The 60144-nt window shown below is 43.7% G+C and overlaps 1 protein-coding gene across 1 annotated transcript; it reads right to left on the bottom strand.

Moving 5' to 3' along the window:
* Nucleotides 1-442: 442 nt before the first annotated feature.
* LOC144121182 (Fanconi anemia group J protein homolog) lies at nucleotides 443-58492 on the bottom strand. Its single transcript, XM_077654251.1, is given in 28 exon segments — nucleotides 443-1100; nucleotides 4664-4728; nucleotides 7151-7281; nucleotides 10588-10604; nucleotides 10607-10622; nucleotides 11385-11485; nucleotides 13243-13372; nucleotides 17477-17548; nucleotides 18273-18392; nucleotides 20584-20724; nucleotides 21403-21483; nucleotides 23134-23176; nucleotides 25220-25368; nucleotides 26168-26320; nucleotides 27562-27608; nucleotides 28228-28363; nucleotides 31513-31608; nucleotides 32510-32623; nucleotides 34510-34569; nucleotides 38882-38981; nucleotides 40896-40985; nucleotides 46131-46315; nucleotides 48922-49028; nucleotides 51596-52198; nucleotides 55412-55456; nucleotides 55834-55945; nucleotides 57622-57750; nucleotides 58280-58492. Coding segments are annotated over 27 exon segments (3306 nt in total). The 5' UTR covers nucleotides 57736-57750; nucleotides 58280-58492; the 3' UTR covers nucleotides 443-822.
* Nucleotides 58493-60144: the final 1652 nt, after the last annotated feature.

The raw sequence follows: 60144 nt of genomic DNA, 5'->3' as shown, positions 1-60144 counted from the left end.
CTTCAGTGAAGCAGTGTGGAAGGTTTAACAACAGCTCTTGCAGTAAAATTGGTGTTTAAGCCATTCTGCGTAGTGCAGGAATTAAACTCAGTGACAGCAGTGTCGCCTGTCCCCACTGGTGCACTTGGCGTGATTCACAACATAGCCTGAGGCAGAACTGTCCCCACTATGCAGAAGCCACAAAGTGCTTGTCTGAACAGGGGTTATAAGTGGTTATAAGGAAAGGTGCCTTAGCAGTCTTATAGTGCCAGGACATCTGGACAGAAATGTGAAGAACGGATTATAAAGAGTAAAAGGGGCAGACATTAAGAAAACTGACAATGTTTCGGCAGTTCCCACTCTACACTATGCCTTCTGCACCCCCACTCGAAATAACTAAACATTCCAAATGGCATCAGCATTTACACCAGCTCTTATTGAAATCTGCGTTACCACAAGGATAAAGGTCCAGAGAAGTTTTTTTATTTAAAAATTATGAGATTTTAGTAACAATACACAAACACTGCGTCCAAAGCATTCTAAAACACATTAAAATTATGCACATGTTCCAAGTTTACATTGCGATTCAACACAACTGAGAACATATTTCCTCATAAAATGGATGCATTCTAAATATAAGTAAAAAGTTCCGAGTAACGAAGCGCACCCAATGTCTTTCGTTTGCACAATTCCTTGTAAACCATGCATGCCTCCCTCAGAAGGTTAAAGCCCTTTCACGTATAGCTCACAATACCACTCTTCACAATAGCAGCAGCCGCTAAGGTCACATTCACTTTTGGTGGTCAAGCTGGCAATTGAGAATTGTCCAAAAATGAGGCCACATCAGGAACCACTAGATATGAATGACAATTCGTCAGTACTGTCATCCAAAAGTTCAGTGGGCCCGGATTCGTCAGTACACATGCTGGACATGCTCGTAGAAGGCGACACAATATGCACATTAGCTGACGCTACAGCTCCGTGAGGCCTCCCTTTGCGCACAGGAGAAGACAACTTCTTGGCGGCACTCATTTTTGAGTCCATGAATGACTTCAGAGAATCGATTGCTTCGTTGTAGTACTGAAAGCATTGGAACCGTTCTCGGATCCACTTTGACAGGGCTGAAATAAGTAAAGAAAGAAAAGGTCACATTTGACAAGAAAAGCAATACCTCTGTTCAAATGGGCCCATGCACTTTTATCTACCATCTCTTCGCAATTTTTATTAAAGAGGTAGAGACAATATTTATCACTGTGCATTTTTGCTTTGGAATGATGCACATAACATTACTAAAAATGGATCACAAGGTCAAATTACTTCCCCCATGCAGTTTCAGTTTTGATTAGCAGTCAAGTGGTGGTTGTGACACAGCAAGCACGTATGACGTCATGTGAGGCATGCCAAAACTGCCTTATAACAAATAGTTGTTACTTCACTTGCTTTCTTTCCGGCTTCTGGAACAAGCTAGCATAGAGGTTGAAAAGAAATAACAGCATAAAGCAGCGATTACAGTTAAACCTTGATGTAACGAACTTCAATATAACGAAGTATTCCAGTTTTCATAACTTCGCATCCATAAAGCACTATGTATTTTAGCCTCAATATAACAAAGTAGATTTTGGTGCACTTTCAATGCAATGAAATTTCATTGCTGGCTGGAAACGAACCTGCGTAAAAATTTTATCGCGGGCGCAAGTGGTTGAGCACAGCGCGTGCCGAAGCGCGTCCATAATATAGGCACTGCATTGCTCTCACATACAGAGCGCATGGCAGATGTAAATACGATGATGATCATAGTGGTGAGAGCGCCGCCGGCCGTGCCATCTGGGGCAGCACAGGGCCTGGCAGGCAGCCCATGGCTCTCACTATCTCGTCCAAAATAGGCAAATCGGCGCCGAATGTGACGCGTTGCTTGTGCTCGAAGTCAGCGTGCCGCGTTTATCACGTTTACGGATGTCCAAAGCTTGGTAAAAGGACTAGAAGGTCAGTGTTGTTGGCACACCCGTCAGCTGTGAAGCCCATCGTGCGCGCTGCACACCTGACAACCTCGATTCGATGTGTGTGTGTGTAAAAAGACACACACTCGCACTTATTGCAGAAAACAAGGAGCAGGGTTGACCTGATTTCATTTCATTGGTTGGTGATTGAAGGACACTCTTCTCGTTCTCGCCGACATGAAGAAAGACAGAAGAGTAAGGGAAATGCGAGGGAGGGAGGGGGCTGACGGCATGGCCTGTCGCGAGGCCGCTGTCGATGCGTCCACGAGGTCGCAGGGGTGACAGCGGCGGAACGCGACGTCGTATCTGCGGTGTGCTTGGGGCACTTAAGGATGATAATGACAGAAAAACCAAAACTCGAGACGAGTGCGTCGTTCCCGTCACCCACGAGGTGGTCGGAGCGATATAGACGTGCTGGGTCAGCTCGCGACGTGACGCGCGTAACACCGTTGCTGCTGGCAAAAGAAGGGCAGAAGAAGCGTTTTAATCGCAAATAAAGGCTGTTCCTGTTAGTTATCAGCAGTAGGTTTCTGGAAGATTCTTAGCATGCTAGGAAGCGAATTTCGATGTTGCGAAATTTCAATATTGCAAAGCAAAATGCCGATTTTATCGACTTTGTTAAATCGAGGTTTAACTCTATAGTGCAGTTTTTGTGCACCTCACGTGATCTCATACCTACTCGTGACGATGTAACCACTGTTCGGGTGCTGAAACAGAAATAGAAATTGCATGCGAGAAGAAATTAAACTGCAAATTATTTACTTGCTGTAGGCAAATTCCACATAGTGATTCATGTTTACTTATGTCACAGCGTCATTCCAGAGAAAAAAAAACACAGGACGAAAAATTTGGTGTCTCCACTTCTTTCACTTGGCAGATTCTGGTGTAGTTAAAACGGCACTTATTTCAAAATTTAAAATAAAACTGCAATTACATCATATCATCACTGAAAATACATATACATATAGTATATAAGGGTGTCCCAGCTAACTTTAGCCAGAGTTTAAAAATGTGCCGCGGCACTCTAAGACAACGCGACCAAATCCATGTGGCTGACTATTGTATGGAGCAACTCACACTATTTTTTGTATAGTGATTAATTGCATAATTAGTCGAGATTAATTAACCAACTTTGCAAGCAGCGAAGACAGGCGAAAAAGTCTAATGAGAAAGTTGTAGAGCGGTCCGCGAAACGTCCAACTGAACAGTTTCTAACTGTCCGTCTATTATGTATCGGCTTTTTTTCGCTCTCTGCAGATGCCCGCGCAATTCAAATAAAAACCACGTGACATGCCCGCTTGTGCGCCGCGATTGCAGTGCTCTCAAACGTTCCCCATAGGAACGAACAGATCATTTAGCCCGGTGTGCTGCTGCTTAAAAAGGTGACAGAGCTGCGACGCAGGCACTGGCTGTCCGATTTACGTGAGCGCAAGCGATAACGACTGTGCTTGTCGTTATCAAGCACCCCAAGGGAAGCATACCGCTGGCCTATATCGCACAGCCAGCTGCTGCGTCGCAGCCCTGTCACCTTTTAAGCAGCAGCACACTGAGCTAGATGTTCTGTTCGTTCTTATGGGGAACGTTTCAGAGCATTGCAAACGCAGCGCGCAAACGGGCATGTCATGTGGTTTTTATTTGTATTTTACGTGCATCTGTAGTGAGCAAAAAAAAAAGGCGATATGTAATAGATGGAAAGTTAGAAACTGTTCAGTTGGACGTTTCGCGGACCGCTCTACAACTTTCTCATTGGACTTTTTCGCCTATCTTCATTGCTTGCGAAGTTAGCTGGGACACCCTGTATATATCCTTGCGAGACCCTGCATACATTATAATGCACATTTGCCTTTTAAGCAACTCAAAGAATGCATCACTTCCCACAGTTTAAGTGCAATTGGAAGTCAGAGAACTCACTGCTCCCACGTAGTCAGCTTTTCAAGCGGTGTGAAATGATATGGGTGCTCTTAGCAGCCTCCCAAGTTGGTGGATTTGTCCAAACCAGATTTCTGCTCCCAGCGGCCAAAGAGCTCCCAAGTCACTCTTGAGTTTCCATGATATTTCTTGTAATTTTGATTTAAATATGCATTTTGCTGTGCAACTAAATATATGCCATAAATGCTGTTGCATTTTTAGGTAAGCCTAGGGGCCCATAGCAGACAGCATGGAGAAAGCTCTCAAGGGAACTGTTGAACCTATGATGCCAAATTCTGTGAGTACATTCACGGGACCACCGAGGCTAGAGATATGTATTTGGATTAACGCTGTCAGCCCCAACTTCTGCTCTCTCTTCTTCTCTAAGGAATGATCATGGTGACAAACGATTAACTGGGCAGTGGACGAATAATTTCCAACTTGCTGGAACTCATGCTGAGAAAGCCTTTGATAATAAGTGGCTCGAGGGCCTCGAAGTACTATAGTAACGTGGAAACAAAAGATTGCATTCCTCATTTGAGAGCACAGTTTGGGAAACTTTCATTATTTCAAGAGAGCGCAGCAGAAATAAGAAAAGAAAAGGTAGGCTGAAATTTAAGCACAGAGGAGCAGGGACACAAAACTATCATCATGACTGTGCATGATCATGTGATGGACTAGGAAACTAGGCTTGAAAGACAGTACTTGCCCAACCTTTTCTGACTACTCAATAAACAAGCCAGAGAGAAATGTCATTTTTAATTCATTCAGCGATGTACCTTTCTGAAATTTCGGCTGCTGCGAAAAGCGATGATCTATTATGATCAAGGCACCCCAGTCTTCACTGTAGAAAGAAAAAGACGAGGAAATTTGTAAAAAGATACAGTAAAGATATGAAAATACACAAAAAACGGTTTTACACACACCATTCCTCTGCAGCTGGAAAAAGGGGGATTAAATGTATCAACATCTAGCCAATTGCAGATTATGTGCCTCCGTAAAGGTCTCAGAAAATAAAATTTAGTGTCACTTTTAGCATGTGCGCTTCGCCTCGTGAAGTATGACTATGGCAGCCTAATGCGTCAGGAAGGTGTCATTCGAAATTGATATTAATGTGACAGCATTAAAAGCCTCATCGAGAAAAAAAGCGTCTGTCATAAAATTCACTCACTGGCTAGAAAGAAGCGACATAACTTCTGGTAAAGGCATCAACAGCTTCTAATGCTGTCAGTCTTCCAATAATCATAAGGTAATTAGGTGTCCTTGCAAATGTTTGTTATACCAGTTTGTAAGCTTGATATGAGCTCAAGATTTTAGTAAATCTTCAGCACATCTTAAGATACATCTGCGAGAAATACATTTTAAGATTGTGGGAACTTCCCTCATCACTTCCCCTTTGGTTTGCTTTCCCGCAGTGCACCCTCCCACGGCTTCGCCTTGAGGAGAGGCGCGCAAAGTAACTCTCCCTGGTTAGTTACCTTAACTAACAAGAGAGAGCAACACGAGCGCCACAGACAACTTAAGTGCTGCGCGCGCGGGAGAGCACATTCTCTTTGGCTAGGGAACATCGTTGTGTGCGGACGGGCCGCCTGCAGCGCTCCGCTCTCCGCCAGTGGGGCAAGGCCTCGTGGGGAGGAACGTTCTCCCGCTTCTTGTGCCGTCCGGCTGCAGAGTATCCCCTGCCCTAGCGTAGGTGAACATTCGCTCGTAACCTTCCTTGTGAGTCGGACGATCTCGATTCCTTAGCGCGCTTTATTGCTAGCTGGCGTTATTGCTGTTGTAGCAATAAATGACTGTTTGTGTCCACCAGAGTGTCGTTCCTTTGTTCCCTTAGAGCAAGGCCCACCGTGGTCGGCGTGTGCTCGGTAGCGTACGCGACCACAGGGGGGGGGGTGTCCGGCAGTTTGAACCGTGTCAGCCGCGATTAAGCGGGGAGAACGTATTATCTCCCCTATCAAAACCTCACAAGATAGGCTAGAAACTTGGAACAGGGATGAATTTTAAACTGCGATTATTTTTAAAGGGACAGCCTCGGAGACAAGTAGAAAAATATTGGTATATTCTTGCAGATCTCTCACTACGATTACAATAGCAAGGGCAGAACTCTTGGCCTTGGCAAGTAATTATATTCTAAACTGGCAAATGGAGTCAAGTCAGAGACGATGGGGATGCCATGCAGTGTTCAAACTTAGCTGCTCTGGATGCAGTCCGGCTTTGTCGGCTGAAATGGCTATTACTACACTTTATGAATAGATCTGAGAGCAATACAGAAGGTTAGTTTTTGCAGGAAGAAACTTCTGACACCTTCATTTTTTCTCCTCTTACGAATTGTCACCATTCCTTGCACAGTTTCATATTGGTTTCTCGTCATCCCTTAAAATGGTCTGAAAAGGCAGACGGCCATTATGCTGGCAGCAAACAATGATTTCTGGCATGTTTGATGTATATATCAGCCTTATTTGTTGATATATTTAAAACTACCCGAGTGCTCTGAAGTACTATAGTTTAATCAAAACCCATGCATCTTGGTTAATACCATGCTCGTTATTGCCTGCCCGCCGCTAGTCGTCACGTCTATAATGTCAGGGTTAGCAAATGCTGCCTACCATAAAAAAAGCGACATTCCCATATTAATAAACCGCCTTTTAAACTGTTCAGCCGTGTTTCTCAGCCCTACAGACGGGTGCACATTTCTTTGCACAAGGAGCACAATGGCCAATAAAAGTCAGTAGACTGTCTCTATAATTGCTAACAAACTTTTATGGCACTTTTTTTTTTTGAGCAAATAAAGGCATTTACTGCAACTTTAACGGCATAATAAAGTAAAAATGTGGAGACAAGCATGAAGTACATCCATTATTCAGTCAACGAGAACAGTAGAATATGTTTACAATAGCATTTGGCACATCTGCAGCGAACCTAAGGATAGCTTTTTGGCAGCTAAATTCGATGCTCTGTAGACAATCATACGACCACCCTCATTTTCAGGCAGATTTATATTCCAAGACACCACTATTAACGTTATACACATCGACAGTATGAGTGTCTTTGGGCAGAGTGAGGTAAAATTGCTGAACCATGCTAAATCTCATGGAGCAGTGTATATCTGCACAAGGTGTGAGAACATCTTACATGACTTCACGGTAAAATAATCTCCAGTTGCATTGTCTGCCCCAAATGGTTAAGCAAAAGCATTAATTCTAAGCGATTTCCTTTACTACACGTGCATTACCACATCCAAAACAGCCAAAGCAAACCACAATCACCTGTGCCGAATGCATCGCCCCAAAGCCTGGTTGAGGGCACGGAACGCCTGCGTCTCATACCAGGCATTTCCTCCCATCACTGGTCTACCTAACCTGCATTGCTGGTCATTGTATTTGCGCTTCAGGTCCACCTACAAATTAAAAAAAGGAAGAAATATGCAGGTAATAGGTTCAATACCCCCACTTGGAATGCTACTGGAGAGCCCCAGGTAGAAACAAACTCTAAGCTTAGCCATGAAATGTGCTCGCTGAAACCAATGAAATGATGTCTCTAGAATTTCCTGCTTAAAAGAGTTGTCCACATTGATCATTATGGGCGAGAGATTTCTGCAGACAGCAATTCTGCACCCTTCCAACATGAGCAAGGTTGACTGGATGCTTAAGGATTCAGGTTCTTGACACCACTATCTTTAACGTGCCAGCGTTAATGGGGGAAGCTGGCCCAGAAAAAAAATTTTTGTTGAAGTCACAATAACGAAATTTTCAAGGAACATGTATTTTTGCTTGCAGATTCCAAATATGATTCAATTTTATTTCAAACAAGTCCTTGTGCGCTTATATAGTAATGTTATGTAACTTCTTGCTGAGTGCTTTCAATAAATTTTGCTGAGAGGAAACTTGCTAGAACACATGCCGTTGGCTTGACTTGACATCAAGCTATGTAGTAAGGGTGAAATTATTATCCTGCCTATCATAGAAGCTGAGTTACAGGGTTTTGAAGTTTGCCACTTCACAAACGGGAAGAAAGTGATGATTTTAAAATTCTATAACTCGCCTTCTACAGTAGGCAGGATGATAATTTTACCCTTATTGCATAGGTTGATGTCAACAGAAACCAATGGCGTGCAATCTAGCAAGTTCCCTGCAGCAGAATTTCTTTCAAACTCTCAGCAAAAACTTATATAACATATTGCATAAGTGCACACACACTAGTTGGAGATAAAATTAAATTACATATTTGATCAGCATTCAAAAATGCATGTTCTCTGAAGATTTCATAATTATGACTTCATTAAAAAAAACTCATTTCTAAGACCCTCTTCCCCCTTAATAAGCCTGTGTCGCAGAAAAGCAGGCGTGACTGACCGTGAGCGAAAATTCCGTGAAAAATCACCACAGAAGCACCCAGGCTAGGTCACGGGACCTTGTGTGGCGTCATCACAGCCAGCCCAACGAATTGTGAGCAAACTGAAAACCGTGGCAGGTGGCAGTTAAATTAATGATTGGTCGTGAAAGGTTGCTCGGGAGGAACAGCATGGGTCACACAAGCCCCACAGATGGCACAGCATCTTCCATTGCAGGGCAGTGGCGCATTGCTTAAGTGCTGCACCACTGCGCCAGGAGTGGTATGAGGACTTTCCAGGATCTCTGGATGTAAAGTCCAATTCCGTATATATGGGCATTAATCCATTAACGCTGCCATGCATAGCCTTAAGGCGGAGCTTAAGTGCCTTTCCAATTTTTATCATCCTTTTGCTATGAATCCATGTTTACTGCTAGTAATAATTGTCATTACCTTCTTACTTAAAGGAACACACGACAAATCGAAGTTATTCTGTATCGAAAGACGACAACACTTTAACGACAAAGAGGCCACCCTCACCAAAGACAAAGCTTCTGCAAGCTAGAAAGAACCAAAAAAACGAAATACAGGTGTTGCAGGCACGGGCCAATTTCACAGGTAAACTGCGTGTGTCGACGCTGAATTTCCAGAGCAGAACCCAGCGGCTATACTACACTGCCATTCATATTGAATCGAGTTTGAATCGAGTGGAGGGAAAACTGTAAACTGAATTCTTCTGAGCCATTAATTTTTTCCTGTGCTGCTGGACAGACATTAACATACCCATAAAAAAAAAATCAGAGAATCAATTTTTACTCAGAAAAATAATTGCAGAGAGTTGTTCACAGTGCCACTTAAAGCCACTGCAGAACAAGGCCTTTCTCAGCAAAGCAATTTCCTATAAGTACTCCTTCCAGCAGGGGCTGCCCCATGCCAACAATCCAGATGATGATAATAGGCAACAAACAAACAAAGCATGGTGCTTTGAAGACAGTCAGAGTTGTGCAAGCTGGATCTTCTCTGAATGATTTGCACACTTAAGTAGCCAGCACTGAACAAAAGGCTAGTCTGTTTTTTGTGCAGCCCACCGTGCAACCTCCTTGAACTCAAGGCCTACCGAAAAATAGCGCCGACAGATAATTCCGTATGAAACAGAATACATTTCCTCCTAAGACAAAGAAAAGAGGACAAAAACTGCACCCCAGTTCCCTTTACACTGTTGCTTTATAAACAAGATGCAACAAAGGCTGATGTGCAAACTAGAATTGTTCTGAATGATTTGCCAACTTAAGTAGTTAGCACTGAACAAAAGGATGGTCGGTTTTCGTGCAGTCCACCGTGCAACTTCCTTGAACTCAAGGCCTACCGAAAAACAGCGCTGATAGATAATTACCTATGAAACAGAATACATTTCCTCCTAAAATTAAGAAAAAAGAATAAAAACTGCACCACAGTTCCCTTTACACTGTCAGTTTATGAACAGCATGCAACAAAGGCTGTGTGCTTCAACCACAGACGAGTTCCACATTCCAATGTGACGTGCAACGCCCTCTGAATAAAGTGCAAAGTTCAACACCCCTTCGATCCTTGCAGTGACGTTGAGATCTCATTTTTCAGTCAGATTTCCAGAGCAGATGCCCGTCATGTCGTTGGCTACATGTGGTATCACTACCCATATCGGAGAAAACAGTGCAAGCTGAACACAGTGGATTCTTGTCAATTCGAACTCAACTTCAACAGCTGATTTATTCAAACTGAAGTGTTGGTCTCATCAAAACATACACCTTGGAAGGCCTCCCCTTAAATCGAACGATTTTTCGGTCTCCTTCGGGGGAAAATTCGGGGGATTTTTCGAGGGAAAATTATCGAGTCAACTGCATATTCTGCTTTTAGCAATTCTGGCCTTGTTACTGGTTAACAAAAATGCTTTTGAAGCCACTACTCTGGTTGTAAGAAATGCTACTAATTCCATGACATTTTGCGTGGTCGACAAATAGGTGTTTCAATGCCCTCCTGAAAAAAAAAAAAGTAAAGAAAGGGCCTGGCCAAATTATCACCCCTCTATCGAAAAAGGTTCCTGAACAACAAATGTACTCCGAGAAAATTCTTTGCCAACTATATATAAATAAGTGGATACCCCGTAGAGATGGTGTCATCAGCCCTTGTGCTAGGGGTCAACTTGGCAATTTTTTTTTTAATGGGAGAGAGGGGGGGGGGGGGGGGGGCAGAAGTAAATAAACATAAATAAATAAAGCCTGAGCTCCTGACTTTGCTTTATAAAGTTTCCAAACTCCACTAGTAGAAGAAATTATGTTGAAGAACAAAAATTAACAGTTTGAATTTAAAGCAAACGATGGATCAAGCGATGCCTCACCTGCATGTCCTTCACATTGGAAACGGAATCCCAATCTGCAGAGACAAACCACAGAGAAAAACTTTAAAATAAATTATTTTTGAAATCAGAGACGTTTTCGCACCATAACTTCTGCAACCACACAAAGAAAGCATGGTACACCACAACACAGTACACATAGCTTTCAGCCACGATTCCACTCTGCTCAAGCTTATGGTTGCCCAGTACTCGCTGACATCTGCTAAACTGTTCTGTCTCGGAAGAATCCACTTCATGACACATTTTGACATTCAATTTTCAGTCAGAGTTGCCCTTCTCTCTATGCTCCTCTCAGCCGAACTCTCCCCTCTCTCCATGAACTCCAACGCGGCACGCGCCTTCCAAAATCGCACGCAGCATGACCTCCAAGCCATGCCAACAATACAGCGTGCAGTTTGGACATGAAGTAAGCATCACTTAGTCTCAAATACAAGTGAATGTTATCACTTGTAGGTAGAGCATGGGTGAGGGAAAAATTTCAGATAATTTTCAAGCCTATGTTCTCTCAACAGTAAAGGCACGTTTTTGACGTTAATGAATTTTTCAAACCGTTCGATTATTCAGACCATTTTTCGGATCCTGCCGGGTCCGTAAAGTCGGTCAGCGACTGTAAACGCATGGGCACTTTTTATTGTGGGCTATCCTGGATCTGTGATTGTTGCTGAGCTTGAACATACTATAAGCTCCAGATTTGACGGACCTTGAAAATCACGAACGTATACGTTAAATGAATTCATATATTAAACATGAAATAAGAGCTGCTACAGCTACACCCTTACCGTCACCACGGCCCTTGCACTGTTGTCCGCAAAGTCAAGACCTTCACTCACTTTGCCCCTGCAGACTGCAAGGAGCAGGGCTCCACCCCTGTCATCACAATCTGTTTAAAAAGAGGGGAAAAAAAAAAGAAAGAGAAAACTGTATCACATAATGTCACATAAACTGCATGATGCCTTTTGCCCAACACTGTCACTGTACGCAGACTGGACCCTTAAACATTTGAACACAGTCGGTCACAGCAGTAAAGGCTTTCGAAGCTGGTAGAAACAAAGCAATAACCTACTGCCGCAGCATATCTCACGAACGCAAGCCTTTCTGCACAAGAACTGTAATATTCAATTCAAACCAAATAAGTCCAACAGCTAATAACGGCTGAAATTAAGAAAGCGGTAACCACACCCAAATATCCAAGAAAGAGTAACAAGAGACCCCAAACATCACTTTATTTTTGCTTCCACAGATTAAGTTATTGGGGCCTAGCTAGGTAAAATGCATTGAACTGAAAACATTAGCATACTGTTAATAAAAAGGTTTATGGAATACACTGTTCTCTAAACGCCAGCAAACAACATTCCACCACAGCTCACTTGCTGCTTATGCTGTGAAGCCAGAGATCCACAAATCCCTTTTTACATGCCAACTGCATCCAGTCATGAAGAGTCGCAGAACACAGATATATTATTACTTTTTGTTTTCAATGTAACGAAATTATCTGAATTAAATAATTTACACCTTCCTTTCACTGCCTTTGGATGCACACAACTACTGTCCTGTGCATAGAACGAATGTTGCATTTTCTGCGTGGCATGAAGACAACCTCAAAAGCACATGGTGTCAATACACGAATCGAATAAATAAACCTGGAGTGACGCGATAGCTACATCTGGCCGAGTGGAACCAGCTCAGTCGAATAGCAAAGTCAGTCTTTTGCCGCTCCGTTCCACTGGGCCTGCCTTCTTCATCTTCCTCCCACTTGGCACGGCGCATGCGCACAGCTGTTTGTTGCAGCTGCTGCACGACGCGCCGCTGGCAAGAGCAGCTGCTCCGCACCACGTGACCAACGGCCGCACCACGTGATCAACCCACGTGGCCAACTGCGTGACCAACGCGCTGCCACGGAGCTCAAGTGGTGCCACGCTGAAGGGCCGAAGAGGGTGGCGTAATGTAGCTATCGCTACAAAACTGCCTTTGTGCCAGCACATTTGGAACGATGGCCAACGTTTCATTCCATATAAAGGAAGTTCATAACAGGTGATCCACTTCAGCCAAGCAGAAGCTGACAGATGGATCTTGGAAGATTTGCAACCAGCCAAATTTCTCAGTAAGAGATGACCATTTGTGAGCAGAATACAGAGAATGGTGTCTGTCAGGCTCAAAGAGTCTCTGCTTACGGTGACAGCAAAGATAGTACTCTTTCTATTGCTCACTTTTTCTTGCTCTGTCGGGAAGCTACATTATTTTTCTCATTTCTTTTTCTGGCTGTCTTGTTTTGTCTTTTTGTCTTTTTTTTAAGATTGCTGTCTTACATTAGTCTCCTTCAGGCTCTCCTTTCCTTGAAGTCGGCTTGTCAGGGTTGAGACTCCAATTAGCATTTGTTTTTACTGTGTTTTTGAATGCATTGGTTGCTTTCACAGGCCTACCACGCACCTCGCTTTTTTACTCCATTTTTGCTTCCCCCCCCCCCAAGAATTCCGTTTTGATCCATTTCATTTTTATTCGACTGGCTTTCATCCCACACAGTGTCACTGGAGTTAGTGATCTTATATTCATTTTTTTTCCTTTCTTTCCGAGAAAATAAACTTACTGAGGCAATGATACCCACGTGGACTTTCAACTGAAATGACAGATTGAGATTACCATTACTGCTTTCCCCAGACGCGTAGTTGTAGTATCCGTCCATTGTGTGCTCGAAGGATTTTCCATCAGCCTTCTGAGGTTCCATGGCAATGTGCTTAAGGCTCTCCAACTTGTACCACATGCCAGTGAGCTAAGAAAAGGGAGAATGTAAAAAAGCACAAAAGAAAAGAAGGCTGCTCAGTAACGGGTGCAACAAGCATGAATTACTAATTCCACAGTGAATTGGTGTACAGTTCACAAGATGTCATGAATGGAACGTATTGCACCATGCTCTTAACATCCTGTGTACCACCCGCAGTCAAAAAAATCACTGGGACCAGCTGGGGATCTTAACTGGTTCCAACAGGATTGAAATAAATTCAATGGGACTTTGTAATCCAACTGATTGGTTCAACTGGATTATCCAACTAGCTTTCCAGATTCCAGTTGGCTATTCTAATTGGTGTCAGATCTGCCTGTTGGTTAATCTAATCGGGAGAGACGACATCAACTGAATTCGTAGGAACCAATTGGAACTCGCAAAACCAGCGGATAAATACAACAGGTTTTTCAGATTCTAATGGAGCATTTCATTTGGTTTCTGAAATTCCTGAAATGTGAGAACAGGGAAGTAAAGTTTCTGGGCTTTAGTGCACATTCTCATTATGCAGCCTCCTCCGCAGTGCTGTTCAAATACCTTCATTTAAAAAAAAACACGGTAAACTGCAGCAAAAATGGTCACCTGGCTGCGAAGAGCCAAGGCCTTGGAATGTGGCGTTCTTATTGCAAAGCAATGCCAACACCCAGAACCCTTGGGTTTTCAGAGGAGCGTGAAATATGGCAGTTCAGTAGCGTACCACGTGATGAGCAGATGCCCAAAAGACAGAGAGCAAAAGGCTAGAGAGGTGCGCAGTCTCAATTGCATGTTTTTTTTTTTTTCATGCTGCTCTCACTGTTTTCTTTTGTAAGTTTGTTCTGCAGTTGTGTGTAAACAGCTTTGCAAAATGCATGCGGCACTAATGAGTATAGACAACCTTGTAGGCACTGGCATGGTTCATTCAGTTTTAGAAATACAGCCGAGTTCGGTTATATGGACATTTGCTTAGTACGAACGCTCGCTTATTATGAATAAGGGCAGAGCTACCATCTAGATATGCTTCAGAGAGGTGGCACAGCCACTAAGATAAAATGAACTGTGGCCCACTCCTTGGTTAGAGCAAAAGAGGAGATGCTGTAAACTTGCCTCGCAGTTGCGAAAGCACAGAGACCAAATAGTGCCTCTCAGCCCCGTGACACCCTGCCTACCCCTGAAAGAATGCGGCGACTCAAAAAGTGATAGAAAGGTGGCACCACAACTAGGTAACTGCTGAGCCAGTGTGCACCGGCGGCCTACAAGGTCAATCAGTGCATGCATGCCACCTAGGCAAATATGTAATCTAAAGTGGAAAGAGAAGCATAGTGGGTTTGAGACAGGGCAGCACTGAAAGCGAAACTACTTCACAAGACCTGTTATTAACCACAAATTCTTCCGCACCATTCTTGAAATTGCTGCGCCAAATGCCTCAAAGCTAGAAAACCACAGTTTAATTTTCTCTTTAGTTTGTGTTTTTTCCTTGTGATGGCGATTTTTGAACTGCTTGTGAAAACAGTGAAGTGTAGAAGTTGAGAATGGCTGCATCCGTCAGCATGGCTCACAGCAAATCTCATGATTCAGCTGCGTCAACAGTTGATTTGGTTAACGATCGAGATTGCAGTAACTCCGAGGATGCTGCCTCATCATCAGACTTGTTCAGAGGGCGAAGAAGATATGAGGAACCAGCCCAGAATATCGGCGGCAGCGCCTTAGTTAGTATCTGGGCCCATTTTGCTCGACTCAGCGGCCTTTTTTATCTCTTATGTTATTCATCTCATTTTAAAGGTTTCAATATCATCCAGGCAGGATTTAATACCGCTTGCACTGAGATTTGCCTGACTGTTTTGCCCAATGGCAGGCCCAAATATAGACCTTAATATTATTGTTTCCTAGCCAGAAACCTTCCACGAGCTACAACTAAATTTTTCAGAAGTCAAAACCAGCTACAACAAATGCCTTTACAATGAAATTTCCACTGCAGCAAAGCTATTTCTGATTACCAGTCACCAAACCATACAAGGCAATGCAAATATTTCCCCTTACAAGAACATTTTTGGAGTGAGGTTCCACTTCAAGGAAATTTTTTCCAAGTAAGCAGCTGTTTTTTTTTTGTGTGTGTATATGTTTGTGCATCCACATATGCCCATATCTCGTTAGGTTTCACCAAAAACGGCTGCCCAAGTTAGTTAGCACTTCCATTAGTGCAGCGGAATCGGTGGTAAAGTGCAGATGTGCGAATAAGGATGCGATGCGGTGCACCACTTCCCGCGACGGTGTGCGTACGGCTCGGACTCTGCGCTTGCGAACTGTAGTCATTGACGCAAGATGGATTTCGGCTGTTTCGCTCCCTTCACTGATGAAGGCATAATGGAAATCAGTTCTGCATTCATTTCAGAGAAGTTATCAAGGCGACGGAAACTGGTTAAAACGCTAAATATTAGTGATAAGCAGTGGCTAGTTTCAAAGCGCTTTTTCTGAGGATTCAGTGCGAAGCACGTTAGGATTTGTGACTCTGAGAAAACAGCGTGCAATGATTCACTATCACCCAGCGTGCTGGTGGGCAGCACTTCATTGCAAGAAGCCTGCCGCCGGCAAGGATATACTCCAGTTTGGTTTTTGCAGCACAGGAAAGCATCATGATAACGTTTAATTATTTTTTCCCCTTCCTGGTGAGCTTGGGCACTGACCTAGTACAGACATTGCTGCGTAAATGGCAGCATGTGTGACAGCGATTCTAGGCAGAGTCTTAACAGAATGACACTCGGCCAGTACGTGCGTGCCACGCATCGCAAAACGTCTTCGAAGAATTGGAGGAACCGGATTTCTAGCATGTTGTCTAACTCTAAAGCATTGATTATGAGGTTCCCTATTTACCATGAGCATGCACGCGCCTAGTCGACGCCAAAATGCTTCCAGGCAGTGCGGACGAAAGTAGGGGCACTTTTATAATGCGTGTGGGGAAAAAGAAAGAAGCATTTTGATAGCATATGTAGTGAGTGCGTTTGTTACGCAAATATACATAATATACATACACAGTTTCTGGAGTACCACGAGAACCACGCTAAAGCACTGATTTCGAAACGGTTAAAGATCAAAGCTGCCAGATTTTTGGAAAATAAACATTGTTCCGGAACTACCGAGTCCGATATATCAATGTTCTGGCCCGACTTCACGAGAACAAAGCTTCTGCTTTAAGAAAATTTTTCACGGGTCCTATGAATTCCATTGCCACGGGATTCGACTGTATCACCTTACATGAATGCTGTAACAAGGCCTGCCATTATAGAAAGAGTCACGCTTAGTGCTTGCAACATGCCTGCTAGTTACATGTGCTCAGCAATGTCCATGAACAAATAGTGCCTTGTATTTACATAGCGTCTCCTAGTCCAGACAAATTAACTTTTCAGAAATATAGGTTCAGTGCCTGATAACTCTGTTGCCATGGTACTGCAAGCGATCGACTACAGCGTAGAAACATCCTGGTCCTGTGTTCTCTGTGTACTGGTGGCACCAGAAAACTCACACAATGACACTTAGAGACTCTTCTATCTCGTTATCGCGCAAGCGCCCTGTGTAACAGCACTCGTAAAATATATCTTTACAGCAGAGTTCGAGCAACTACACCCGACTGTGTCAGCAAACTCCTTACGCGATAGAGCAAACGACGTGGTTCCATGCAAGTGGATCCTTTGACGACTAGTTTGCGGCGCTGCCGCAGCATGGCATTGATTTTATGAACATCACCAGTACATAAATAGGCACAAACATTTAAGCCTACAGACGAAGGGTTAAAGAGGTTCAAAATGAAAAGAAAAAAAAATTGGCTGTGGTTTAGCTCTGGTTAAACCTGGAGTGACGCGAGAGCTACATCTGGCCGAGTGGAACTCCCTCAGTCAAATTGCAAGTCAGCCTTTCACCGCTCTGTTTCGCTGGGCGTTCCTTCTTCATCCCCCCCACCCGGTTTCAGCGGCCGCCGGCAGCAGCAGCTGCACTGCACCACATGACCAACCACGTGACCAGCCACGGTGCCGCCACGGAGCTCAAGGGGTGCCAAGCTGAAGGCTCGAAGTGCTAGCGTAGTGTAGCTACCACTACAAAATCAGGGCCAAGAAGTATCATTACCTGCCACCGTTGGGCCAGCTTATTCATCATGCCGTAGGATGGGAAGAAACACAGTACACCATGAGGGACAGCCTGGAATGAATATAAATTTCATATTTAAAGAGGCTCAGAAACACCTTCTCAGGTGAATACACTATCTTAGTCATTAGATTCTCTTGTCATGAATGCCTGAGACAAATAATAAACGCAGCAGAGAACCCACAATTGCACGTGAAAGTTGAACAGTTCTTTCTGGCGACTTTTTCATGCTCGCGCCCTCCTCCATCGCATGCTGCTGTGTAATTCTGTAAAGAGATGGTTGCTGGTTAGATTCTTTCAGGCATTCACAGCTACCATGGCCGCGGCCAGTCAGCAACGTTGCTACAGAGGGTCAGGAAGCGCCCTGCCCCCCGGGGAATTCCCACATTGGGGCTGGCGGAGAAGCCCCTACCTTTTACCTTTGAGCGTGCAAAAGTGACGAGAGGAGAGGGAAAGGTGTGAAGATGCTGAAATTCAGATTTTGACTCTGCTTCTACAAAACACATTAAAAAAATTAATGCTGGAGGATACTCGTTAAACGGTATCCTTTAACATCCCAGTAATACTGCACATTTATAGAAAGCCCCTTTCAAAGCCCCTTTAAAGTTCGAACCTCAATATACAAGTCATGCTTATTTTGTTGCTCGGGCAGTGGAGAGCACAGCAGGAGAATGGCAAACACTTAATATCTTCATGTGCTATGATGGCAAATATGCCTGTACACAAAACCTTTTTAAAGGTGATTGAAAGACATGAAAAACAATACTATGAAGCTTACCTTACAAATATCCCAAAGAATGGATCCAATTTCATCTTGAAACTCAAAGGTCTCTGCTGTCCTAAAGTTGGCTGTGAGATTTACCTTGTTGGGACCATACCCAATGCCGCCTATCCAGACCTGGACAAACAGGCGAGAAAACTGCATAAGGACGCCTCATGAAGCACAGAATTCGCAGAATGTGACCCTGCACAATACACAGATGAGTCTCTCCTGCGATATCTCATTTTACACGCATGGCTAAAACTCAGGAAAGGATCCTGTAATGAACAGAGTAAACATAGACAAGCACAAGAGACAAGGAAACATACGAACACAGCGAACAAAAAAAGCTGTTCGATACAGGATGCTTAACCTACCACCCCACCAAAACATTCAGGAAAGGAAGAGGGGGAAAGGAGCAGGGGGGTCAAAGAGACTTCACAACAATGTCGACTGAATGGGTGTGCTTGCCATATCACATGCCTAAGGCCCTTTGTGCAAAATCGGGTTTTATCCAATTCTTGCATCCCAAACATATTTCTTACAAACCAAGTTAAACTTCATTTCTACCCAAAAACGCGCCTTCTAGAGAACATAGTCTTTCAGTGCACAAGGCTGAAGACACTGCACAAAAATTAGCGGATATCTTGTGAGTATTCTAGAGGGATATATTTGGTTAATGGATGATCTTAAACATCTTTAATGCTTCTTGTTTGTGGCTTAATTATGATAAGTTCAAAAAGTATGTTTTATAAGTGAGATGCCAAAACACAGGCACTGACCAAACATCTTAGTGATATCACAGTGTTTAACACTAGCCACGCCAGCGACGTCCTGCTAGCCCTGCTAGTTATGCTAGCGCCTCGGCTCACAAACTTCACTTGTGGGTGGAAATTAACCTTGCAAATCAGAGTACAGACAAACCCCACCATGACAAACGTCACTACAAAGAAGTATATTTCCAATTTCCCAGTGTAAAACAATGAAATTATCGCCCCCCCAACAACCAATTTTCGGAGCAAACTTCCGCTTCAACAAAGTTTTTTATGTGTACCACAAAAACGCCTGTACTATTATAAGAGGTTATTTTCCAGATTTTAGCATGTCAAATTTCTGTCTCGTATTATATACGGATCCAAACAACTGTTGGATTGCAGACACTCGGATTAGCATTCGCGAGAAGCTGATCAGTCGTGATTTCAAGAAATCCATGAAATTGAATGTGCTCGACGGTACCAAGGATGTGTTCATATGGAAAGATATAGTTCTAAAAAGGGCCTCTCGAAAAGCAGTACTCCCTCATCAGGAAAGGCATTGGTTACTGGTGGTTCAAACTAGGACCTAGACATTCCCAAGCTGGATTTCATGAAACCCATGCATGTCTCAACCTCCACTATTCTTTCAGCTGGTTTATTTTGGAGCTAACCATACCATATTTGCTTAAAGCAGACTGTTTCACAACGCAGTCAACTATCATTAATTGCATTTGGTTGCCTTTTAAGGGGCCATGCATCCACATCCTTCATCCAGCATGCAATTGTCAGGAAGGAACAGACACCAAGACACACAATGTTCCCTCAGCAACATCTGAAAGCCACTTGGGTTCCCAGGGGCTAAAAAATTGGCAGTGGCTTAGCTCAGCTATGCCAGGATATATGTAGCGAGACCTGCAGTTCCCCCCTGGGCTAATCGCGTGGTCAGTTATGCGACGGCCCTTTACATCCTCCTCTTCAGTTGTTGATGATGGTGCTGTTGCCATTGCTTCATCTTGATTTTCTTGCGAAGGAATCATGCGAGCTGCTATGTGCCGCTTGTTACGCTCCGCCTCTTGGCGTCTTCACCGCTCGTTTAGCCTTCCGATGTTCATTCTTTTTCTGCAGAGCGGCCAAGCGCCAGGCGACGACTTCTGGGTCCGAAGAATTGATACCGCCGCATAGCACCGGCTGGCGTCTCCTTTTTGTCACCCATACGAAGCAATTGTGATACACAGATTCGTATCACCTCAGCTTTTATACACACAGCCGCACATACACAATTTATCCACACGACCCACACACGCAGCAGCGGCCAAGCTCTGCTGCCCTTCTCCGGTTGCCCCACATGTGCATTCACGCGTGGCGGCGGCGGGCGTAGTTGGGCCGGCGCGGCTCCTCGCGTGGCGGCGGCGGCGAACTCTGACGTGATGCGCTGCGCACCTGCTGCTCCTCTATGACTTCGCGCATGCGCACTATCAGCCTCCCAGGCTCACGGCGAAATGTTTGACTGGGTAGCGTAGTGTAGCTCTCCTACAAAAAAAATTGTAAACATCTGAACTCTAGGCTCTGCTCACCCCTTCCCGTGGAATGACATGGTTGGCCTGAAGCTGGCTCTTGAATGGCATATCCAACTCCGACTCAAAGGACTCCATGGGCGTCAGGGTTCCCGAGGCAACAATCAGGGAGTGCACCCTGTCCTTTAGGTCTGACATGGCCTTCAAAGGCAAGCAGAAGAGAAAAAAAAATCACAGGATAGCACATCAGTTTTTTTCTCCCTCTATTTTCCATTATATTTTATTTTCTGCAATTATTTTTGTTGCTTGTCATTTCTTTTTATCTTATAATGTTATTTTTTATTGTTTTTTATTTTCTATATTTAATTTATTTGTGCTTTTTAATTTGTTTTTTTTTATTTCATTACATATATGTTGCTTAAGAGCTGTTCCTTAATCAATTTTTACATTTTCATTCTATTTAGCACACAACTTATGATTGACAGTTCGTGCGGATAACTTCCGTCCAAGCCACCAGCGAGCCAAGAGAGGCTTACGCCTTAAAAACGGGAAGAAAAACTTTGTTATCTGGGAGTGCCATGCAAGCCTCAGTTTCTGCTTTGGACTAAGAAACTTGGGAAAACTACTAATACAACCACCCCTCTCTACTCGCACCAGCATAACAACACATGCTGGCCAAATTCATGCCGTACAAGCATGCTCATCACAGAACAAAAACATGCACTGCTTAGCATCGCACTACTTAGCAGGGCAGCATATAAAAAAAGTATAAAAAGGCTGCTCTGCAGTCAAACACCAAAGCCGCTGAGCCACCACAGCAGGTAACTGTCATACAACTCAACACTCAGGACAGATGCATATTGGCAGTAGGGCACTTACAACTGCAGGGTTGAGGCACCAGAAGCTTAGACTGTGAGTCCAAGGAATGTTGAATGCACCACCTGACTGCCAGCTGGAAAGCTGGCACGTGACACACACCACAAAAGAATTAGAGCAGAGCAAATAACAAAAAAATGAAAGAAATTAATTTTCTTTTGCAAACAAGGCAAGTTGCTTGTCAATATATTTAAATAATAAGCTCATGAACGTAGCATACAGAGTCTGAATAATTGCCACACAGAGTGCCCTGCTTTTAAAATGTCAAAAAGCAGGTAATAAGCAATATAAACCTTGCACTTTATGTCCATCGTGAACAGCAAGTACTGCGTACCATGTCTGGTATTACAGTAAAACCTCTTTGATAAGTTGACAGTTCATGTGATATCCCTATCAGTTAATAATCATTCCCAGATGATGCAATTTCCCGGCTGCTACATAAAAAATTCTGACAAATACTGGATATATACAATGTTTAGCGGCCATCCGCAAGTAAATATACGAGTGGGCAAAACCCAGGGCCACACAACACGAAAAGCTGAAATACAGCAGTAATCACCCACCGTAGCCACATCTCTGCAGTGTCTATGTTTAAGGGAGCGGATCGTAAAAAAAAAAAAAAAAAACACTGCGCTACAACATCAGCAGGCCCTTCCTGTAGGGAAGCAGCATGAAGAAATGCAGCAAATTCTTCGCAGTGTCTAAGAGCAAGGGAATAAGCCATTCAAGAACTATAACGAGGTGCATATGAACAGGCCGAGTCTGGGGGATGCGATGTGAAAAGCTAGAACATGGCTACAGTCAGGTGAATTCCCTGCAGTGCGCACTTGCAATGGGAGGAAGCATCTAAAGACGGGGAAGAGTTCCCAACTACTTTTGCCACTGCCGTCGATGGACCAAATGCACTGCAAAGTTCCTTCCACATTAAGGACAACACAAACAGGACAGAATTCTGCGAGCACTAGAAAAGGAGCTGTACAGACCTTGTGCCATGAAATGCTAATCCACATTTTTGCCTCATTCAATAGTTCCATTTTTCAAAATTTAGCAGTTTGGATCATACATTTTCCCCGGATGATGCATTTTTTTCCAAAATGCATCAATGAGGTTGAACTGTATTAAGGTGAAATAAGAGTTGAAATAAGAGTAGATAAGATCTTTCTTTTCGGTCATAAACTCAATACCTTTTCATGTCTTGTTTTTTGAGTGATGACTGAACAGTTTCTATTCATCAGAAAGCTTCTCAAATGCTAGTTTTTTGCTATCACTTTCAAATTACATGTGCTTTTCAAGAAAAAAGAAAGAAAACATGTAAATAAAACATTAAAGTGAAACCTTCCTCGTAAAAAAAATGGCATTAGTACTCTTTCCTGTCCTGTTCTTTCTCACTGTCTCTTGGTGACCATGTCGTATCTACATACGTATTTACCAAGCACCTACTAGCCCAACTTTCATCTTTAATTATGCACTTTTTAAGGCACCATCTTTCCACAGGCTGCATGCTTCAGTGATTTCATTACAGATGAAAAAGGCCCCACTACATCCTAATCACTACAATAAACATGTACGATGGGAAACCAAGCAGATGCCTCATGGCAATGTATGATAGCATGCTCTATGGCACTTTCTCAACCATTATAATATGAGAGCACAAGTGCAACTGGATGACTTGGCAGTACAGAAGCTATAAAATAATGATAACTGAGCACTAGAATCTACTCTGTTCCCTCATACCTCAGTTTGCTTCTTCTTCGATGGTGACTTCACCATGGCAGCTCTGCAGGGAATAGAGTACTTATTTCACTGAGCACAATTCCGTACACACACAAAGCACAAGGTCACTAAGACACTCAAGAGCTTAGGAGGCCATGACCGAACACAAAGGGCGCAGAGAACAATGACACCTTACCGGCTCTGTGAACAACAGATTGGGACACGCAGACCGCATACTGTTCAGCTTTGGCTGTCCAAGTCAATGATCATGCTTTGCAATTCATCCCCTAAGCGACTAAGCAAGGCAATGCCATCAGCGAATCACAGATTACTCAGGTATTTTCCATTAACTCTTATCCCCAACTGTTCCCAATCCAGGCCTCTGAATACCTCCTGTAAATAGGCAATGAATAGCATTGGAGAGATTGCGTCTCCTTGCCTGACACCCTTCCTATTGAAATTTTATTGCTGACTTTATGGAGGACTTTGGTGGCTGTGCAGTCTTTACTGTGCAGTATTTTTACATAATGCTTATCTACGCCCTGATTCTGCAATGCCTGCATGACTGCTGATGTTTCAACTGAGTCAAATGCTTTCTCGTAATTTATGAAGGCTATATATAGGGTTTGGTTACATTCTTCACATTTTTCTATCCCCTGACTGAAAGTGTGAATATGGTCTATTGTCGAGTATCCTTTACGAAAGCCTGCCCGTTTTGATGTCACTTCTTCACAAACATCAAGAAAGCAGTGCATTCCAGCTGAAGATATTGTTAACCCATGCCACATTATCACAACGTACCAGCTGCTAGAAGCCAAGTCTCCTCGACAGTCGGCTAAGTTGAAAGCGTTCTTAAATGCTATTCCTATGTTCACCCTAAAGAGTGGTTTTCAGCGCTGGCTGCCAAAAGGCTACATGAGATTGCCAGTTCAAGCCTGCAAGTAAAGTGAAGTTCAAGCTGAAGTGTGCAAGCCTGTTCCATATCAAGCAATGCATGATGCTCGTGTCTTGACTTCAGCTATTGAAATCAAGAAGTGGAAATGCGACACGGGCAAGGCTGATAACCAGTGGTCATTTGGAGTAATTGAGTGGATTCCTAGAGAATGATGACGTAGCGGGGGGACAGCAGTCAGGTGGGCAGATGAGGTCACACTAAACCTCAATGTAACAAACTTCAATGTAATGAAATTGTCTATGTAACGAAATATTTTGCTTTTCATAACTTCGTGCCCATAGAACACCTCGTGTTTTTAGCTTCAATATAAAAAAAGTAGACACTGAAATTTCACTGCACGCCTGAAATCAACATGAGGAAAAATTGTACCACAGGTGCGAGTGGTTGAGCGCAGTACGTACCAAACCGCGCATTGGAGCACATATGTGAAAGTGGCTGCTGCCTGACTGGCAGATACGGAGTGCATAGGCAGATGGAAATATTATGATCATCACCGTGAAAAACACGCCGCTCGCCGTAGCATCTTGGGTAGTAGAGGAGAGGCTGGCACGAGTGTTAGTGTAGCCTGCCAGGCGAGCCCACAGGCCCGTGTCGATGTCATTGCACGTTTAAGAACCCCAGGTGGTCAAAACTTCCGGAGCCCTTCACTACGGCGTCTCTCATAGCCTGAGTTGCTTTGGGACGTTAAACTCCTATAAACCAAACCAAACCAAACGCCCGACAACCTCACTTCCTACTCAGACAATGTGCGCATGTGCAGAAACACTACGCTTGTGGTGCAAAAGTGGTGTCGCAATGCAATCCCAATGGACATACAAATGACGTCAAATGCCACTACTGATTAGTAAAGAACCACTTTCACTGCAAATATAGAAGTTTTTTTTTTCGTGAGTGATGTGCAATGCGTTTCGGAGGATTCTTAGCATGCTAGGAGGTAAATTTCGATGTCCAGAAATTTCAATGTTATGAAGTGCTGTGGATTTCACCGACTTCATTAAATCTGTAGTAGCAGTAAATTTTGGAATATAAGGTGGCTGCGGCTGCCACAGGACAGGGCTAATCCAAGATCACTGAAAGAGGCCGTTGACCAGCAGTACCCGTTAGCAGGGATGATGGTGACGATGATGTTGATGCTCAAGTCTAGCCACTCACCTGAAGTCGCCAAGGTACTTCTGGTTGTCTTTGTACATGAAGTCAAGGATGATGACTAGGTTTTGAAGAGCTGCAGAAGTTGCTGCATTGACCATGGGGCGAGCCAACTCCGGATCTTTTTCGACAGCTGTGATGACAGTGACAGTATTCTGGGAACCAAAAAAAGAAGTGTAGAGGCTATATGAGACAAAATGAATTTGATGCACATGAAGGAGTAGGAATACTAATTTTCGAGTTGAGGGCCCGGTGAATACTCGTTTGATCGGGCATAGGAAAAAAGATTTACGGCCACTGACCAAGTAAAATAATGAAAGGTGTTGCAGAACAGTTTCTATGACTGACAAGATGAACAGGTGAAAATTTCGAGTTTTGTTTGTCACGTAATGACCAGGTGTGCATGCTTCCTTCCATGTGGTTCATGGCTTTGGTCGTCAGTTAGCTGAAGGATTATTTAAATGAAGGGCAATTTGGGCCAAAGAACGCACTCTGAAGAGAACTTTTTCAGAAGGCCAGAATTTGGAACAATTGCCCCATCACGTAAATTAGTCCCAGTGGTAAGCTTGAGCAATTCTCTAAAGATCCTTGAATTAAACTGTAAAAGGGAACAAAACAGCCCACACTTACACCTCTTCCTAAATGTAAACAGATCTGACAAAAGTACATAGGCCTGTCAATGACTGTAATTACAGTTGTTAAAATACCCGTGATAGACACTTTTCATTATCAGTGCTCTTATCCAGACAAAGCCAATTCACCTGTCAATACTGCCTGCCTGTCACCCTTTCTTGCACCTTGTCTTGAATGTTGTCAAAAGAGTGCCATGAAATGTCCAGCAAGAATACTGAGCTGCTGTCCCCTCACCAAGCTTAACAGTGCCCAGTCAAAAAGTGGAATGAATCTACCATACTTCTGAGCCCTCATGCGTCGCACACTGCAGCATGCACTGACCTTGAAATCTCTGAACTTGTCTGGACTCAGACCGACATCGGTCATGAAAGCAAGTATTTCTGTGCCGGCCCACACTTTGCCAGACTGTTCAAAGCTCCTGTAGTCGGTGAGGAGGTCCGAGTGCTGCGTTATCCACAGACTGAGCTTGGACATCTGTGCATTATGCAGGGACATGAAAGAAAGGAAAAGGAATAGAGAGAAATTAACATAAAATGAGAACAAGAGAAACAATTTTAAAAGCATGAAATGGCAACAGTGAAAAGAGGTCCTGAGGAACTTGAGAACTGGTGAAATATGCATCCACAAAACAAGGAAAGAAACTCAGCAGTGGCACATAACTGGCAAATAGTTCTTGGTTAAGCGAGGCAGTTGTTGGTTGTCAAACCGAAATGACTGTGGCATGGGAACACACAAAAAGAACGTCTTGGGCCAGAATGAAGACATACACTAAGTACGCAGCAATGTGTTGTGCACCTACCCCTTATGGGGACAAGCTTCTCTTAGAAAAAAATTTTTATTAATGAAGCTGCGACTATGATTTCTTCAGCCAACAGGTATTTTTGGGTGTTGAGTCTAAATATGTCACTTAATCTCATGTAACACAAGTCTTTGTGCACTGATGCAATATGTTATGCAAGTTTTTTGGAGGGAGCATTGAATAAATTTTGCGGCAGAAAATTTACAGAAATGCATGCTAATGGTTTATTTTAACATCAAGGAATGCAGTATGGGAAAAATGATCATCCTGCCTACCATAAATCTTGAGTTACAAGGTTTTGAAGTTGCCACTTCAGAAACGAAGAGAAGTTTGCGTTCCTGTTTCTGAAGTGGCAACATTTTTTAAAACACCATAACCCAACATCTACTAAAGGCAGGATGATAATTTCTCCATTACTACATTCCTTGATGTCAAAATAAACCAATGGCATACATTTCAGCAAGTTCCCTGCAACAAAATTTCTTCAATGCTCTCTCCCAAATACTTGTTTTACATGAAATTAAATGACATATTTAGAATCAGCGCACAAAAATACATGTTGCCTGAAAAGCACATGTCACAACTGAAAACAGAAGTAAGCTTGCCAGTTCTGGCTACACAACATTTCTATGGGTGCGCCACCAAGATACACCTATTCATCGCAATGACTATTACATAGGTTGTACAGAGAACTTGTATGCTTTGTGCACATTTCAGTCGTCCTTGTACTCTTCATGTCAGCAGCAAAAAATCATGCTGTGTGTCCTATACTCTAATGTGGTGCAAGCTCCTTTAACAATTTATGTGCAAAAAAAAAAAAAGTTATGATGCTGCCATGTGAAAGCTACGAAGCCAAGCCAAGTTCTACAATACGGAAACATCAGAGAACTACCAGTATCATTGAAAGAAAACTCACCACCCTCGCAACTGCAGTGTGCTCAGTGGGCAAAATTGGGTAACGCACTGAAAGAAGACAATCACCATTTACACAAATGCAATCAATCTGATTTCTACATCACCAATGCTCATTCACTTACAGGAGTAAGTATAGACACCAAATTTTTGCTTGCATGTTTTCTTCTTTGTAATGATGGGTTAGACATTATACTAGTATATAAAATAAAACCTTATTAAATCTTTTGCTAACAGGAAAAAATGAAAAATGAGTGTTCTATAATAATTATTTCAAGGAGTTCCCAATGCACTGCACATGCAAACTGTAGCTTATTGGTTATACTCCAAACGAAAAAAATGCTAGAGCTGTGTGTGAAAAACTTTTCAAAAATTTATTGGTAAAATATGCTGCTAACACAAAAAAACAAACAAAACAAAAGCAAAACAAAAATAAGCCACTGCATTGAGCCAGAAACTGACTACGAAAAAATTAAATAAGCAAAACGTTGCATATGCTCTTAGCCACCGTTCTTGCAATTTTCAGCTGCGTACATAATACACTGCACTTTCTGTGGCCTTTCAAGTTAGGCAAGGCAAATGGAGGTAAATATAGGATGTTCTGCACATTACACTTGTTCTGTGCTCTGTTCTTGTTTTTTTTTGCATTTGGTAAAAATCAGTGACTCACACATTTCCTCCACGTCCTTGATAATATCGTGAAGCTGGTCTTGAGTCACTGTAAAACTCATGACTTCACGACTGATATCTTCAATATTGTGTGCTTCGTCAAGCACCACCACTGCATCAGTCAAGTCGATGCTCAGCTGAGAGGGATAAACCGAAGGATAACTGTTAATGGAATGCCCCTACGAATATGCTTTTTCAATAATGTGTTTGAGTGGCGCAGCTGCTCATGCTTTTGCGATTTGTGTTTTTGCCATATGCAATGAAATGAACAGACTCCACCAGCGCCTGTGCGGAGTGCACTCTAGACAGCTTCTCGCTGCCAGCAACACCAGCAGTAACATGACTGCAAGATGATCACGTGACATGTTACACCAATGATGCCGCTCATGGCACGAGTGACCACAAACAGCTTCGCTCTAAAGCTTCTAAACCTTGCCTCACGGACATTGAAGAAAAAAAATATTCGTGCGGACACTTGCCCAGGTAATGAACTCCCCAGTGCCAAGTGCGCATGCCAGGATGGCAGGTAGCAGGCTTCACCGCACTTCAAAAGTGATTCGTGGTGTTGTGGCAAGTGTTCATGACAAGATTCGAGATTTTATCTCACACTATAGTGTTTTTATCTTGCACTGGCCAACAGCACCACAGAAGATGCAGGGCCGTGGAGGGCTGGTAGCCCGGCGGTCAGCACACAATCACACCTCTTGAACCCGTTGACAGCGCCCCGGAAGCATCGGTACCAACTAGTAGCCTTGCAGTAAACATCCTGCGCTCATGTCCACTATCACAGAGGTGGTGAAAACAGCAGTAGCTTTTAGTGCGAAAGCGCTACTCCAGGCGAACTAACCACGGGAGAGAATTTTGCCTTGTATTGTCCCGTGCTCCGAACTAACTTGAGCTTACCCGAGTAACTCGGGTAAAGTAGCGTCGCACAAGCTGCAGCAAGTGGGAGGAAGCTCGGGCAAGTTCGGAGGAGCATCACACCAGCTGCAGTGGTGGTCCAGCCATTTCAAGTTCTGGAGCAATTTTTGGAGCAGAAAAATATTCATTTTGGAGCACCTTTGTATCAGAACAATAATTCTGGAGCAACACGGTAGCAGCACGAACGGAATAAAGGAGTCACCCAGAAGAGTTTGTTACTAATGAGATCAGGTTCAGCCATGTGTAGCTAGCAAGAAAAAAAAAACAGAAGAAAGGTGTTCGCAAAAAACAGAGACAAAACATTTTATTAATGCTGGCACTGTCCTGCACGCAAGTTCAGCCAAGCGTGCTTCACTAAAAGTCTAAAGGACACGTTCACTATAACCATTCTTTTTTCTTGTTGGCACTATCTCAATGCTTCCTGGAATTTTTCACAAATTCATCAAGTTCGTGAAGTGAATCAGCAATGCCGTAATTCCCTTGTTGCAACACAACTTGACCTCGCTAGACCTGCTCCAATCTTTTGTTCTTCAACCTAGATGATGCTTCTTGGCCCTCTTCATAGTTGACTAACATGATGCACCCGACATGATGAGCGAACATGGAGGAAGGAAAACTCGGGAAAGGCCCTCGCTATCTGAGCTGCGCGCCAAAAAAATGTGCCGGAAGTCACGCGCTTTCGCAAGGACTACTGCGAGTCTTTGGCCGACGGTGCAGCCAATGTAACACTAGGTGCAGCGGAGTCATCGCCTGCAATACCTGCTCCGCATGCGCAAGCGCATTGAGACGGCGGCCAAGTAGGGGGGAGACGCGGGGAAACAATGCGACTTAACCATCTCTCCAGAGTTCTTTCCTTCCTCCATGTACGCGAATGAGCTGGCTGCTAAATTTTACCATGAGGCAGCTGACCAGTGCCCTGGGTTGCCAACTGCAGAAACATTTAAGTAGGTTGCCAACTGAAAGCCTGAACGATTACAGAAAAAGATGTTTTCCCGCGACTACTTCTTCTTTTTGGCGCAGCTAAGGCGCAATATTGATCAATTTGTTGCTTTTGGAACAAACCGGCGCAGCAAAATGTAAATGTATCAGAATGGCGCAAATGGCGCAGCTGGAGCACCACCGCAGCTGTAGTCAATGGGAGGCAAGTGGCAGTTAAATTAATGACTGGTCACGAGAGGTTGCTCGCAAAAAGCAACATGGGTCACACAATCCCTACTGGTGGCTGTGACAGAAACAGCCACCTGCTAGTGCAGTAGTGCATCGCTTAACTGCTGCGCAGTTGCACTGGCAGTGGTATGAGGACTCTCTGCAATCTATGAACGCTAAGTAGAGAATGACCAATTCTGCACATATTAGCCTTATTCCACTAAAGCTATCGTGCATCATACCCTTAGGGCAGAGCTTAAGTGTCCACTCCAAGTGAGGAATAATATTCAACAATGCTGATTCTTGGGCTAGTTGGGACTATTCACTCATAGCGCTGTCCCGTCTTCCTCTCACGTCCTCGTTTTTGCGCTAAAGGCTTTGCCATTATGAGGAATAATACATGCTTTCACATGTCTATTAGGTTTAACTAAGTTAAACCCCTAACACTGTTTTTTTGCTCTGATGTAAAATTTTCCATGCATCACAGCTGTAAAATGGGGAAGCCACTCTAGCTGACGCTTATCTTGCTGTCACTGCGTGCTGGCGGTGCTGTGCGGAAAAGCCAACCTAACTGGCGCTTTTTTTTTTTTTTTGTGGCCTCCTGAATACCAGTGAGCACCTTCAAAAGGGCGCTAAAACTCAGGAAAAGCTCACCCCATTTCTGTAATAAGGATCACCTGAGTTGCCATCCTTTCACTGACTAAATTGCACTGCACTTGTGTGTGTTTCTGATGAAATTTTATATTATAGATTTCAGCTATATCAAACTAATTTTGCAATTTTTTACCTCTTCCTTATGACTAGGCTTGACTGTATGTGCTTCCACAAGAACTGTAACCAGGCAACCTTTGTGTTTCAAAAAAATCAAAATGCCTGACTTCATGACTAGTGTATATGTTGTTATGCACACTAGTATTGCAAAAAATGCCATTGAGATCTTGTGACCAAACTATAGCATTACCCAGATCTAGATGTTAACATGAACTCTTCTTACAGACACATCCATAGAAAAACAATGGCTCAGATGTGCTTCACCTGCACGTTGGTTAGGTGCACCTGACAAACTGTTGCTGTAATCATATTTCTGGGTCAGGTGTTTCTTTTTTCCACAGGAAAGGGGAAAAAACTGAACAAAACAAGGACACATAAGGAGATAATCTGTGCAAAAGAAATGCATTCATGCACACAACATGCATATAGATAAGGCTTTCCTCCTCACACATTTCCTGATGACGGGATCAATCAGGTAGTTGTAAGGGCAGAAAATAATGTCTGCACTTTGCGCCAGATCCATACTCCAGTAGTAGGGGCATACCTGGTAGAGAGAGCAAAGTTTCAGCATCAACTCTGCAGTCTTGCTCGTCTTGAAACAGCAATCCAACTAGGCCAAAGCTGCACATAAAGTGTAGTTTCAGCAATCACTAAGAAGCGGCACTAGAATTCTATGCCAGCGCTTCACAGTGGCAGCTTTTGTGACAGCAATTTATTCACCAAAGTAACGTTCAATAAACTTATGACAGCGGATGCACATCATGCATAAACATTGCACTGCTACAAGCTTTACGGGTAGTGGTGCAAATTTCACCGCTTGGCACCTGCACATAAGGCAGACAGCATTCCTATGATTATTGCAGGTGGCTGCTCAACAGAAGAGATGTCTAAAAAAAAAAAAAAGAGCAGGCATTGCTTGCCCGCAGGCAGCTTACTATGAGCATGTAATAGCACATGTGACCAGCATAAAGGTAACAACTGATCGTAGCCTTCATGTGCTAGCCTTCATCGTAGCCTTCATGTTATGCCAAATAAAGACTTTAGAATAGCAGACCCATTTGCTTTGGGTATCAACTATCAAAGCAATAGCGGAGCACCGATGCACAGGCACAGAGCCAGAAAAGTAACGAATTTTGGATGACAAAAGAAACAATACAGGCTACAAGACACATCACAGTGGGGGGCTGTGGAGAAGCTACTTTCAACCTCCTCATTAATGCCACACACACACATGGAGTGACACACGAGGGCCAGTGCCCCGGCACACTATTTTGCTGAGCTAGCTAAACCTTCCCATTAAAAAGCAAGCAGTGCAGCCAGTCACAGCTTTCACCATTCATTGCGCTGCTTTGCAACAAGTTTTACTGTCACCCCAGGCTAGCTTGCACTACTTTTTATGCTTTTTAAGAAGTCTTGCAAAATGAAAGAACAGTGCATAGACTGACTTTGTGCCGCTTCCCAACGTTCACGAGTTCTTCCAAGTCATAAGGCTCCATGCAGCCACGTGCGGCCGTTGGGTATGGTGGTGCTCTCTTCATGTTTATGTAAAAGCCACAGCCCTGAAAGAAAAAAAAAACAAAGAAAAAAAAAAGCAAAGATCACACTTTCTTTTAAACATGGCAGTAGCAAATCTCTGCTGGAATATCCACCCGATGCAAACAGCCAGCTACCTGAAGCTTAGAGGTCACATGTACACGTGCAAACTGAAGTCAACTGAAAATGCCCTACTGTTCCAATTGCATTCATGTTTTTGCAAGAAGAAACCGAGATCCATGCCGTGCTCATGCATGGCAGTATCAATGACACTGCTCAACAGACAACGCATGAGTAACTCTCGAATATTATGGTACACTCTTTCTACTACTGTCCACTTCCACACCAGGCATAAGCTGCAGCATCAACTAAACGAGGCACCCAGCGACTTCCAAGCAGCTCTTCAATGGGCATTTGCCTGCATAGGTAATGTGACAACCTGAGGCATCCCAAATCTCAAAACAAGCAGTGAGAGGGTTTCTTATACACTGAAGTCTATGCAGACAGTGTCGCAAATGCATGGTTAGCAGGCTCTTGATTTAAGTTAGTGAATACAAAACATGTGGCGTAGGTGGCACATGAAAGGGCACATGAAATAATCAACTTCATTTTAATCTAATCATACTGAAATTACTTATAGCAGACTGTTTCACCCTACTACCAATCATTATGAATTCAATTTGGCCATATTTTTGAGAGCACACTTGTCTGCAAGCCCTTTTTTTGCAGCCAAGCATGCAATGCCACTGCACTCCCCCTCCCAAAAGCAATGGCGTAATCTGTGCTACCCCTAGACTACTCCAATGCAGGAATGCATGCATGCTGACCTGTGTTCTTAGGTTACAGCAACACAGTTTGCATGTGAAATTCGGGGCATTGCAACTAGCGGGAGTGTAAAGAACGAGTTCACGTTTGCAAGAAGCACATCCTGAGTGGACAGCTTGCAGTACAGGTGCAGAGCACATACCGAGAGTGTCATGGAACGCGCACAATTGGTGAGGGACTGGCCATGGAACGGTGCCATGAGGCAAGGGATGAAGTAGGCAGTGAAAGAGTTCAAGATGCTAGCTCGGACACAACCTTTAGCAAAGTGCGTATCGCTACTGTATCACACACCGCCAGTTCTTGCGCACTAGTTGGTCAAGATGCATCAGGAGTGCTGCATCCATCTCCATGTGGCGCCAACGCCACTCGAGTCGAGCCATAATATACACTGCCGCTGCCTAGTCAGTAGTACTACAATCCCCTTTGTGATGCCGTGCACATCTTCCTTCACAAGTTTATTACTGTAGGTGAACATTTAAAACCCCGCATAGTTTGTACAGCTCAAATTGACGCTACTGCTAACACTTACGAGAAACAGAAAACGGGAACTATTGAACGAGAACTTTTGAACCTCGTTCATGCAGCACCTTGTGGCCTTACGCGGGTCCTAGAGTCCTAGAGGACGGAGGACGGAAGTGGCTGGGTGGACGGACAGAAATCAGATGGACAAACTTTGCGGACAAAGGGAGTACACATGTAAATGAAGCCATTAAATGTGTTCCTGCATTAGAAAGACTGAAGATTCCTCCTGTGGCCTGGTAACAGCAAGAGAGAGGAGAAAACAGGTCACAAAGGAAAATGGCAAAGGCAGCGAGAGGACGGGTACTTGTCTAAAATAACTACTGGACTTATCCATAGGCAGTGATCGAGTCCCATGTTGCGTAAAAATCCAAGGAGCTCACCACCAAGAGTACGGACTAAATACTCCCATTAGCGAGCTGCACAGGACTCTTGGAAAAAAATTACCTCAGCATTATCAACACCTTTAAGATAATCACAGTGAACTATTTTATTCGCTGATATGCTGCACATGTACGAGACAATGTGGGAAGGGGGAAGAACGCAGCCAGTGGAAAGGTGCACTTACACCAGACTGTGGCGAATCCTGCACAAGCAGCATGGCTGGGTTACTGAGGTGCACACGGTTCTGAAGGATTGCAAAGAGACTATTAAAATAGGCGACGCTTTGGCGGTCACTGCACGAATGCATTGATAAAGCCATCAAGCGTGCTTTTTCCTGCTACATTTTACAAAATTTAAGCACAGACTGAAGTGTCACAAGGTGTAAGCTTCCAAACATGTCTCTTCGAGGAAAACCAAATAAAGTGGAGTGTTGGACAACTAAACACACATCGTTTCATTCCCTAGCTTTTTCCACACTGTTGGCCATTTGCAAAAATGGCGAAAATTTGGTCAGTCACAGCGTTTGAATTGATAACTACATTTATCACTGCCCTGCTAGCTCCACGCTAGCGTGCTTGAAACAAAAGTGATCATCATTTTACACTACAGCCGTATGTACTATCGCAATCAAAATATTGCAGGGCGCATGTTCTCAGATAAGATGTCATTGCAGCTCTACCTCGCGGCTCAGCTGCGTAGAATTGTTGCCAACAGATAGAGCATGTGTGTACCTTCATGCTTTAATGCATTTCAGGCGACTGGATTATGTGACTGTTCTGAAATAATTGTTTTCCCGCACACTCGCATCCCGTAAACTTTTTTTTTTAAAGCGAAATTTATTGCCCCAGGGCATCAATGATGAGTGAAGGTGTGATGAATGATCTAAATGAATGGAAAAAGGTTAGCTGATTTGATGAAGTCCAGTAGAGAACGATAGTACCTAGTTCATAAAAATGTAACATAGATAGTATGTAAACCAAGAGACAGAGAAAAAAGCAATTTGAGCACCAGCACTAAATAATCACAATGTAGAAAACTGCACAAACAAAGCACTAAGCAAGTACACCAACAAAGTATTCGTTAAACCACTGAAAAAGGCCAGTGTCACAATAACTGAAGCTTCTTTATGAAAGGAGGAGGAACATCAAATGCGTCTCAAAGGCAATACAGTTGATGGCCGAAAATTTGGACCCCTGATTTTTCGGACAAGCTTGATTACTCTAATTTTTCGTGGCAGCACGACACGGCCCATAGAGCCAATGTATAAGAGCACTTAAAATTTCAGACACATCGCAACTGACTGCTATATCTTTCGGACCTCGTTTGCACCCTCCACCGACATCCAAGCCGCTATATAATGTGTACAGTGGAACTTCGGTAATTCAAACTATAAGGCAGATTGAAAACTTGATAAAAAAAATTCTAGGTTCAAGGGAGCCTCTTAAATGGTGGGGCTGCTATTCTCCATGAGTCGACACATGGCACTCACGTCGTTCAAAATTTGTACCATTCTTGGACGTTGTCAGCCGCACAGACTTGAACAGTAGTCACAATTCGCGGAACTCAACTGTGCATTCAGGAAAAAGCGAGCACGGAAGAAAATGGGGATGCATTTAAAAGTGAGGTGCATGTACTCGCAGCAAAATGCATAGCAACCCTGAATTTTCTATCGTAAAACCATCGACAACTGGCGTTTTGATAGCAGGCAAGATGCGTCTCATTATGTGCAAGCCACCACACAGTGCATATCGCTGGTTACGATGCCAATTTTGGCTCTATTCGCTAGGCCTAATTATGGAGACCAATGTCAACGAAGCGTTTGCTTCGTCCGTTTGTTGATTCTTATCGTTTCACCATCTTCGCATCTTCGCCTTCTCGTTCAGAGCCCTTTGTACTGTGGGCGCAGTGCAGCTCCGCAGCGGCGCGTTCGCTTTTGCATTGTAAACTTTGTCAAAACCCATGCATTCATCGTCGACATGCCGAAGGCAGTACAGCTGTCGTAAGTGAGCTCATGAAAGCAGTTGCTGCCCGTCGTCTGCGTATGTACTATACGACACGCGGCGGGATTTAGTCGTGAGAAGTTTCAGAATGTGCACAAACTACTGATTCTGTCCTCTGACATATTGAAAATAAGTTAGAAATTTTTTCGGTTAAATTAAATTTTTTTTAATGCCCAATTTCAAATTTTTTTTACATTTTTGCGGTCCCTAGGGAGTCTGAAAAATTGATCACCGACTGTAATTTGCATTATGAAGAGAGAAATGAAGAAACTTTCATAACATATCACATTTTGAGGGAAAGGGAGTTTCCTGGTCAATATACAGAAAGCATACAATAACCTGAGACATGAACAAAGAGGGAATTACTAAGAAAGTAAACAATAAGAACTGATCCACCCCTCTCTCACCAAAAATAACTCAACTGCACAGAATGCTGCCAAATGAACTGCAAATTATATGACAAAAAGAGCAACTGTGCACATATTGACCGCACATTTTTATCAATGTACCGTTTTGTCCTTGTGCTTGTGAAACGCATCTCTACCAAACTGAACAGTACTGCAGTAGAGAGCGAGAAAGGTGCACAAACACCTGAGACCTATTTTCATCACTTTCGGCTACAATATTCTGTTGCTAAAACTAGAGCGATATGGCATCCGCGGAACTGCCTTACAACTAATAAGGTCGTATTTATCTCAGAGAAAGCAAGTGGTTCAGCTAAATAATGCCCGTTCTGCAATTAAATTTATCCACGCTGGTGTACCACAAGGTAGTATACTAGGACCACTGCTGTTTAATCTATACCTTAATGATATTATAAACATAAACCCTGAAGTAACATTTATTATGTACGCGGATGATGCGAGCATCTTTTTCTCCGGAAAAAATATCTCAGAAATAATATCCGCATGTAACGACACAATGAGAGCGTTGGGAAAATGGGCAACAAATAATTCCATGCGTATAAATGAACAGAAAACCAAAGCAATCTTTTTTCGGCCAATAAACAAAATCATCCCGCCACATCATTGTGATAGCGTCAAGTGCATGACGCGTCACTTTGCCATGACGCGCACTGATAGCAGCAGCTGATAAGCAACCGCTGCATATAAAAGAAGCGTCAGACAAATAAACGCCGATTCCTTGTCCTGCACCGGTCTTCGCTGGTTCTTTGGTGCGGCCGCTCGGCTGCCGCACGCTACAACATTACAATCATGCCATAGTACTAAACTTCCGTAACGTAGAAATTGTGGAGAGTTTCAAGTGTCTTGGAGTAATTTTCTCCTCCCATATGTCTTGGAATGATCACATAAACTATCTCATAACAAAGTTAGCTCAAATCACCGGCTTGGTAGGCAGTTTAAAATATCAGCTATCAACGAGAACCAAATTGCTTTTATATAACTCACTTTTTTACTCGCACCTTAACTATTGTCAACTCGTATGGGGAACCGCAGCACCGTCTATTTTACAGCGCATACATCTTTTACAGAAAAAATACATACGTCATGTTTATAATACATCACACCGATCCCACACTGCAGACCTTTTTCACAATGCCAAGGTAATTAGTATATACAACTTATATAAATACCGACTCAGCGTGAAGATCAAAACAGAATTAAGACACAATCTGAATAGCTTACAGGGTCTTGCAAACCTGCAAACCAATTTGCCACGATACCCCACTAGATATGCAGAACGGTGGTTAGTTCCTACTCCTCGTCTGAACACCGGGAAACAGCGCCTATCTTACACGTTACCCTCTCTTTTGAACACCTACAAATTAGATGGGTTTGATTTATTTTCATGTCCTTACAGAAATCTCCGCCTTATGTATAGTTCATGATTTCGGATACTTTCATTTTCTGTGATTTCATGTTATTCTGTTGTTTGTACTGTGACTGGAATTTTTTTTTTTTTGATCAAGACGCGATTACTGTAGCGAATGTTAATTTACTGTGCCAAATTGTGTACAGATTTGATGTATTGTTGTGCTTCTTCTGCCAAAAAAGAAAAAAAAAACGGGCTGTGGGCTGGTCAAGCTGCCTGCGAGCAGCTTTTTTCCCGCCGTCCTCCCATCCAAATGTACGATGGCAAATAAAGATTATTATTATTATTATTATTAAACACTTTATCTCCAGACGTTCTTGATTAAGAGAGTAGCATTTTCTATTCCCTACTCAATTATTCGCAGCACAATCTAAGTACTTTGTTTTGCAAATGCATCCGTGAAACTCGATCACATGCATAAAACAACCAATGGTAACTAGCAGCTTTCGCTAACCTTATTATTCTTACTGAGCTACTGACTACAGCAAAAAGTCATTACACAAAGCATGTTTTACCAGCCCTATAAAAGGTAGGGAATTTAAAGATGCTCACAACATAATCAATGAGCACTGCACTTCACATGACACTGCAGGAAACTCATCATCATCAGCCTGACTACACCCACTGCAGGGCAAAGGTCTCTCCCATATCTCTCCAATTTAACCCTGTCCCTTGTCAAAGCCAACAAAGAGAAACAAGAGGCAGAAAATTAGCAAAACAGACCATTTGCTCCATAAGCTCCTTGCACATTTCATTCTTGGTGGATGACTTCGACACCCTTGGGTGGATGCAGGTCCTCTCTCGACTGGACAGGATTGCCATTCTGAAGATCAAAGACAGTGGGGAGGGAAGTGAGCACTGTAACACCCACACTACGTTGTTGTGTCGGCTGCGGCTGCAAAACGCTGGCAGTCTGAACATCAAGCGCGTGACAGAGGCAAGGTGCAAGCACATTTGCTCGCCTGAAAACTGCAGCTTGACTGCTCCACAATCTTCTGTGTGCACTCCAGTGAGCCACAGGTTCCAGGTGTGTCAGACCATAGGCATATTGCAAGACATTTTAAATGCTTTACACTTAGATTTGAATCGGTTAGTCTGTCTTCCACGGTGCTATAGAAGACACTCCTGCTGCTTCTGTTACATTTCCACTAAACAGAATCCTCCTTTGCAGAAAACTAACACGAAAAATATTTGACGAAAGAGGGTGCCTCCCTTTCACAGTAGGCTAGTAAAATTGTCATGCGGCCAATTAGGTATAAGTGTACTTTCCTTGCCAGCCGTCTGTATTCTTTTGCTGCATGAATAATCTACTCTCATATTTTCCACTACAGTAGCCGACCGACTTTTTGGACTCCAATAATTCAGATAATTCAGTGGAATTCATCGGCGCTTGACTGCCACTAGGTCTGGCAATTTCTAGTATGCTGCGCCCAAGCTAACACACCCCTCATGTAATGCCCCTCTTTTAGGGTCTCCGAGGTAATACTAAAACAAATACAATAAAATAAATAAATACATGTCTACGGGCAGCATGAATTTTGTTGCGGCTGTTGGCGCAGTGCCATTGCTGTTGCGACGCGAGTGCAAACTACCAAAGGTGGAAAATCGAAACTATGAAGCAAGGAACGCTGCACGAGCAGTGCTGCACTTGATGCGGTTGTGCGGGCTGGCTCCAAGGCTTATTTATTTATTTACTTTTACCTCAAAGGCCCGCAAGAGGGCATTGCATGAGGGGTGAGCTCACATATGTATTAAGCGATTAGTTCTTAATGCCTTGAAGCGGTCAGGGGTGTTAAGCACAGCAGTTTCCATTAGCAAGTTGTTCCACTCTCTGGCAGTCTGGCTGAAGAATGACTTCAGGTGGGCATTCCATTTTTCTTTTCGCCTGCAGCTTAAAGAGAGACAATTTCTAGATTAAGACTGTGTAGGATCTAAGCAGCTGCTGCAAAAATGGTGCAGAAGCGCATGTATGTTACAACTTCGCCTGTTCCATGAGTGCTCCCTCCTCACTGCTGTGTCCTTACCGCCAACAGCTGCTCAAGCAGACGGAGAGCCATCACAGGGTGTTTAGGACACCCTGCGCGTGCAAAGCAAGAGCCACAAAGCCTTGCAACATCCGAAAGAATCACACTGTGTTTATAAGAAATAAAAGAAAGCAGCAGACAATGACATGCAATTTCTTCCTGCACTGTGTTCAGGTACTATATTTCCAGGCCAATACTTTTTTTTCATCATCATCATCATCAGCCTGACTACACCCACTGCAGGTCATTTTATCTCCCATGTCTCTCCAATTAACCCGGTCCTTTGCCAGCTGCGCCTACCCTATGCCTGCGAACTTCTTGACCTCATCCGCCCACCTGAACTTTTGCCAGCCCCTGCTACGCTTGCCTTCTCTTGGAATCCACTCCATTAACCTTAAGGACCAGCGGCTATCTTGCCTTCGCATCACATGCCCTGCCCAAGCCCATTTCTTCCTCTTGATTTCAACTAGAATGTCATTAACACGCGTTTATTCCCTAACCCATTCTGCCCGCTCAAGTCTCTTAATGTAACACCTATCATTTTTCTTTCTATGGCTGGCTGCATTGTCCTTAACTAAAGCTGAACCCTTTCGTTAGCATCCACATTTCTGCTCCGCCCACAAAAAAACATGACTGCAGGGTTCTACCGTAGATAGTCATTCAAATGTAGCCACACATTTTATTGTCAAACAGGCAAGTAAAACATGCCTTACCTGGCATAACGATAATTGGTTTTCTTCAGTTCTCTCACCACCTGTGCAATTTGCTTGTGGGTTCTTGTGCCATAGTAGATTGTGGGTACCCTTGGATGAGAACAGAGAGAAAAAGAAAAAGAGACATGCTTGTATAAACAAACAAATGCTCACGGTGAGCTATTCCAAGCAATTGCATTCATAGATTATAGGACATATTTCTGGCTTTATGTTACAGTAGGCTGTACATGAGCAATCAAGTCACCTTGTTCGTGACCGCGACTACACGCATTGAAAGCTCCAGAGAGAGAGAGAGAGGGAGAACTTTATTGTCAAGAAGATGAAGATCTTTTTGGGTTACTCCAGCCGCTTCAGGTGGTTGGCAGTTTAGGTGGTTGGCAGTTTAAGTCTGTCGGCGACCTCCTGCGTTCTTGCCATGGCCTGGGACTGAACGTCCGGGTCCGGGCTGGCGAGAACAGCTTCCCATTTTTCAAGCGTGGGAGATGTGACTAGATCTGCCAAAGGCGGATCCTCAGTGCAGTCCCAGATGATAAGGTCTAAGGTGGCAGGCTCGTTGCACAGCTGACAAAACAGATTTACCAAATCGGGAAAGATATTGGAATACGTCCACGGGTTTGGCTGCGACCGCATTTGCAGCAGCCTCTACGTGGTAGCCTGTTCGCGGCCAGAGAAACGTGCAGAGGAGGCAGGCTCGCTCTAAGCTCCCTGTAATAGTTGGTTATGGCCCGATACATACCTAATTAGCGTCTAGTCCCTGGGGACATCCGGATCCGAGATCCCCTCACCGGCTCTAACAAAACCTCGAGCGTACTGGTGAGCGGCCTCGTTCCCTGGAACACCCGCGTGGGCCGGGACCCACACCAGATCCACTTCCTTCCTTTTGGCATCGTACGAATAATTTTGTATGCAGTGGCGGAGATACCCATGCCCCCTCGCGAAGTTGCTCAAAGAAAATCTTTGCTCTGCATTCATCAGTAAAGTTTCGAGCAATGAAAGTTTCAAGATACAGCATGAAATGCACAAGTGAAGCCTTCAGATGCAATTCTCAAAGGCACAGACGGCTATGGTTGCCCACTCTAAAAAAAAAACAAAAAACATGTCCCTGCTATTACCAGTGATAGTTAACCAGTAACAAGTCCTTTACAGAAGTGTAGATCAAATCAAGAGAGAGTAAAGTAGCATTGGCACTGCCAAACTGCAGTTTCAAGAGCAGGAGCAGCATGTTTACTTCGGCCAAATGGCTCAGGAATACTTTGGGCGACATGTCATGTTTCACTGTCGTGTTCATTGGTACACTTGAGGTGTCTGCACCCGTGGTGCTTGCCCGACCTGCCTTAGCTGCTTTGTGTGCTTGTCATCTCTTTACCGTCAGAAAATCCCCTCTTCAAACAGAATAATATTTTTAGAGCCTTAGCAGTACTTAGCTTGTTCCCCAGTTTTGCACCGTCTGCAGTGCCAACCTTGGCACTGCACCAAGATGCTGCGCGCCAGTAACTACACAGCGTGTTTATGTTTGAAGGGAGCACTGGCAATGGTAGCTGGCTTGGTGAACTTGGCTGCACGCCTAGACTGTGCTGCAGCAGTATGTACGATAAGGAAGCCGGTGAGAATGTGCAGAAGGGGCATTGAGCACAAGGCGACGTGTGTTGCAGTACATGCGCTTGAGCATCGGAGAGGAGCCTAGTAGTTTAGGCTATGACACTGCATATAAAAATTCTTTGCTCTCACACCACAGCTAAAGCTAAAACATTTGCACTCCACATTCATAACCATCCTGTGAGTTTTTTCACTCAAAAGATTTCAGCTGAGAATATATTAAAACTAACTCTCACGTACTAGTATTAGAAAATTTTCACCAAATACAGTAGAACCCCATTGATACGCTTTTATAAAAATACAGGTGTGTGTGTGTGTGTGTGTGTGTGGGGGGGGGGGGGGGGGGCGTGTATTATAAACAAAAAACGTATCATCCAAACCATTAAGACTGAAAAAATGTGACTCAGAAAAAAGTACACAAGACATTTATGACAATTCAACCTTAAAACAGCCTGTCAGTGCTTGAAGGTGCAAAGTCTGAAGCGCTTTTCTAGTACTTTGTAAACTTCTATCTGCATATGAGTAGTCATAAGCGTGAAAGAAACTTCTCCACATAACCAGTCCAGCGACCGGCAAAGGCGAAAGTAGCCAGAACATCTCAGCTGTCACTGTCCTTTTTTGGATGTTCATCCCATCACACTAATGCACAGCAAAGAAGCCACGCTAGCAGCTTGGCAGGTGACAACAGCTGGCACTAGTGCTGATGTCGCGTGCCTCCAGGCTCGGCCCGTTTGTTAGCACATCATCATCATTTTCGAATGATTCGTCCCATCGTGTTTATGCATGGCGGAGAAGCCACTCTGGCAGCTGACTGCCGCATATGTCACCAGGATAGGCCTGCTCACATGTTCGCGTATCATCACCATCTATAGAATGCTTTGTCCCATTGCACCAATGCAGAGCAGAGAAGCCACCCTTGCGACTGATTGCCTCTGGTTTTCTGTATATGTATATCGCATGCCCCTGGCATCCAGAAGAAAAAGTAGCAGCATAATCAGTGCTACGCTTAGACTAACCCACTGCAGGAATGCATGCGTGCTGACCCATGTTTTCGCTTGCAAAGTATTCTTGCCCTCACTCTCTTCTGTAGTCAAAGATCTCACTTGACGCTTCCTCTTCTGCGCTTCCTCCTTCTAGGCTTCCTCCTCCTACGCTTCCTCCTCTTGACAGCCCTCTTCTGTGGCAAAGGCCTCACCTGTTGCTTTCGAAGGTGATCACGTTCTTGGCGACTGGCAGCAGCACTTGTGCAAGGTCCCACAGATGTCAAAGCATTGCGTTAGGTCATGGAAACACAGCCAACGAGTGAAATTTTTAGAGGCAAGTCAAAGTGCCATTCCATCTTGAGCCCTGGGTAATATACACTTTCGTGCCACCAGTGTGCACCCACTGATTGGTTCCGACACAGCAGGCAAGCACTCAACTCAGAGGGTGTCACATGGCACCCTCTGGTCATCTTTGTGCAGAGAACAGCATACCGTGTGTTGCCTGTGCATACTGTGTGCTGCCTGTGCTGAGGAGCTGGAAGCTCCTCAACCCTGCCTTTGCAAAATCTTTATTGCAAGCGGTAATTTAGAACCCTCGGTAGTTGGCTCAGCTGAAATCGACAATCTTGTGAACAAACACTTACAAGAAACAGGAAACGAGAATTGTGAACCTCGACTAAGCAGCTCGTTGTGCACTAATGCAGGACCTAGAAGTGCAGCTTTGGATGGACGGAAACAAGACAGACAAATCTTGTGGGCAAAGAGCAACAAAAATGTAGCCGTCGAATGCATTCCTGCATTAAGAATAGCATAACTCTATGGAGCATTTTTATTCCTAAATGATTTTCAGTGCATGAACTGGGAAATCGCACGAAATGGGAACGTAATGAGGTTCTACTACAGTATAATAAAAGAATTTAGAATGTGAAAGAAAAAAGATATGATGTGCAAAGCACCGAAGACAATGCAAGCATGCTTGCAAACATCAAAGAAAGTAAAACTAGGTGATTAAATGTCAACCTAGCAGTGTCATGAGCTGTTTGTTTAAACAGGGGTGCTGTTTGTATTAGTGTCAGAAGGGATTCATACTGTGTAAAGCTTCACGAAAGTCAAAGCATATTATTCCATTGGTCATCATATACTGAAGGCATGTGATTTGTTGAAAACAAAATGAGAGGGCTACGTCTGTGTTTTAACAGCAGCAGCCCACTTATGCACAAAATGCTGGTATACCGGCATGTAAAAGAAAACTGCATGCTTAAATACAGTATATACTCTCAAAATCAACCCATTTCTCTTCCAGAAAAGCTGACATCCTTTTGAGGGGACGATTCATTACGCGAGAAAAAAGTTTAAATGGATTTTTTTTGGGGAGAGTTGAAATTTCATATCATATGTCCGTCTGCCTGCCCGTCCATCCATCCATCATTAAAAGCATGCGGTCAGGCACATTTATGTCGTCGGTGTTAAGCACTGTTCACTTCAAAAGGTGTTTACTGTATCACAGCATGATCCTACGATTTTGATACCCAGCAGCACCGGCCAATCTCAGCGAGGTAAAGCGAACATGCTGAACATCAAACCTGAAGGTCAGGTGCGCATTTTTTACGCGACATTAAAAACCTCATGAATGTTTAAGCCTTAGATGTGGTGAGGGGTTATGCACTTTCGCTCCCTACCTTGAGCTCACCAAATCGCTTGCGTGCCTGACGGTCCTGCTTCCCCATAGCATTTCAGTGTAGAGGATGTTTTATAGCATTCTGGCTTAAGCCGCTATGCTCTGATGCTCAAGCGCTCACCGGCTTTCTGAGCATACAGAAGGGCAGCTGGGTGCGCAGCTGGGCGTAGCAGTGCGCAGAGCAAGCCACTGCCACTTCTGTCAAGGGTGCGCAGCATCTTGGTGCGCTGCCAAGGTGCTGCAGATGGCACGAAAACTGAAGAACGTGCTATGAAAAGCTAGCAGCCTAAAAAAACATTCAAATTCTCGCCGAAAAGAGTGAGGGGTGATTTCCTTACATGAGCATATACAGTAAATGGTGAGGTGCAAGCATGAGCATATACAGTAATGGTGAGGTGCAAGCTAAGCACTTATATTACAAGCGGTGAAACTTAACAAATGTTTCAATATTCCTTCCGAAAAATCAGGAAAACCAATCCTCAGGAAAACAAAGAGATCTCCTAGGGCTTAAAGGAACACAGGCGACAAATTAAGTTGGCCCGTATCAACAGGGCACTATACATTCTAATCCCAAAGATTCCAGTCTCACTGAAAATGAAGCTATGAAAGCTAGAAAATACTAAATTAATAAATACAAGCGTTGTCCTCACCGGCCAATTTCTCAAGTAAAATGTGTGCGCCAACACCGATATTTGGGCATGGATCCAAAAGGCTAGGCTACACAAACACACACTTCCTAACAACGGCAACCCATCCTCCTTGGTGTAAATGCACAGAGTTTGCATCGAGTGGCAGGAGAATTATGAAATGCAATTTTCACAGCTGTAAATGAGTATTTTGCTGCTGGACAAACGTCAACATACCCAAAAAGAGCCAGAGAATCAATTTTTGCTGAGAACAATAACTGGATGGAGTTGTCCCAACAAAGATAAGGACTGCAAGGACTCTGCGTGGCCAATGGAAAGCCAGACAACTCACTTCTCCATTGGCATGTCCGCTATTCCTGGGGGCCCTTTGGAAGGCGTAGTTGGTTGCGTGGGACAAGGATGCTGCTGTTGCTGGCACAACTGGTCGATGGCTGCACTAACACTTGTGGCACTGCTCTTCAGCGCAGACTCCAGGTTTGGTTGGGCTGCAGTGCTTACCACCCTGGCCTGCATGGGCTATATATAAAAAATAAAGGTTGCAGTTTACATCTCATTCGTTCGTTTGTCATTCATTCATCATACCACTCATCATCATCATCATGATACCCTCAATTGAGGGTATTACACGGGGAGGAAGACATGGCATATGAGTACAAAACTGAACAACTGACAACACAAATACAGCCAACTTTCGATAATTTCAACTCGCTTAATTAGTATTTCCAGTTTGCTAAAACTGAGCTTTGGTCCCGTCAACACGAAGTGCCTTCAAAAGGCTCTCCTTGATTCGAACTACACGTAATCTGAACGGCAAGCAGCAAAACCTCGTTGTTAAAGGCTATTTATTAATAAAATAACAATGGAAGGAAAAGATGTTGCTAGCCGCGGCATCTGCCATCGGAACCTGAAGCACCTGAGCTGCGACTAGCGGGAATACAAATCGCATCTCATACAGTTAAACCAGGGTATAACAAAGGAGAGTAAAGTGCACAGTCTTTCGTTATATGCAGATTTTCATTACAACCAGTTTTCGCGTGATACTTGAAAGAACTGTGCAGAACTGAAACCAAATTTAAAAGTAAAATAGATGAAATAGCCTAGCAAAAGTTTACAGTAGATCCACATTACCTGCAGTTGTAAACATGGAGACATTTCACAATCGCTTTGATAACACAAGTGCGGCAGCAGCCGCCACCATCTCCACCACAGATCGCACAACGCTGCTGCGCATAGGGTGGGAGTCGGAAAAACTGCCTCATTTCGTGCGCTCATCTATCGGTTTGTTTGTCCACAGTTGTACTCGGAAACTGACTCGTCGCCTCGCGATTCTAGTGTTTCCACCTCGCACGTCTAACGCAGCGAATGCGGGCGCCGTTTGTGTATTTCATGACGTAGAGGCAGTTGAAGTGATTTCCATGGCAATACTATGCGCAGCTACACACCGTTTTTGTTTTCTTGAAACGAAAAATGTTGCATTGCGTCGCTTCTTTTAGTGCAAACCGATAGCACTGGAGCTTCTTCACACGTAACATTGCACGCGAGGAGGCTTCAACGCACAAACAGCAAACAGCACACGACGAGCGCACAGTGGTGTGCTGGAGCATGGAAGAACGAAGTATCACACGGACAGAATTGGGGGAAGCGCGCATTGGTGCCAGAGCTTTGCTGGAGCGGTAAGACGCCTTCGATAGCGAACAAACAAACAAAGAAAAAAGGTCCGCGCCAATGCAGTCGTCATACTAAACTGCGTGCGGCTCGACTGGCTGACTGATAAGCGCACCCGATAGCTGGCATCACTCCGGATTTGGCGGCGAAGCTCCGAAAACAATACTAAGTGGCTAGACTCTGTATCGGCCTACTGCCAGGAGCCTGCCGATCGTCAAAACACCTGCCATTGCGCGCACGTCAGAGGGGCACCAGAAACAATGTAATATGCAGTTCAGGCCTGTAGACGAATACATGGACTACCGGTTGTCCAGCATGTCATACCTCGACTTGGCACCATTCCGGGAGCTCGTCAAAACCAACCGACACCAGCCCCCGGACGGCCGAATAAACAAGCTCCTGACAACATAGACTTACACAGGCAATTGTTGGGACCACGGTGGCAGTCCGGATTATCCGAAATAACAGAGGTTGAGGAGGAGGAATAAGCGTTTATTGAATTGGGTTGAATTAACGATGTTTTACTGTAGACATTTTTGTAGAATGTTACAGCTGCTGCTGCTGATAATTTCACAGACTGTAAATATTCGCACCTTATGGCGGCATAAGGTACCACCAGTAACAGCCTGGTTTTAATAGAATTTCAAAAGCTTTTCACATACAAAACTTATTTTGCCGTAAAATCTGAGGCAAGATCCGTAAAATCACAATACACGTCCATATTCATACATTTTACAGAATATTCAAAAGAATTGGCAGGTATGATATGCAGATTTCAAACAAGGTAACAGTTACAACATATTCAGAATAACAAGACTATATTGCGCCTCATTCTAATTAAGCATGCAGCAACAACTAGCTTGGCTACATATACTTTAATGATGTTATAATATCCTCTATGAGAGCGACATATAGCTTTTGCTGTCATCTATTTGGCACTGCTCAGGTGGCAGTGATTGAAGTCATTCATCAGTTCTGAGAGTTATATTACACTCAAAATAATTTGTTCACTCTTAACGTTACAGCCCTGCAGCCGCAACCAAGGATAAAATGTCAACAGGCAAAGGACATTGCGTGTGTTAACGCACTAGGAGGCTTTGCAGCGCTCGAAGATGTGAACATTTCTAAAGTGTCTCTCAAACTACACCGATGTATCCGTCGCTCCCGTAATTCTTACGCGTCGTCTACATTTTTCCCGCGCCCTCAGCTGTTGTTAGCTTGAACAGGCTAAGATCATGTTATATTCGAAATTTTTTTCACATTCGTTGTCCTGCTATTTACGTGTAAATAGAGCAATTCCCTCCCCGAACCCTATCCAGTGCAACGTCTAAAAATTTCATGCAAGACACCATCAGAACACCATGTTACAGGAAGCACAATTATTTTAGTATACTGTGAAGCCAGAGGAACAGGTAGTAGCCAATTTGGCATAGCGGTAAGACTAATACCATACTAACACTTTTGGAAGACGGGCGCATTTTCTTAGCTGGCTTAAAGTCATCATCATCATCGTCCATGGGCAGTTGAACAGGAGTTTTAGGTGGTTGTGGCGTCTTTGGCTCACCTGCATGTAAAAAAATAAAAAATCTTGCACAAACAGTATGCACATTGTGGTTGAGAATGCAAAAAAGAAAAAAAAACTGCACTGGTGTTACTATACATGCAGAAAAAGCTCACTGAAAACCTGCACTATGTACTGTATTTACTCGCATAATTTACTCCCATATTAGTGAGAGGATGCCGCTCCAAGGAAGGTGTCACTGCTAAGGCCAAGCTAGAGCGATCTCATATTCGAAGCAAGCGGGTGGGAAGCATGACCGGATTTCCGAAGCAATAGCTTTAAGGACCCGATCGCCTTAATAACAACCCGCTCTCCCGAAATGCACCAACACACAAGTGCAGACAAGTCGCACCAGCAAAATAGCCACGAAAAGATAACAACATTATAATGAAAAGAAAACTACAGCAACAGCCACCCGCCATACCGCATCCTCTCCCAAGGAATTCAATGATCATAACCGGCAATATACCATATGTTGCTGCACATAAGTTTACATCTTTTCTTTTTACAAAACGACCATTCGAAATTAGAGGTCGACTTATACGGGGTGCCAACTTATATACGTGGTCTACAATTGTCTTACCAGAGTCACGGGTAGTACGCGCCCCATGCCAATGCAGATTCCTAGAAGGATACTGCATGGAGCTCAATGTGTAAAAGAAAAAAATCGCTCAGTTTGTAAATCTGTTCCAGTACAAAAGCAAAAACTCAAACTGTGCGCCGTTTACCCAGCTCACTAGTGCTGGTGATCGCTTTCATGGATGAACCTCCAGCGCGTGCCAGAATCCGAAACTATCGAACTGTTTGGTGTTCGTTTTGTCGCTTATCAGCCGATCAGCATGCAAGGGCAGCATTTTATTTCTTTTTATTTCAATTTGCCTCTGATTGCTTGCTTTGTAATTGTGTTGTGCATTTATAGCGAGCCGGGCAGTCGACATATAGGCGGAAATATACAGTATATATTGCACATTATGACCTTTAAATAGTTTTTCAGGACATGTTCACAAAACCTCCGCATAATTTGCGCACCCCCAATTTAAAGCCTGTGCAAATTATGCAAATTACTGTGAAAATTATGCAAGCAAATACAGTATTTATCAAAATGCTTTTCAGTATTAAAACAGCACCTGAATAAGACAAGAAGTAACAGTTATGAGGAACATGAAGCACATCCCACCCCGTCTCCCATTTTATTTATCACTTATACAGCAAAACAGGGCACACTGAGCATCTTCTTGAAGTGTCGAAAGTTCGGATGCAAACAGGAATAATTGCCCCTGTGGAAAACTAAAAAAAGCAGCAATAAAACTGAAATTCAATTATGTCAAGTGCCTGAACTGCCAATAAAGAATTACAGTGACATATCATTAAGTCCCCTCATCATCCTTTCATTCATTTACATGAAGCAGTAACGTATAGACACTGCACTACTTGCAGATGACGCAGTAGTGTGTAGCCATTAGAAAGAGTGTGCAGGCAGGGAAAAGAGATAGCCATACCAACAAGACTGCCAGAGACTGGACAAAAAAATTGGAGGGCACACTTAAGCTCCATTTTAACATTTTAAAGGTATGACACGATAGCTTTATTCGATTAATGCCCATATATGCAGAAATAGGTCATTCTCTACTTAACATTCATAGATCCCTGAGAGTCTTCATACCAAATCCTGGCGCGGTGGTGCAGCGGTTAAGCAATGCACCACTGCCCTGTGATGGCACGTGCTGCCACCGGAGGAGCTTGTGCTACCCAAGTTTCTCTTGCCGCGCAACCTCTAGAAACAAATCATTAACTTAACTGCCACCTGACACTGTGCGCAGTTTGCTCACAACCCTGTGGGCAGGTTTCGATGACGCCACAAGATTATGTGATCTAGGCTGCCCACCTGCCTGCTAGGCCACTTCTCTGAGGATTTTTCGCTCATCGTCAACGACGCCAACAACGCCAGATTTTCTGTGACACTAGCTCTTTAATTAAAGGGACACTGAGGAGAACTCTATCAATTTTTTTTTTTTTTTAGCAAAATCTGATAGTTCGGCATTTCATGGCTTTGTTGCCGCTTGTCCGGGTGCGAAAGATGCATTGATTTCAAAGTAATTTGGATTCGAAGATGAAAAAGTTTTTCCCGCCACTCTGATTCAAACTCAGGGAACTCTTGTGACGTCACAGCAACTCTTATGACGTCACAGAACGGAGTGACGTGCAACGTGACGTGAACGCAGGCTCTGTGATTTCCGACGGCTAGCGGTGCGGTGCGCAACCTTCCTTTGCCAGCCTCAGAGATTCGTGGTTTCCATGAAGTAAGAAAAATTCCTCCAAGGTGGCGCCTCTTGTCCTAGGAAGTCATCACGCGTGTACTTGCGAGATTAGCCTGTGGTGGCGATACCTGTATTTTGGTTCTTACCATTTTCTACATTAGAAGAGCTTTGTTTTCAATAAGAGTGGCGTTTTTGTGATCAGGAGCTGCTATTCTATCGATACAAGTCAACTTCCAATTTCTCCTCAGTGTACCTTTAAAACATGAGATCAGGCAAACACAAGCAAAAGACAAAAAGATCTTTCACACTAACCTATTGCCTCTTGCTTAGCAGGAGTCGTACGATGTGCCTGGATAATGACCGTCTGCTTGCTTGTCTTCAGCTCGGGAAGAGACAGCAGCGTGTTCAAGTCCAGTGCCTGGCCAGCATTGTTCTGAACCACAATGTACTTTGCGCCTGGCACTGGTGGTGACTGCAGGAGACCTCCGAGGGCCGCAGGAAGATGAGAGGCGAGGGCAGCAGGCAAGACAGGCATTGGGCTTGCCGACGGTGGAGGCTGATTTGCAGCAACAGAAATCTGGTCGGACACAACACCTGGCTGGCCACTAGATGATGAAAGTGCCTGGCTTGACAGCTGATTCGTGTCGCTAGAAGGCACGACACCTGACGGACTGCCCGCTGCAGAAACATTTTTCACTTGTGCGGAAAGTTTGTTGGCCAAGGCGGCAGCCTCTGGCTGACTAGCCGCAGTGATGTGTTGATGCACTCGGCCAAGAGCCGGCGATGATGGTCCTGGTGAAGTGGGAATGCCCACACCTGTACGCGCCTTGATCCCTTTGCAAGTAGGACTGCCCAGTGCCGTTGCTGCACGCCTTGGGTCATAGTGACAGCAGTCGTCAGCCTCTTGCTCTCTGGCTGCAAGGAAGGAATGGTAAAAAAATAAACAAACACAGGGCCGCTGACAAGAGGTTCTGTAGTGCACAGGAGTTAATTGCATGCCCGCAGACCACAGTGCACAATATGCTAGTGATGACTTGGAAATAGTATCAACAAGCATTGTATTTACTAGCATAATGGATGCACTGTCGTAATAAATGCAACCGTAATTTTGGATGTCAAAATATAAAATTTTGCTAACCCTGTGTAATTGCCCTGTGTTATGAATGTACCTCAAAATTTTCGTTAGCTTTTCAGGGAAGAAAAAGTGCATTCATTATGCCAGTGAACATGCAATAGTGCAGTGCTAAAAATAAAAAAGGAGCAATGCACTGTTACTGCATGACACTCTGCAACCTAGGCACAGATCCGATGATGCTAGTGATGATAATGGATTTTTATGGCACAATGGCATCTGTGGTCAAAGAGCGTCGTGGCACAATGTACTTTCTTCTATTCAAGATGGAGACCCATTTCCCAAGCATTTCACCCTAAATAAGCTGAGCAATAGACCAGGGGAAAGCTTGTACCCATTGTATCACCGGTGGGTACCCGGTGGCACTGGGGATCGAACCCCGCACCTCCCGCATGCAAGGTGGATGCTCAGACCACTATGCTACCGCTGCGGTTTGATCCAATGATGCAGGGACAAACACATATCATGCTAACATGCAGGAACAAAATTGCCCAATCCGGGCTTCACGAAATTATGCTGAAATCACGTTACACAGCTCCCAAGTCAAAACAGGACTGTTACCCTGATGTGTACCACCATTCGTGCCAAACACTTGCACATCAATGAAGCTGATGAAAAGTGTAGGGAAGAGTATACAGGCTGAAGAAAAAGTAGACAAAAAAAACATTTTGCCCAGCTACCGTATACTGCCGCGTATAAGTTGATCCCCCAATTCACAGCCCCTGATTATGAAAAAAAAAAAAAAAGTTGACTCCACATATAACTGAGAATGGGGAGCGACAGAGTATAGACAAGGGGACAACACCACATAGGAACACCACGAGACACGAGTGCTCGTGTCTCGTGGTGTTCTTATGTGGTGCTGTCCCTTTGTCAAGAATCTAGCACTCCCCAGTCTCAGTATACGACCAACTAGCCCCCAACAAAACTCCACATATAAGGCATTTCCCTTGATAAAGTCAAACGCCACTAAATCAAACTCCACTACAGCCAAATTTCTGCCACAACAAAGTATTTCTGATTCCCCTTCAGCAAACCATACAAGGCAATGCAATTATTTTACCCCTCAAGGAACAATTTTCCGAGTGAGGTTCCGCTTCAATGAACTTTTTCTGAGAAGGCAGCCATACATTTTTTTCCCGCATCCAAATACACCTATCCCATTTGGTTTAACCAAACAACAGCTGCCGAAATCAGTCTGCACTTTCAGTAGCACTACTGGCACTCCCTGCAAAATCAAGTTCAAGTTTATTGTCAGTGAATAAAATGCATCAGGGTATGTATTGCAGACAGAGGTACTGACGTGGAAAGCTACAGTGGGACCTCTTGAGGAATCAGAATTAACATGCAGATAAGTGCATATAAAGATGTGATGTGGCACATCACTGGCTGTAAAGGTTTGCCGATGGCTCAAACCCTGCGCTTACGATCCACAGCCATTGATGCGAGGTGACTTTCCACTTTTTCATTTTTTTCGCTCGCTTTGCTAACGAAAGTTTAACAGAAACCAGCTGTCCTTTCATTTCAGTGTGAAGTTATGTCGACTATAACCGGTGACAACGTTTCACGATAAACGGTGGCTAGTCTAAAGCGCTTTCTCCGGGGCTCCATTGTTAAGCACGTTATAGGTACCCTGAAATTATACAGATGATCATATTCAAATGCAATAAATCTATAGAGGTGGTTGTTGTGTTTTAGCCATATTTAAAACCTCTGTGTGAACCCTATATTACAAATAATATTTAAAATTTGCTGCTGGCAATCTGTTAGGGCGACACTTCACCCCATGTGCATAGCCACCTCTCCCACTCTGACCCTGAGTGGGAAAACTGAGCAAGCCTTTTCAATGGACGTGTTCAAGTGACGAGGGTGGGATGGGGCGTTGCGAAATGCAGTCCTAACCTTTTTCTTTTCTCTCTCTGGCATCAGCATGTATGAGTTTATGGGGGAGAAAAGGACGATCATTTTTAAATGACGATACTTTCGGTGTTAATGAAAACAGTTGAGAAATTTTTGCAGTGCGGTGACAAGTGATGGGGTACCGATTGCTCGTGCGCTTTCCCTAACCTCAGTAAATATCATTTCATGGTCCCTTTAAGCCTAGCAAAAACGAACAAATGAAGTGCAACAGTCCCTGTCACCCGGTGTGCTGGTGGGCGGCACATCATTGCAAGAAGCAAGACACCGGCTAGGATGCACTCTAGTTTCGCTTTTGCGCCACAGACAAGCATCGTGATAATGTTTATTTTCTTTCTGGTCCATTTAGTGCAGGCACTTGAGCGTAAATGGCAAAGTGATGGTGGTTCTGGGCGGAGTAAAGGCGCGTTTATAGTCCGACGGGCAAGCACCGGTTGTGGTCAGTCACGTCAGGCTGGTCACGCCGCGCCAGGCGCAGATCCGGCCCTCCTACAGTCCAACCACTCTGACGCAGCGCAACGGCTGCGCCTGGAGAAGCGCATGTGCAGATGATGAGCTGTATGGTCGACACGCTATCTGTCGTAGATTCGCTCAGCAGCTCGGCCCCGACGAGAGGAGGCACAGGTCTGGTCAGGTCAGAGGCAGCTGGTGCACTCAGCGTGAGATAGAGACATGCTCCAAGTCTCCGACAGTGCGGCCGAAGTGCGGTGAAGCCGCTGAACGCGTCAGCAGTCAAGTGCGGTTGGAGCGAGGAGGGTCTCGCTTTGGCCAAAATGATGTCACCGAGCCAGGCACACGCTTGCACTACGATCGGAGTATAAACGAGACTTAAGGGATGCGGTTTTAACGGTGCCCGAACGACTGCTAATGTCTGGATGAAATAATATAGACGTAATTACGGTACTCACTGGTGCACACATAGCACAGTTTTGCACAGTTGGTGCAGGAATCATATCACTGCAGCTAGAGCTGTGCCTTAGAATTATTGCCATGAGTCCAGAGAACCTGAGTCAAGAGACATGCTATATATACTATGGGCAAACATATGAATGGGGTAAAAGCCAAACAAGGCAACCTACCTCGCATCTCCTGCCTCAGTTTTTCCAACTGAGCCTGGTAAATTTCTGGAAGATAAACATGCAATAGTTTAGTCAAGATGAAAATCAAGAAAAAAGAAATCATAAAAAATTACAGATCTATGCATAATTTTCGCACCTCTAAAACATAACTTACTTTGTGTGATCTGAGCATAATGCAAAAAGAGCCTGTGGCACTTGACAGAATGCTATGTCACGAGCTACTGCCAAGTAATTAATTGTTTACTAATGGCAGTAGCCGCTGGAATGTTGCTATCAGTGAAAACAGCAACAATAAAGCTTTGAATGCAAGAAGGCAAGTCCAGATACATCCTCCTGCTTCTAAAAGCAGATATTTAAACCAAGAGCTAGGATCCAGTTAGGCCAGCATTCAATTAGTAAACTACAGAAACGTTCTCACACACCTTTCTTCTTTTGCTGCCAAGCCAAGCACGAGCAGAGAAGAGCCAGAGTCTTTCCACTACCTGTGGGCGATTCAATGAGGCAGTTTCTTCTGTTCCTCAAACCTTGCAGGACCTGACAGTAATGTAAGAAAACGAGCACTCAAAGGTCATATACCCAGCACAATGCTGCATAGATTTTGTAAGCTCCATTTGCGACCAGTCAAAAATAACCAAGCGGCACACTTGGATTTTGCATGAGTGTTTCCCCAATTGCCAACTATTAGAACCCAGGAGAGTGAAATAGCAAAACTGCTGAAGACAGGAAAAGTTTGCTATGCTGGTGCAACAAAACAATTATGAAAGACAATTGGTGTAGTTTTTGCATGTATAACAGAGACAATAGGTGCACCAAGAGGTGCTCTGACTATACAATAGCATCATGTCACAATGTGTAGTCTTGCTAGGTGTAACTGAATTCGTAAGCATACTTTTAGGTAATTCATTAAATCATGCATACCATTGAACAGTGTGCTACATTAATTAAAGATGAAATGGCTTCCAGCCATGCAGCAAAAAGAACTCATCAATAAAACTTGAAGGGCCCAACGTTTGAAGCAGCAGTAGTTAAGCTAAAATGAAAGTAAGCAAAAGTTTATGTATTATTCACACCATAGAGTATTGTTCACGGGTATTTATGTTTAAACAATGAGGCTAGGCACTTTTAATGTGCTAAAATCAAAAAAAGAAAGAACAGCAAAATCAAACAAAATGCAATAACAAAAAGCACAAGGCAATGGTCAACAAGGAATCCTCTAGAGAGCATTTTTCCACTGTGTCTGCTTTCAAGAGTGCAGTTGCAGTTAAATATCAATGTATAGATCAGGAAATGGAGTCACCACATCGAAAAATCTACAGCCACATTGACAACCTGAATGATTAAGCAATATTCATGAAAAGAGTGGCATGAAATAGTCCCGATCAGCATTATCAGCCAACGGCCTCTAATAAAATCCAATTATTTAAGTTTTGCACCAATCACGATCATGTTATTTGTGCAAATTTCAGAATCTCCTCTTTCTCGACTCTCAGCTACCCTCAATTAAGAAATATCCTAAATTCCCGTTTGGCCGTTAATCCACAACGCTCAATTTCTGTCTCTTAATCTTACACTTGTCCCTTTTCTTTCAGTCACTCGCTGCACTTTTCATTGCCTGATTTCTAGCCTCCATAGAACAGTAGTTGCCCAGGTATCGCTGGCCATGCCCTGCTCTTTTGGAAGAATGAACATGAGCAGTAACTTTTCACCATGTCATGGCTCAAAAGCATATTATATTGGACCAAGATTCTAAATTCATACGGAGATTACAAAGTGTGCCAGTACCTGCTATGCTTTTTAAGACATCCAGGGTCGGTAAAATATAACGATTCCTTCCTGAATCGATTCCATGTTTGCATTCTCACCCTTTGCTAATGGCTGGTGCGACACTATGCCCTAGGCTTCAGCCAATAAAAAAGAGCAAAAGAGGGATGTGGCATCTCTTCAGCCAATAAGCCAATTCAAAAATGGCATGGAGTCAATCAAATTATGAACAAACCTTCGGATGACTGCTGCACATAATTTAATACAATAATGTTCTTCAGAAATTTCACCGCAAAAGCTATGAATAGCCCAATTCCAATGAAACGCCAACAACATGCTCAATTCCATTGAAACACATAATCAGTACAGCCCATTTTAGTAATGCCAATTGTCACTGCAAGAGATGAATGCAAAAGCAAACTAAAATAAGGAAGCCCTGCTTGCCTCACCTTTATGATGACCATTTTCTGGGACTGGTATGGAGTGTGCGGAAAGTAGATGGCGTGTGATTCAATGTAGAGGGGCTCCCTCCGGGCTGAACTGCCGGCTTCTTGATCCATCATGATTTTTTATACCCGCTAAAGATATACAAGAGATAAAATTCACTTGAAGCAACGTCTGCAAAGTATTAACTGCGGTGTAACACCACTAGCATGCAATACAGTTTCAAACAGCGCCTTTTTTCACATACTGAAGCACAGGCTAATTATTTTACGCTCGGGGAAGTTGAATAGGCCCTCCCCCCCATGCAACGAACGGGAAGCGATGGCTACAGCTGATATCAGCATATGTCAACGCGTCATCATTTAGCATGTATCAATGTGTTTTAAAAAGAAACATACATTTGCCCGTATTTTTAACATTTAATTACGCAAACTGACTTGCTAAACTTGTGGCATCTCTGACAGAAAGCGGCAGCAATCAACACAACGCTCTTTATTTTTTTTCCATTTAGCACATGTTTAATAACAATCATGTCGAGTACGTCAACGAAACTACACGCGAAACAAGTTGCACATGACCTATCATGCTGAATGACACCTACATGTTAAGCATGCCTAAACGTGAGGAGTTTGGATCAGGCGTACGTGAATTGCTGTCTTTTACCTGGCGCCTTGGAATCCGCAGTTGTTAGCCGCCAGTTTCAACCGATCTGTGTTCGAGCTGTGGTGCGCGCATGGTGTCGGTGGTAGGGCATGCTGCTAAAAGCCCCATTTTGGCAGGAAATGATAAATTATGCACAAATAAGTGCGAAAATTCCGCGCCATTACTCCCCGTTATCTGTGCCGCCAACCGCCGCGGTCGCCATAGATGCGACTTCGGATGCGGCCGAAATCGACTTCAAGTTGATTTAAAATTAAGACCTCATAGCCTTTCGATTTCGACGTGCGGACTGCGGTGAGGATGAAAACGAAGGAGGCCTCACGGGCATTCTTTGTCAAATTTATGACTGCAACAGAAGCTGTGAACCGCATTAAAACGACGTTTGTACCATGAAGTGCCAGCTGCACACAAAGGATTTCATTAAACACATATCCTAACTACGTTTCGATGGAGGCGAAACACAAAAGGCGCCCGCGTGCTGTGCGATGTCATGCACGTTAAAGATCCCCAGGTGGTCGAAATTATTCCGGCACATGCGGCTCCTTTCTTCTCTCAGCCCCTCCTTTATTTTTATTTATTGATTGATACTGCGATCTTTTACAAGACCTTGGCAGGGTGAGCATAGAATATACAAGTAAACACACGCTGGAAACAATAAACACGCTATTAATTGGTGCAAAAAATAAAAGTATAAATCAATTATACAAAAGAACAAATCAAGGAACAGGAATGCAAAATACACGATACAAATGCAACAACAAATATCATGTGGGGAGAAAAACGTAAGAAAACTAAAGATGGGCTTCAAACATTTTTAGTGACATTTGTGATACAGCATCATTACTCAGATTATTCCAGTCTGTAATCGTTCTGGGGAAATAGGAATACTTATAGGAGTTAATTCTCGCGTTTAATGGTGTCAGTGTAAAATCGTGCCGCTGCCTTGTTATATCCAGATGACTACGATAAAATGTTGGAGGTGTTAATATTGTATTCGCCTTTGATTAGTTGAAAAAAGAATTTCAAACGACAGATGGGGTTTCTTTGAGAGACTGGAAGCAAACCACTTTGACTAAGTAGATGACCGAGAGATGTACAACCATATGAGTTGTAAATAAACCGTGCTGCTTTCTTCTGAACTCGCCCTAATTTAGCAGTGTTATAGTTTTAGTGAACGGATCCCAGCTTATGATGGCATATTCTAACATTGGGGGGAGGGCGAATGTGTTATAACTGAGCAAACGTAACATGGAGGGCGTGAGCTTCAAAGCATGTCGAATGAAAAAGAGCTTGGGAAGGGCGTTAGCGGTGACGTTATCAGTGTGTTCTATCCAGGAGAGGTTATTGAAAATATGAAGACCTAGGTATTTGTAGCTATTTACTTCAGAAAGGTAATTATTGTTAGCAGTATAGTTAAATAGGAGAGGCTTCCTTTTCTGTGTTATGCATGTGAACACTGTTTTGTTATAGTTAACACACATTTGCCATCGGTCACACCAACATAATACCCTCGCAAAATCCTCATTTAACCTGACTTGATCCTTAGTATTAGTCAGTCGTCAATTGTAGTACACAATCGTCAGTGTACAATCTGAGTGAAACAAAGATATTGGATACAATGTCATTGATAAAAATCAATAAAAGAAGCGGCCCAAAAATTAACTCCTGGGGAACACCAGAATCAACCGAAACTATATAGGGGAAGAATTATTTAATGCCACTAACTGGCGGCAGTTTTTGAGTTAAGCTGAAATCCACGCGAGTAGTGTGTCATTTTTTATTACATTACCTAGTTTGTAAAGTTCATTATGCGAAACTTTGTCGAATGCGTTTTTAAAATCCATAAATATAGCGTCAGTCTGCTTTCC

The sequence above is a fragment of the Amblyomma americanum genome, chromosome 2, assembly GCF_052857255.1.
Source record: "Amblyomma americanum isolate KBUSLIRL-KWMA chromosome 2, ASM5285725v1, whole genome shotgun sequence".
In the NCBI taxonomy this organism is placed as follows: Eukaryota; Metazoa; Arthropoda; class Arachnida; order Ixodida; family Ixodidae; genus Amblyomma; species Amblyomma americanum.
The sequence above is the reverse complement of the archived record's forward strand: the minus strand, read 5'-3'. Positions and strand labels throughout refer to the sequence as shown.